The sequence below is a fragment of the Saimiri boliviensis genome, chromosome 5, assembly GCF_048565385.1.
Source record: "Saimiri boliviensis isolate mSaiBol1 chromosome 5, mSaiBol1.pri, whole genome shotgun sequence".
NCBI classification, from domain to species: domain Eukaryota; kingdom Metazoa; phylum Chordata; class Mammalia; order Primates; family Cebidae; genus Saimiri; species Saimiri boliviensis.
Window position 1 is genome coordinate 32,503,387 of NC_133453.1, and position 61,942 is coordinate 32,565,328.

The 61,942-nt window shown below is 42.9% G+C and overlaps 1 protein-coding gene, 1 non-coding gene and 1 pseudogene across 2 annotated transcripts; 2 read left to right on the forward strand and 1 right to left on the reverse strand.

Annotated features, from left to right (window-relative positions):
- The first annotated feature begins 1,541 nt into the window (after nt 1-1,541).
- LOC120364330 (gamma-crystallin F-like) lies at nt 1,542-4,769 on the forward strand. The gene is made up of 3 exons (XM_039470032.2): nt 1,542-1,550; nt 1,661-1,903; nt 4,497-4,769. The coding sequence occupies exons 1-3, from the start codon at nt 1,542-1,544 to the stop codon at nt 4,767-4,769; spliced, it is 525 nt and encodes a 174-aa protein (XP_039325966.2).
- A 31,579-nt stretch (nt 4,770-36,348) lies between these two features.
- LOC120364498 (small nucleolar RNA U13) lies at nt 36,349-36,456 on the forward strand. The gene has a single exon (XR_005579746.1). It is a non-coding gene; the product is annotated as a small nucleolar RNA U13 (small nucleolar RNA).
- Nucleotides 36,457-38,494: 2,038 nt separating this feature from the next.
- LOC120364371 (U4 spliceosomal RNA) lies at nt 38,495-38,607 on the reverse strand (annotated as a pseudogene).
- Nucleotides 38,608-61,942: the final 23,335 nt, after the last annotated feature.

Here is a 61,942-nt window from a genome sequence, read left to right on the forward strand (position 1 = left end):
ATTTGCTTCCCAGGAAACCTGTGGCAATGTCTGCAGACAGTTCTGCTTGTCACAACAGGAGAGTAATGCTACTAGTACCCAGCTGGTAGAGGCCAGGATGCTGCTAATTGTCCTGCAAAGCACAGAACAGACTCCCCACCCAGCAGATAATTTTTTGGCCCCAAATGTCAAAATAGTGCTGTGGTTGAGAAACCCTGCTGTGAAGAGAATGGAGGCCAGGTGAGGTGGCTCATGCCTGTGATCCCAGCACTTTGAGAGGCTGAGGCATGCAGATCACCTGAGGTCAGGAGTTCAAGACCAGCCTATCGAAGATGGTGAAAGCCCATCTCTACTAAAAATACAAAAAATTAGCTGGGTGTGGTGGCATGCACCTGTAATCCCAGTTACTTGGGAGGCTGAGGCAGGAGAATTGCCTAAACCCGGGAAGGGGAGGTTGCAGTGAGCTGAGATCATGCCATTGCACTCCAGCCTGGGCATCAAGAGCAAAACCCCATCTCAAAAAAAAAGAGAGAGAGAGAGAGAGAGAGAGAGAGAGAGAGAGAGAGAGAGAAACACCAGGTGGTGCTGTAGCTCTCAGCAAAAGAAAGGAAGACTCCAGCCCCTGGAGTTAGTCTTAACTGGAGAGACACCAGGGGTTTGTCCCAGGGTGAAGAAGGCAGAATCTTTGCAAGATTGTAGAATTTTCAATGTGTTATATTTGCATGTTAATTTGCATTTGTCAGCAGCTAGAACCAACTAAGCTTGGCCTTCAGTTAGCAAATGTGTTAGTAAAATAGAAAGTTAGCAGTGTAATAACCGCCAGTGTGGGTCACTTCACGAATCCCAAAGTTGCGGGTTTCATTGCCTGTGCTGAGGCAGGCTCGGTGCTGAAGTTGAAGACCTCCCTGGTTCCACCCAGGCTCCAGCTTTCAGAGCTGAGGCCAGGTGCCTAAACAGGGCTTCCTCAAGCCCAACCCCGGGCATCCAACCTCCGGTATTAGTTATCTGATACCCTGCTTATCAGCAGGTAGGATCACAGAGAGGTTCTCTTAGAGGAGAATCACATCCTACTGTAAACACCCCGAGCAGAAGGGAAGTTTATCCTCGAGTTTCACATTTTCCCACCAAGAAGACTCTGTAATCTAAACACCTCACGCTATAGTCCATTTCGACCTTTCACTTCGTCACTATTCTGCGGTTGGGATGCTCAAACTGAACTTGTAAAAGGTAAATAAAACATTTAATTACAACTATTAACTCTTAAGCACTTGTTCAATTCCAATTTCCCAAATAGGCTTTACGTAAAAGCCCGAATGGCACTGACAGTTTTAACCAGATCATCCATTTGAAAGCTTTAGAGAGTCTAAAAGAAAACATACAATAAATTACCCATCGCCGCCCCCCACAGTCATTATATAGAACAGAGAGAGAGGGTAAAAATGCCCTTGCTGCCCTCCCCGGGCCCCTTTTGTGCGGTTCTTGCCAACGCAGCAGCCCTCCCGCAATATAGCCCGGCCGCGCACCGCCCCACCCGCTCAGACCCGCCGCGCGCCCAGCCAGCCATGGGGAAGGTGAGCCCAGCCCGCGCCCTGGGACCCCGGAGCTCCGCGCATCGCGGGGACCGGAGACAGGAGCGGGGGCAGGCCTGAGAGCCCTCGCCTTGCCTGGCCTTGCCTTGCAGATCACGCTCTACGAGGACCGGGGCTTCCAGGGCCGCCACTACGAATGCAGCAGCGATCACGCAAACCTGCAGCCCTACTTGAGCCGCTGCAACTCGGTGCGCGTGGACAGCGGCTGCTGGATGCTCTATGAGCAGCCCAACTACTCGGGCCTCCAGTACTTCCTGCGCCCCGGCGACTATGCCAACCACCAGCAGTGGATGGGCCTCAGCAACTCCGTCCGCTCCTGCCGCCTCATCCCCCACGTGAGTGCAGTCCCGTGGAGTCCCTTCGGTGCCCTCAAGCCGCATCAGTGATCCACGTGGATGATTCACAGGACAGGCGATGGGATGGGATGGCAGCTTGCTTTCTTCTGGCTCTAACCATATTCTCTTTTCCTTTATTAACATCAGTAAGTCTTCCTCCCACTGTAAACGTGTGTGATGCAGTGCTTTCAATCGGACATTTTATTTGTTTTGCTAAAGTCAAATTCATCTTCACTGGGAATAAGTTGTGCATGGCATTAGCTCTGAGTGTCTATGCCACAGGTGACAGATGAGCAACAGATTGATTTCTTGCTCTCAGGTGGCCATAAGCTAAGTGGCTATTTCTTACTTCATCTATAAAACAGGGCTGATAAGAGTAGTTCTTTTCTAAGGCTGCAGTGAGGGTGAAAGAGGGGCGCCTGGCACAGGCCAAACCCCCACCACCAAGTATTAAGTATTATTACGAACATCAAGGGCCTCTCAAGTCCTGCCTTCTGATTAAAACCAGTAACCAACATTGAGATTCCAGTAGCTCCTGCAGGGCCCACTGTTACCCAAATGAAGCCCCAGCTGCCTGGAATTTCACAGTTAGTGATTCTCTAAGTTGACTGTGACAGAGTCCTGGGAAAATGCACTACTTTCGTGAAGTTTGACATCACCTCACAGGGTTTAACAGCTTGATAGGGACCCAGTCTTCCATTAGGAGACATATATATATAAGCCATTGTGCCCGGCCCCTAAAGAATATTTTAATGTAGAGGAAGAAAAGCATTGAGACAATGGAAAGGAATAAAAAAATGAAGGAAGAACAAGTGACCAAAACAAAAGATGTGACCAGGTGCAGTGGCTCATGCCTGTAACCCCAGCACTTTGGGAAGCTGAGGCAGGCAGATCACCTGAGGTCAGGAGTTTAAGACCAGCCTGACCAACATGGTGAAACTTCATCTCTACTTAAAAGAAGAAAAAAAATATTAGCTGGGTGTGATGGCACGCACCTATAGTCCCAGCTACTCTAGAGACTGAGGTAGGAGAATCGCTTGAACCTGGGAGGCAGAGGTTGCAGTGAGCTGAGATCTTGCCACTGCACTCCAGCCAGGGTAACAGAATGAGACTCTATCTCAAAAAAAAAATAAACAAAAAACAAGAGACAGGAATAGCTCAGGAGAAACAGCCTAAGTTTCCATTTTTCTGAAGGTTTCACACTCTTGAACCTGTATCAGCCTCCTTCACGATCTTTCTTTTAGACAAGGTTCTCTCTGTCACCAAGGCTGGCTTGAGTGGTGTGATCATAGTTCACTTCAGCCTCAAACTCCTGGGCTCCAGTGATCCTCCTGAGTAACTGGGGCCACAGGTGCACACCACCATGCCCAACTACATATATATATATATATATATATATATATATATATATATATACACATGTATATATATATGTATGTATATATGTAGTTGGGCATGGTGGTGTGCACTATATATATATATTTATTTATTTATTTATTTATTTCCTTGTAGAGGCAGGGTCTCTGTTCACTGTGTCGTCCATGCTGGTCTTGAACTCGTGGGTTCAAGCAATGCTTCCACCTTGGCCTTCCAAAGTGATGAGATTACAGGCATGAACCACCATACCCAGCTGCTCCTTCATGATCTTGAATTTCCATTTTTGATTATTACCTAAAACTGATTTGTGGCCAGGCACGGTCGCTCACGCCTGTAATCCCAGCATTTTGGGAGGCCAAGGTAGGTGGATCACCTGAGGTTGGGAGCTCAAGACAAGCCTGGCCAATGTGGAGAAACCCCATCTCTACTAAAAATACAAAATTAGCCGAGAGTGGTGGCATGTGCCTGTAATCCCAGCTACTCAGGAGGCTGAGGCAGGAGAATGACTTGTACCTGGGACGTGGAGGTTGCAGTAAGCTGAGATCACGCCATTGCTCTCCAGCCTGGGCAACAAGAGCAAAACTCCAACTCTAAATAAATAAATAAAACTGATTTGTAGGAGCACATGTTGGAGCTGAGAACCGTCTTTGTGACGGCTCTTGCTTTTCAGCTCGTTAGAGCAGCAGGACTTAAAGCAGAAAGGCACGGATGCAGGATTGCTTGGGCTGGACTTCCTTCCTGAGTTGTCACCAATCTAAGCCTCATTTGAGTAAAAGCAATTCAACCTCCTCTCCCTCTAGCTTCTTCTAATGGTATTGCGATTCAAAATAATACCTTTTGCCAGGAATACATTTGCCTTTTTGTTTTAAAATCTCATTATTTTGTGTGTCATCCAAGAAGAGCCCCAAACCACCATAAATTTATGAAGCCGAGAGAACAAAAAAAAAAATACAAACAATATTTAAAAGGGGTCCTGAGCATGACCAGTGTGTCTATTCATGTAGATTATACCAGAAAACCCCAGGGAGCATCATTCATACCAAATACATAAATGGGGAATGGCGCCCTCTCGAGTTTCACAGTGCACCACCTTCAGTGTTGGCAGTCTCTTTCTTTTAGTCTGGTCACTTTTGATACAAAAAAAAAATTTCAAGTCCATCCGCCAGGAAGTCAGGTTTTCTGATGTTCCCTCATCTGCTGTTTGCTGAACCCCCAGACCAGCTCCCACAGGATCAGGATCTATGAGCGAGAGGACTGCAGGGGCCAGATGGTGGAGATCACCGAGGACTGCTCCTCTCTTCACGACCGCTTCCACCTCAGTGAGATCCACTCCTACAACATGCTGGAGGGCTCCTGGGTCCTGTACGAGCTGCCCAACTACCAGGGGCGGCAGCACCTGCTGAGGCCGGGGGACTACAGGCGGTGCCTCGACTGGGGGGCTGCGGATGCCAGAGTGGGCTCCCTGAGGAGAGCCGTGGAGCTCTACTGAAATATTTTTACTCTATCCTGTGCTCCATCTGGAAACTAATAAAATATTTCTTGTGTGTCCCATGCAGTGATGTATCCTCTGTTCCTTTCAGCCTCCTTGTAAGGGCTCAGCAAAACTCATGCTGGGAATCATGGGGATTTTCTTGCATGTATCACTGGAAAGGGGTTAAGAGCACAGCCTCTGGGGCCAGAACGCCTGGACCCAGCTCCACTTGCTAGTTACAGGTGTGGGGCAAGTTACTTAGCATCTCTGTCCATCAGTTTCCTAATATGTAAAAATGGGGGTTAATAGTACTTTTCACCTCAAGAGGATTAAATAAGTGAATATTTATAGTTCGCTAACAACAGTACCAGGAATGAAGTAAATGCGTGTAAGTATTTGTAACATAACTGTTGGTTAGTATTCAGTGTTCGGACCTTATAAATTAGTGTTTCTCAAAGTATCAATAATGGGTTAAACATCATCTCCTTAAAATGTGGATTACTTGAGCCCACCCCCTTCCCCACTGTAATTTTTATGTAAATAAAATTTGAGAACCATAATTATTCTTCTTTTTTCGATCTGTCACCCAGGATGGAATGCAGTGGTGTGATCCTGGCTCACTACAACCTCGGCCTCCTGGGTTCAAGCAATTCTCCTGCCTCGGCCTTCCAATTAGCTAGTACTATAGGCACATGCCACTACACCCGTCTAATTTTTTGTACTTTTAGTAGAGACGGGGTTTTACCATGTTAGCCAGGATGGTCTTGTGATCGACCCGCCTCAGCCTCCCAACGCGTTGGGATTACAGGCATGAGCCACAGTGTCTGGGTTTTTTGTGTTTTTTTTTTTTAGACAAGGGTTACTCTGTCACCCAGGCTGGAGTGCTGTGGTGTGATCATGGCTCATTGAAGCCTCAGCCACCACAGATTCAAGTGATCCTCCCACCTAGTCTCCCAAGTAGCTGGGACTATGGGCACATGCCACCACACCCAGCTAATTTTTGTATTTTTTGTAGAGACGGTTTTTTTTTTTTTTTTTTTTTTGCCATGTTGCTCAGGCTGTTCTCAAATTCCTGGACTCAACCTATCAGTCTACCCCAGCCTCCCAAAGTGCCAGGATTACAGGCATGAGCCACCGTGCCCAGCCTTGAGAACCACAGTTCTAAATCCACTTTCTTATAGTACAGAATTACATCCAAAAAGATTAACACCTCCATTCAGACACTGTGCTCTGCATTGGGAAACAACTATGAATAGGCCACCAGGAGTCCACAGTCTAGGGGAGGGAGCAGAAGATCCAAAAGAGTTTTTGAAATCATGATCCCAGTAGCATAAGAGATGGATGCATGTCCACGGGGCTGTGGTGCGTGGAGGAAGACGCTCAAGACATTTGTCAGAGTACAGTGAGATGCTCCAAATACAACTGCACCCATAGCTAGAAAGGACTTTCAATACTCCCAGTATCAAACTCAGAACCGTGAGCAAATATCAAAGATATTGCTCCAAAATTTCTTGGGTAAAATTTCTAACATTTTATAAGAAATAGAAATTGAAACAACGTCATCATACTGGCATGAGAGGCGTCATAACAGAGGGATTTGAACTCTGAACTGGGGTAGGATTTAGACTGCCTGGGTTTGAATAGCAACTGTACCTTGCATGAGCCAGGCTAGAGTCTTAGGTTGAGTTCCTCCAGACCCAGGTCATGATTCACTGGGGAATGAGCTCCCAAGAGGAAAAGTGAAGGAGTAGGGAAGCAAGACACAGAAGGGGAAGGAAGCCAGCTGAGGTTGGTCCTCCGGGAGTCCTGGAGCATGAATCACACTTCAGACTCTCCCTCCTTGAGACCACGGGTCTGGGTGCTTGTGTTCTCACACCAGTTCCTTTTGTCACTGGCCACGGGGGAGGGGGCACAAACTCCCAGAGCCTTTCCACTGTCCCTCCATGGTGAGGGGTAATGTGCAGAAGGTTGTAGGGCAAGCATTTGCAGCCTAGGTCACAGAAGCAGGAGTCTGAGTGCACAGAGCTGGAAAAGAGGCCCCCGGGGCATCTGGGTGGGGCATACCTGGAAGTATAATAGGGATCATAAGCCGGGCGCAGTGGCTCAAGCCTGTAATCCCAGCACTTTGGGAGGCCAAGGTGGGCAGATCACCTGAAGTCAGGAGTTCAAGACCAGCCCGACCAACATAGTGAAATCCTGTTTCTACTAAAAATACAAAAATTAGCAGGGCATGGCGGCAGGCACCTGTAATCCAAGCTACTCAGGAGCCTGAGGCAGGAGGATCACTTGAACCCAGGAGGCGAAGTCGCAGTGAGCCGAGATGGCACCATTGCACTCCAGCTTGGGCCACAGAACCAGACTCTGTCTCAAAAAAGAAGGGCGGGGAGGGAGGAATCATAAAATGGTCTACCTTATATGATGTGGGTTAAAATGATAAAATAGTCATAAACACTTAACACACTGCCTGGCGCAGAGTAAGTACTTACCAAGTGTCGATTATTACTATTAGTTTCTATGGATTTAGAGGAAATGGGTATAAAGGTGGTGGAAATGTCATGAACTAATCTCGTCCCACAGGGAAGAAAGCATAGCGCATAGAAGAAAACACTGAATAATTCGCCTTAGCTGAAGTATTTGGGGCTGAGAGGGAAAAAGCAAGGGAGAGGGTAGTCAGATGGTCAAAGCCAGATTTGAGAGAAAATGACATTGTTGATCAGATCTTAACTGAGACAGAAGAGATGTCATTAGAGGGCTCAGAGGAGGATCTAGAACCTGAGTTCCAAAGCAAAAAAGATTTTTTAAAACACACACACACACATACACACACACACAAAGGAGAACAATGGAACAAACAAAACCATTTCATATCCATATCAGCAAAAACCAATACAGGAGAAGCATTGATACATACCAAACACGAACACAGCTGCTTTCTCCACAAGCAGAGCAACCACATTCCCAGACCTGTGAATTTGAAGAGGTTGCTACATAAGAACGAACACGTGCTATTTCAAACCCTTGCCTTCTCACTGTCATCTCTTTCCATCTGAACTATTCCAGTAACTTTTTAGCTCAGTTGGCCAGGCGCAGTGGCTCATGCCTGTAATCCTAGCACTTTGGGAGGCAGAGGCGGGTGAATCATGATGTTAGGAGTTTGATACCAGCCAGACGAACATGGAGAAAGCCCGTCTCTACTAAAAATACAAAAATCAGCTGGGCGTGGTGGTGCATATCTGCAGTGCCAGCTACTCAGGAGCCCGAGGCAGAACTGCTTGAACCCAGGAGGCGGAGGTTGTGGTAAACCTCTGCCTGGGCGACAAAGCGAGACTCTATCTCAAAAAAAGAAAAAAAAAAAAAAAACTTTTTAGTTCAGTTAACCAAACCTTGTTCCTTCCAACTTTCTCTTAACAACAAATTTTTTCCCTCTAAAAGCAAAAATGAGAATATTGAATACAAGGTTTTGCAATACGGGTTGTTTCTGTTACTCTCAACCACTAAGGTTATTTGAAGAAACTTTACAACAGAAAGAAAGAGGAAGGGGAGAAGAAGAAAAAAGACAATAGCTAGCAAGTTACAGCAGACACTTAGGCAAGGAAGAGCGGTGGCTTAGGGCAAGTCATGGCATTGACAGAGGTGAGAGGTAGTCGGATCTTTAATCTGTTAGGAAGGGAGAGCCAACAAAAACTCTGGATGAATTAAATGTGGGTGTGAGAGAGGTTTGATCTGAGCAGTAGACGAATGGAGTTCCTCCAACCAGTACAGGGAGAAGCGCAGTCGGAGCAGGTTTGGGAAAAAAATCAGACATCTCATTTTGGATGACAAGGGTTTGAAAATGTCCATGAACATGCAAGTGGAGTTACTAACCAGGCAACTGGTTACACTAGCCTGCTCAAGAAAGAGGTGTGGTGGGGAAATCTGTGTTTCCAAATCATTAGACGGTAGGTGGTTTTTAAAGTCGTAAGTTTGGATAGGGTCCCCAAAGGGCTGTGCATAGACGGAAAAGTCCCTGGGGCACCTCAGCTTTAAAGGCACATAGCAAAGAAGAATGTATGCATCAGAGAGAGCTCATTACTGTAACAAATGATGCCCAAAGTTCAGCGGCTTAGAGGTTGCAGTGAGCCCAGATTGCGCCATTGCATTCCAGCCTGGGTGAAAAGATGGAAACTCCATCTCAAAAAAAAAAAAAAAAATCAGTGGCTTAATATGATGAAAATAAACCTTTATTTAAAAAAATAAAATTAATTTTAAAAAACTAAAGTGTTTTTTCTTAATGGTGATAACTTTTAGCCAGTTTTTTAGATCCAAGAACATTTAGATCAGCAAGAACAATACCAACACAATTAGATAAATGGAATCAAAGCTTTTTTTTCAATCATTTGCCCATTGTATTAAAAATTACTGCCTACCGAGTAATCAAGAAAAGTTTGAAAACTGTAATGAATACTAAAAAATATCATGTTGCCTATACACTCATATTTAGAATTATTAAGAAAGAGAATAAGAATTTGAAGCTTTAGTAAGCAAAACAGCAAAAGCCAGGCAAACAATCAACACCCTAAAAGAAGTCAGGGCAGCCTTTCTCTGGCAGGCACGTAAGCCGTGAGAATCAGCTGGGCAGCCTTTAACACGCAGACTCCCAGACCTCCTGAATCAGCAACCTCCACAGAATGCCCTGAGCATCTGTGAGGCTTAACCAGCTTCTCTGGGAAGGGTTATGACATGAAACATTTGGGACCCACTGAGTAAAAGCCTTTCCTCTCAAAATGTGGTCCGAAAATCAGTAGCACAGGGCATGCTTTGGGAGCTTGTCAGAAAGGCAGAATCTCAGGCCTCACTCCAGACGTGCTGCCTTGGAATCTGCATTTTATTTTATTTTATTTTAGAAACAGGCTTTTACTCTGTCACCCAGGCTGGAGCGCAGTGGTGCAGTCACGGCTCACTGCAGCCTCGAACTCCTAGGCTAGAGTGATCCTCCTGCTTTAGCCTCCTGAATAGCTGGGCCTACAGTTGTGCATCCCCACACCCAACTTAAAAATTTTTTTTGTAGAGATAGGGGTCTCCCTATGTTGCTCAGGCTGTTATTGAACCTTTGGCCTCAAGGGGTCCCCCTGCCTTGGCTTCCCAAAGTGCTGGGATTAACAGGCATGAGCCACCACACTCAGCCACCCATGGAGCTTTCTAAAAATGCTGATGCCTAGGTCCCACTGAGATATTAATTCTGAAATAATTACACAATTTTCAAATAAATTCTCTCCCCTGATTTATATTTTATTGACTTATGTATACTATTTTACTTATTTATTTTGGATATTCAAATATTCCTAATATTTAATCATGATAAAGCTTTATTAGGAAACGAGATTTGGATCCAGGGCCAAGATGGGACTCCCTACGTCTTTCCAAATCAAACTAACCACCAACCACAGCAGAGCAACTATGGATTGCAAATATTCTTTCCTGGGCCAGGACCTGGCCTGGCTACAGAATCAGGCAGCAAACATGACCTGGACAGACGGATGCAGCAGAGAGAGCCTCAGAGAGACCCAGTGATGGTGACGAGGGGGCTAGGACCCATTCCAAGCTGAACGTTCTGTTTATTAGGCCACAGAATCACCTGAGCACCAGGGAGACGTTTACCTTGCTTAGGAACAAGATTGTGAGAATATGAAGCCTACGCAACTCAGCTGGGCTTAAATTCACATCAGTGGAATTTATTATTAACAGGTGTTTCCATTCATGTATCATGAAACTCCTTTTTCTTTGCACTCTGCTTCTTACATCTTTATTTTTTATTTATGACTCTACTATTTCTTTCTCTTTTTTTTAATCGAAGAGTTGGAAGCTTTTTGTGCCACAAGGAGACTAAATGGATAAAAATTCCATAAGTGCCAGAAATTCCGTTAAGTGTTTAAAGTAGCTTCCATCCCTTCCATTTAGAAAATGCTTTTATTTGGTCTGGATAAGAGCTCCACCCTGTGCTGGCCAGAAGAAAGGCAGGTATGATTTAAAAGCCTTTTCCAGAATCACAAATAGTAAGTGATTATTTGCACCTTTAAAATATACTCTGCTATGGAGTATATGCAGGTTAAGCTTATAATTTAGCCAGTGGTTATTAAGCAAATGTAAACTTTTAAAAGAAGCATTTGAGATCTCTGTGACACATCCTAAGCATTTCCTAAGAGATAGTGAAGAGAGGCATGCCCATTGCTCTTGTGCTCACCCCAATGGGTATGGCCTTTTTGAATGGACAATCCAGCATCTACACTGTGCTTTTTAAAAGAGCTCTATGTCAGGCACCGTGGCTCACACCTGCAATCCCAGCCCTTTGGGAGGCTGAGACAGGAGGGTCACCTGAGGTCAGAAGTTTGAGACCCGTCTGACCAACATGGCGAAACCTCATCTCTATTAAAAACACAAAAAATTAGCCGGGCATGGTGGCTTGTGCCTATAATCTCAGCTACTTGGGAGGCCAAGGCAGGAGAATTGCTTCACCCCAGGAAGTGAAGCAGCAGTGAGCTGAGATTGTGCCATTGCACTCCAGCCTGGGTGACAGAGTGAGACTCCGTCTCGAAAGAAAGAAAGAAAGAAAGAAAGAAATAATAAAAGAGTTCTATGTCTTCTTCCTCCATTTCTCAACGTCTGACAGACCCACACGTAATTTATGAAACACTGAGTTCATGAATAAAAGAGACCCCACATTCGTGAAATACTTCCTTCACTTCATCTTCAAGCTCAATCTCCATTTGTTGTTTCTCTCAACCAACTGTTTAATATCCCATATATTTTTTTCTTACCATTGTACATGAATAGTTTTTCTTTTACAGAAATCTTTTATTAAAAAAAAAAAATGGCCTGGCACGGTGGCTCAAGCCTGTAATCCCAGCACTTTGGGAGGCCGAGGTGGGTGGATCACGAGGTCAAGAGATTGAGACCATCCTGGTCAACATGGTGAAACCCCGTCTCTACTAAAAATACTAAAAATTAGCTGGGCATGGTGGTGTGTGCCTGTAATCCCAGCTACTCAGGAGGCTGAGGCAGGAGAATTGCCTGAACCCAGGAGGCGGAGGTTTCAGTGAGCCGAGATCGCGCCATTGCACTCCAGCCTGGGTAACAAGAGCGAAACTCTGTCTCAAAAAAAAAAAAAAAAAAAAGGAAACTATTCCAAACATTGTTGGCTGACTTCCACGCTTCTTCCTTCCCTCTCTTGGTGTCTACAGACATAAAGCTATCCCATCCCCCTCATCTTAAGCTATCTCAAATCAATCTAATCGTATTCAAAGATAAAGAACAGTGTGCAGTATTGTTCCTCTACTGCCCATTTCTACATTTGAAAGCCACAACTTTGACTCCAAAATAACACTGGCCAGGCACCAGAGAGAAACTTCTCTTTTTTTTTTTTTTTTTTTTTTTGAGATGGAGTTTCCCCCTTGTTACCCAGGCTGGGGTGCAGTGGGTAAGATCTCGGCTCACTGCAACCTCCACCTCCCAGGTTCAAGCGATTCTCCTGCCTCAGCCTCCCAAGTAGCTGGGATTACAGGCATGTGCCACCATGCTTGGCCATTTTTTGTATTTTTAGTAGAGGCAGGGTTTCTCCATGTTGGTCAGACTGGCCTCAAAATTTCAACCTCGGGTGATTTGCCCGCCTTCACCTCCCAAAGTGTTGGGATTACAGGTGTGAGATGCTGTGCCTGGCCAGTGTTAACATGGCGAAAACCTGTCTCTACTAAAAATACAAAAATTAGCTGGGCGCTGTGGTGAGTGCTTGTAATCCCAGCTACCGGGAGGCTAAGGCAGGGGAGAATTGCTTGAGCTGGGGAATCAGAGGTTGCAGTGAGCTGAGATTATGCCACTGTACTCCACCCTGGGCAATAGAGTAAGACTCCATCTCAAAAAAGAAAAGAAAAGAAAATGCTTTAGAAAAAACGTGGGAAGGGCCGGGCGCGGTGGCTCAAGCCTGTAATCCCAGCACTTCGGGAGGCCGAGGCGGGTGGATTACGAAGTCAAGAGATCGAGACCATCCTGGTCAACATGGTGAAACCCCGTCTCTACTTAAAAATATATATATACAAAAAAAAAAAAAAAAAATCAGCTGGGTGTGGTGGTGCATGCCTGTAATCCCAGCTACTCAGGAGGCTGAGGCAGGAGAATTGCCTGAACCCAGGGGGCGGAGGTTGCGGTGAGCCGAGATCACGCCATTGCACTCCAGCCTGGGTAACAAGAGCGAAACTCCGTCTCAAAAAAAAAAGAAAAAAGAAAAAAAGTGGGAGGTAGGTAGAGCAGACACAGGCAGCAACCCAGTGGTGTTCCTAATGACAGAAGCTCAAATGATTTAAACTGCCATATCTCAGGCTGTCCAGAGCTGATGAGAATTCACTGCAATTGCTACCCTCCAGGAAGCTTTTAAAAAATGGTAACACGGTAGGAAGGGATTGCTTTTCTACCCCCTTCCTCATTGGAGCTATCAATTTTAATACCTCTATTAGCACAAACAAAACATTCTCCATGAGGTATAATATACATCACTATAATTTTAGAGATAAAATCTAATTAGAATGTTCAGATGACTCTCCACTGAGGTTTTATTCCACAGGAAAATACTGAAATTCTTTTTTTTTCTTTTGAGACAAGGTCTTGCTCTGTTGTCCAGGCTGGAAGAGTACAAGGCAAGATCATGGCTCACTGCAGTCTCAACCTCCTGGGCTCAAGCAATCCTTCCATGTCAGCCTCCTGAGTAGATGGGGCCACAGGCGCATGCCACTGATGGTAGCAGCAGCCCATCTAGAGTGGTCGCTGCCAAGATTCTGGCTGCAACAGGGAGGTGGGCCTGGGCCTCCCTCTCCACAGAGCAGGCAGGAGCCCCGCCCTCCCCACGTGCTGCTGCAGTTGCCTGCTGTGGCTCCAGACCCCAGTGTCTCTGTGCTTTTGGGGGCCCAGAAACACTCGCTACCCTCTACAGGCTCAGAAGTGCCTGTTCCCACTGTCTGGCCTCTCCCAGCCCCCACATCTGCTCTGATCATGGAGCAGAACTGAAGCTGAGCCTGGGAGTTGTCGCAGCCCGGCAGGATGGGCACACACTCAGGGCAACACTGACATGACAGCCCCCTGCCACCTTGGCCCCCTTCGGGCTATGGGCACTAATGAGTATAGGAGGGAAGCCAAGGAGGGGCTGAGGGCAGCTCAGCACTGGCCTGCAGGCACTTGGCATGAACAGCCTACACTCCATGAACGGAGGCAGGAGGCAGACAGGCCCCTGGGCAGAAGGGAATGGGTCCGAGTGAAGCCCCACTTTCAGTTCAAAGAAGGGCTGAAGCCTGGGGGCCTGAACCCTCTCCAGGACCACCTCTCTGCTGAGAGCTGCATACTCATCAGGATGATCTGCTGGCGGAGAGGAGCCACCCACTCCAGGCCTCTTCTCTGCTGATTGCTGAACACTTGACAGGTTGACCTGCCTACAGAGAGGAGCCACCAATTCCAGGGCCTCCTCTGTGCTGAGAGCTGAAGACTCAACAGGATGATCTGCCTACAGAGATGAGCTACCCACTTCGGTCTCCTCTGAGCTGTTCTAACACCCAGTAAAGCTCCTCTTTATTTTTTCACCCTCCACTTGTCTGCATACCTCATTCTTTCTGGATGCAGAACAAGAACTCAAAGGCACCAATGGCCACAGAGGTTTCCAGCCAGAAAAGTGACACCCCAAAGATCTTGTAACACCACCACTCCTAGCTAATTTTTATACTTTTTGTAGAGATGGGGTTTTGCCACGTTGGGCAGGCTGATCTCAAACTCCTGGGCTCAAGTGATCAGACTTTCTCGGTTTCCCAAAGTGCTAAGATTATAGGTGTGAGCTACCGTGCCTGGTCAAAAAAGGCTTATATTCTTTAAGCATCTGGAATCTATTTCCAGATATGTAAAGCAGGCTTCTTGGTACTGTATAATATAACCTGTGCAGCAGTGAGCAAGGACTGAGCAACTGCTGAAAGGACCACAGCTTGGGACGGCTACTCTGCTGTTTTTACAGTGTTTTCTCCTGCCCTGCAGCCAACAATAATAATCGACAGCATTCCTAGACTGCTTCCAGGGTGTTGGGCATGGCGCCATTTACTTCACATCTGTTTGATTGTTCAATATTTTTATAACAAACAATGTGAGTCAGATACCAGTAGTATCTGCATTTAACAAGGATACATGTTCAGAAATTAAAGGATTAATCCAGTGCCATGTACAAATAAAAGTTGCAGAACCAGATTGGAAGCCAGAGTTTTCTGACTCCAGAGTTCCTACATTTCAACATTAAGCGATACTGCCTCTCTGTGGGTAAGGAGACACTTGAACATAGACAAAGGGAGTGGGGGGTGGTTGCAGGAAGCTGTGTCTACTTTATCCTGGATGTGACATTTCTAGCAGTAATTTACTCAATAAAAGGGATAGTGGGAGCAGTAAATATGGACATCAGGAGCTTGGCCAGGTGCCAGGGACCCACAACTATTGGGCTACTGCTCAAGTCTGGGCATCCATCCCAGTAGGGACCTCAGGCAAGTAGCTGAAGCCAGTGAAGCAAAATGCCATTCCCATTGCAGGGACTGGCTCGTGGGCAGAAGTAGCCTAATGTCCAGGCAGGAATCTGTGATTTTGCTCCCCTCTATTACTTCAAAGAACACTGACTATACTGTATGTCGGCAGAAAAAGACCCCACACCTGAGTAGTCAAGGTTTCTAATATGTTGACCAGCAGATTTTCTCATCAGTTTTGTAATTAGAAGGACCAAGTCTGCAGGTAACAGGCGTTGTTGGTAGCTGGGTGGACTTGAGCAGGTAGAAACTAAGAAGGGTTCTAGAACAGTCAAGCTCAATGTGGAGTGACACAGGTTAAGAGCTGCTGTGACAGCCACAATGTGAATTTAGCTCATCCTTCAATAATGATTGAGTGCCTTTTATGTCCCAGGTCTTAATGCTGCTGAATTAAGCAGAAACATTTCAGGGATGATAAGACAAAGTTGCTGCCACTAAGGAAAAAGGAGAAGGAATGGCATTGACTGAGCTCTGACTCTGTGTCAATCACTGTGTCAGATTCTGGGAGTGCAAAAAGGAATAAGTCAAGAGATTTTCCCCTTAAAGAGCTTAGAGCATAGCCAGAGGAACCAGACCCACAATGAACTCCATAAAGTAAAATGTGGTTAGCTTTGTAGGAGCCCAGCATGTGAAGGGCTGCAGAGGCATGGAGAAGGAAATACATGAATTCACCCTGTGTAAGTAAAAGAGGATTTTCTATCTCCCAAGCAGATGATATTTGAAATGGATTTTAAATTCTGAGTAGATATTTAACAATTGAGAAAGCAGGAGGATATTGTTGGCACCAGAAATGAAAAAGACATGAACACAGAGAGGCATGACGGGGCATGGTGCATAGCAGACAATGTGGAGCCCAACATGGCTAGAGTACAGGAAATAAGGGGTAGATAGAGGTGAAGGGCATAGAAGACACTAGAAAGTGGATAGATCAGGGTTTTAAGTACTTGCAGGTAATAGGGGACCATTGAGGGCTTTCAGCAGGCCTGATGCAATCGAGTCTGTTTCCTTAAAGACAAAGAACTGACAAATGAGAGGAAGGATGGAAACAAGACATTCTGGAAACCACAAGAGTGCTTGCAGAGAGCTGGGCCAACTCCAAGTGTACCTGCCCCTTGGTAGGGGTCAGCTGGACATAGCCTGTGCCTCCCATTTTGGAGAAATAAGCTTAGGGTAGCCAGATATTCTCACTTTTCATGCAAATCTAAAATTATACATTCAATGGTAACTACCTACCCCAACACTGATTTTTAATGTTTGTTAAACATCTTTAAATCACCATACAGGACAAGCAAAACATCCTCAGTTTTGTACAAGTAGGAATATAGGAGGGATTTAAAACCCAGACAGGGACAGACGCAGTGGCTCACGCTTGTAATCCAAGCACTGTGGGAGGCCAAGGCAGGCAGATCACAGGTCAGGAGTTCAAAACCAGCCTGGCCAACATGATGAAACTCCATCTCTACTAAAATTACAAAAAAATTAGCCAAGCGTGGTAACAAGTGCACATAATCCCAGCTACTTGGGAGGCTGAGGCAAGAGAATTGCTTGAACCCAGGAAGGAGACATTGCAGTGAGCTGAGATTACATCACTGCCCTCCAGCTTGAGTGACAGAGTGAGACTTCGTCTCAAAAAATAAAAAATAAATAAATAAAATAAAAATAAGTCCAGACAGCATGGTTTGGTAATTGATTCTTGGAGTCAGACCAACCTATGTTTGAATTCTGGGTTTCTCACTAACCAACAAGGAGGCCAGGGGCTCCCGGAGGCTCCCAGGAGGCCAGGGGCTAGTTAGACAGCCTCATTTGTTATATAAGATAGTTGACATCATTGCTGTGAAAGAAAAATTAAGAAATGCACATTAAGCATTTAGCACAGGACCTAGCATATGATAGGTACTCAATAGTCTGGGCACTGGCTCATGCCTATAATCTCAGCGCTTTGGGAAGCAAGGTAGGAGTATCGTTTGAGACCAGGAGTACAAGACCAACGTGGCAACATAGCAAGAACTCATCTCTACATAAATAAATAAATACATAATGAATAAAAATTGTAAGTGCTCAATATATGTAAGTTTCCGTGGTTGTTTTTCTACATTGTATATTGTATTATTGTTTAGTTAGTATATTATTCTCCTTTTCATAAGTTAGAATTGAGTTTTTATTTAGATTCAAAGCACCACAAATAACCACTGTAATCTTAAAAACGACAACTCATATGCCCGACTTTGATACCCATAGTTGTCAGAAAATCAAGAGAAAATTGGCTGGGTAGAGTGGCTCACACCTGTAATGCCAGAACTTTGGGATGCCGAAGCAGGAGGACTGCTTGAGGGCAGGAGCTCAAGGCCAGCCTGGGCAACATATTAAGACTGTATCTCTACAAACAATCTTTAAAAAGTTAGCTGGACGTGGTGTTGTGTGCTATAATCCCACCTACTCAGGGGGCTGAAGCAGGAGGATCACTTGAGCACAGGAGGTGAATGTTGCAGTGAGCTGTGATTGAATCACTGCACTCCATCCTGGGTGACAGAGTGAGACCCTGTGGAAGGAGGGAAGGAAGGAAAGAAGGAAGGAAGGAAGGAAGGAAGGAAAGAAAGAAGGAGGGAAGGAAGGAAAGAAAGAAGGAAGGAAGGAAGGAAAGAAGGAAGGAAGGAAGGAAAGAAAGAAGGAAGGAAGGAAGGAAAGAAGGAAGGAAGGATGGAGGGAGGGAGGGAGGGAGGAAGGGAGGGGTTTAACTGTCATTATTTTTATCCTCCCTATGGAAAAGAAGCCAGAAAATACGGACTGGAAAGTCAGTGAGTCTTTCTCCTAAGAATATTTGCTAATATTTGCCTTTTCTAATGAACCTCATTCTTTCTCTGACTTCTTTACAAGTCTTGCAAATAAGTTTTTAACTTAGAAATTTTTCTAGGCCGGGTGCTGTGGCTCAAGCCTGTAATCCCAGCACTTTGGGAGGCCGAGGCGGGTGGATCACGAGGTCAAGAGATCGAGACCATCCTGGTCAACATGGTGAAACCCCGTCTCTACTAAAAATACAAAAAAAAAAATTAGCTGGGCATGGTGGCGCGTGCCTGTAATCCCAGCTACTCAGGAGGCTGAGGCAGGAGAATTGCCTGAACCCAGGAGGCGGAGGTTGTGGTGAGCCGAGATCGCGCCATTGCACTCCAGCTTGGGTAACAAGAGCGAAACTCCATTTCAAAAAAAAAAAAAAGAAAAAAAAAAAGAAATTTTTCTGGCTTAGAAACTTACCTGGCTCACGCCTGTAATCCCAGCACACTGGGAGGCTAAGGTGGGGTGGTGGGAGGATTGACTGAGCCCAGGTATTTGAGACCAACTTTGTCAACAAAGTGAGACCTCACTTCTAAAAAATTAAAAATGAAAATTAATTAATTTAAATAAATCAATTAAATTTAATTAAATAAATTTTTCCACCTTATATTTTCAACAATAATGAAATTTGGTTAAGATTTTTAATAGCCCAAACTAAATTTGTAATTAAAGATAAAGTGGACTGCTTCAAAAAGTGAACAGAAATCTTCCTTGCTAAAGATAAGGGTTCAGTGCTTTACATTTAATCCCCAAGATAAAATAGATCCAATCTTGCTTTGAGATCACCCAGTAGATGAGCAACAGCTGCTATGTTTAACCTGCACATGACCTTCATTTCTGTCTTCTAGCAAAATAGGAAAGTAAAATTAGCCTACATGAGATCAGAATACAGATAACTGAACTGAAATCACTGGTATAATGAGCTGGACAGGACTCTTTCAATTTCAAGTGACTAAAACTAACTCACACAAGCTTAAACAAAAAGAGAATGTATTGCTCCACGTAATCAAAAGCCTTCAGGCATGGCTGGATGCAGAGGCTCAGGTGAGATCGTCAGGAGCTGGTCTCTGTAACCCTCCTTCCTCTGCTCTGCTTTCCTCTAGGTTGGTTTGACTCTCAGGCAGGCTCTTTCCATATAGAGGTTGTGATAGTTAATTGTAGGTGTTAACTTGTCTGGGTTAAGAAACCCAGATAGCTGTGAAAACGTTATTTCTGATATGTCTATGAAGGTGTTTCCAGAAGAAATTGGCTTTTGAATCAGAGGGGTAAGGAAGAGCCATCGTCACCCACTGTGGGTGGGCACCATCCAATTAGTTAAGCGTCTAAACAGAACAAAAAGGCAGAGGAAAGTCTGTTTGCTCTCTCTTTTGCAATTGGGACACCATCTTCTCCTGCCCTTGGACATCAGAACTCCAGGTTCTCTGGCTTTTGTACTCCAGGATTTACACCAACAGTCAGTCCCTCAGTTTCTCAAGCCTTTGGTCTCAGCCTCAGAGTTACAGAGTTACGCTAATGTCTCTCTTGGTTCTCAGACCTTTAGACTTGAGCTGAGCCATGCGACCAACATTCCTGGTTCTCCACCTTGCAGGTAGCCTGTCAGGGACTCCTAAGCCTCCGTAATCACGTGAATCAATTCCCATAATAAATTCTCTTTCCTCTGTCTATCTCTCTAGCCATCCATCCCATTGACTCTGTTTCTCTGAAGACCTCTAATTCAGTGGTCCTCAACTGTTTTAGCCTTCAAATGCTCTACATAGGGAAGCAAACCCTGGAGTTGGGAGATAGAGTCAATGAGACTTAAGACGCATGGAATGAGAATGAGGAAGAGGTGAAGTGTAGGTCAAACATAACAGCTGTTGCTCATCTTCTACTGGGGTCTTTCTAAGGAAAGTTGGATCGAAAGTATTTTGGGGATTAAATATAGAACATTGAACACTTATCTTTAGCAAGGGTGATGTCTGCTCATTTAGACTTCTTGAAGCAGTCCACTTTATCTTTATAAATTTAGGTTGAGCTATTGGAAATGTTCACAAAACTTCATTATTGCTGAAAACATAAGCTGGAAAAATTTCTTTATTCACAAATTTCATTAATTGATTAAAATTAATTAATTTGTATTTCTGTATTTTTATTGAGATTAGGTCTCTTTAATAAGGAAAACAGGAGCACTTGTAGGAGGCATGGACCCCAAGAAGGAAAATCAGAACAAAACAAGTGCTCATCACCTGAGCATGCCCACCACAAAGTCCAGAGAAAACTGGTAACTTGCTTCAGGCTACAGCGTGTAGCAGACACTCCAGCTAACAAACAGGCAAACTAGTCACTGGCTCCCTCATTCACTAGGAACACAGACACTGACAGTGGAGTCTACAGAGAGCATTTCTGATTTCCCAGTCAGCACCCTATCAACTGCAACTTTATGAAGCAGAACATGGTTCTTCTTCCTTGAAATTTAGACTGTTTTAAAAAAATGTACTGGAAAGACTTCAGGTTAGATAAGCACTTCCTGTTGGTAAAGGTGAGTATTGGAATGGAATTACTGTGTAAAGTTTTAAGATTTTTCTATTATGAACTGTGGAGAAAATAGGGCCAATGAACTTACTGATCTCTTAAAGGCAAACCTTAGAGTAATCTGCAATTAATCCCACACCTTTGAATGGCCAAATCTCTTCAGGGTTCTCCAGAGAAATAGAACGAGCAGCATATGTGTATATAAGAGAAGATGTATTGTGAGGATTGGCTAATGTGATTATGAAGGCTGAGAAGTCCCCCAATTTTCTGTTTGTAAGCTGGAGAATCAGAAAACTGGTGATGCAATTCCATCAGAAGTCTGAAGTCCAAGTCTGGAGGCTCAAGAAAGAGGAGAGCTAATGGTGTGCTCCAGTTCAGATCCAAAGGCCTGAAAACCAAGAGCACTGATGTCTGATGGCAGAGAAAGACGGATGTCTCAGCTCAAACAGAGTGGATTCACCCTCCTCTACTTTTTTGTCCTATTTGGGCCCTTACTGGATAAAGTTATCCATTTAAATGATAAAATTACTATATTGGCGAAGTTAATTTTCTTTACTGAGTCTACTGATTCAAATGTTAATCTCTTCCTAAAACGCTTTCACAGACATACCCAGAAACATGTTACCAGATATTTGAGCATCCTTTAGCCCAGTCAAATTGACACATGAAATTAAGCAACCCACTATTATATACCTAATGTAGTCTTTCAGTCTATTATCTCATTTTGAAAACCAGATTTTGAACTTCTGTAAAGCTCTGTACTATTCTGAAATCAAAACTTTGTAAAGCTGCCACTTTTAATGAGCAGTAGGATGACGCAACAAGAAGTTAGATTTGGAATCACGAGCTTGGAAGCCACGTCTCAAATGTGCTTCCTGTTATTTGCCTTATTTTATGCAGTGCTGAACCTCAGTGTCCTTATCTCTCAAACACCAACAGAAGTTCCTACCCTACTACCTTGCCAGAATTTTTTAAGAAGCAAATGTGATAATTGCTCAGGAAGCCAATATTTAAACTAGAAAGTGTTCTACTTTTTTTGTAGGTAGACACATGGAATTACTCTATAATTAAACGACTACTTGCAGAGTCATTCAACATCAAGCCAGGTCCCTTCACTCTCCTCTAAGTGGGCAGTTATTAATATTTAAATATGTTTTAAAATGCTGATGGAAGCTGATTTAAGACTTAGCCTGCCTTTCTTTTAGAGAAATAAAATTATCTTTTCTTCTTTCATAAAGGTAGTTATGAATTCGTGGATTTGTATTTCTTTTTTGTAATAAATCCGTTTGCCTTTAGATTATGGAAGAGTGTTATGAGAGTTTAAAGAAATCTTTTTTTTTTTTTGAAACAGAGTCTCACTTTATTGCCCAGGCTGGAGTGCAGTAGCACAATCTCAGCTCACTGCAACCTCTGCCTTCCAGGTTCAAGCAATTCTCATGCCTCAAACTTCCCAGTAAGGAATTGCAGGCGTGTGCCACCATGATTGCAATTTTTTTTTTTTTTTTTTTTTGAGACAGAGTCTTGTTCCGTCTCCCAGGCTGGAGTGCAGTGACACGATCTCAGCTCACTGCAACCTCCACCTCCCAGGTTCAAGTGTTTCTCCTGCCTCAACCTCCCAAGTAGCTGAGACTATAGGCACATGCCACCACGCCAGGCTAAGTTTTTGTATTTTTAGTAGAGACAGGGTTTCACCGTGTTAGCCAGGCTAGCCTCGAACTCCTGACTTTGTGATTTGCCCACCTCAGCCTCCCAAAGTGTTGGGATTACAGGAGTGAGCCACCATGCCTGGCGGAAATCTGTATGTTATTCCTGGCTGCCATTTTTTTTAATTTTGAGTTTCCAAATCCTTTAATTGATATACATCAGTCTTTGGTGTCTAGTAAATTCTCTACAATTTGATTAGGAGACTTCTTCCTCTTCCCCGACTCACTCTGTTTGCTCTCTCCACGGGGACATCAATGTTGCATTCTCTCATTCAGCAACCCATCCCTCTGGGACACTCTACCAAAGCAGTGGTTCTCAGTCTGGCTAACATTTGAATCATATGGGAAGCTTTTCAAAAAAAAAAATCGCACAGGTGTGGTAGCTCACGCCTGTAATCCCAGCACTTTGGGAGGCTGAGGTCAGTGGATCATCTGAGGTCAGGAGTTCAAGACCAGCCTCACCAACATGATGAAACCCCATCTCTACTAAAAATACAAAAATTAGCCAAGAATGGTGGCACCTGTAATCCCAGCTACTTAGGAGGCTGAGATAGAGGAATCACTCGAACCCAGGAGGTTGAGGTTGTAGTGAACCAAGATCTAGCCACTGTACTCCAGCCTGGGTGACAAAGCAAGATTCCATATCAAAAAAAGAAAAAGAAAGATAGAAAATCCCAAAGTCTGATCTCATTCAAAAGTAGGACTTAGTCTGAGGTAGGGCACAGGATTCCCGTGTTTGTAGAGTCTCTCAGCTGATTCAAATGTACAGTCAGAGCTAGAAACCATAGGGGCAATTTGCCTTCTAAAGTTTTTAAATACAGTGGCCACCATTGTGAACAAGGCAAATATTCTTTGCTAATTCTATTTCTAGTTTTAATCTTTTCCTTTATGTCTTGTCTACTGCATTCTATTTGTAATGTTCTTGTGTTCTCAAAGTTATATAGATATTAGTACAGAAAAGAACAATGTTTCTTCATAGCAACAAAATGCATGTTCCCATCTGTACGTATTGCTCATTTAAAAAAAAAAAATACATGGAGTTCTTTGAATATCTGAACTTATCTCTACTTTTTAAAGTTATCTAGAACCTCTAACAGTGTTAAATATTAATTTTATTGTTATTACAGATTCATGGTTGCATTCTGTGGTACAACAGTCATAATTTTTTTTTCTTTTTAGATGCAGTCTTACTGTGTCACCCAGACTGATATGCAGTGGCACCATCTCAGCTTACTGCAACCTCCACCTCCAGGGTTCAAGCGATTCTCCTGCCTCAGCCTCCCAAGTAGCTGGGACTACAGGCACGCACCACCATACCTGGTTAATTTTTGTATTTTTAGGAGACATGGGATTTCATCATGTTGGCCAGGCTGATCTCAAACTCCTGACTTCAGGCAATCCACCCGCCTCAGCCCCCTAAAGTGCTAGAATTACAGGTGTGAGCCACCATAATAATTTTTATTGATATGATCCTCATTCTTTCATTCATTGAGCATATACCGTGTCAGAGACTTTGCTTTGCTCTGAGAAGATCAGGATGAAGAAGACATGTGTCAAAGTGGTGGCAGAGGCCTGGGAAAAACAGGCATGTAAATAAGTCAATTTAGAGCAATGTAACAAGTGTTCCAAAAGAAATAAGTGGAAGTTCAATGACATCCCAGAGTCCCCTAGGTTTCAGGCCTGTCTGTAACATTCCTGTCCAGGCTTTTCATAGAACTTTAAACCCACTGGAGGAGGGCCAAGAGCAACAGCAAAACCCTGGACAAGATACAGTGATGCTCAGAGCAGGATTCAGAGCCTGTTATTATGCACAGGGACAACCGCCACAGCCTCCTCCTTGGTTTTCCTATCTCAATCTTCTCCCCTTAAATCCATCCTCCACATGCAGCCAGACTAAACTTTTTAAAAGCAAACATGATCATGTTAATGCCACCCCAACCCCTGCTTACAACAATTTGTGGCTTCCTGTGATTCTCAGGGAACCATCCAAGCTCCCTTTTTTGAAGGTCCCTACCTTCTTTCACTTGTTACCTCTACCATACCCTCTTTGTCCTTCTCAGCATACCTGCCAATTTCCTTCTATTCAGGGCCTTTGCACATGCTCTCTCTACTCTTAGCTAACTCCTAACTCTTTCTTTGGCTCTCCACTTTTTCTAACTGGGCCATTTCCCCTCATTTCACTCTGTCATGGTACCATATACTTTGCCTTCATAAAACTTACCATAAATGAAAATTGGTGCCTTTCCTGAAACTCTTCGATCACTATCTGTTTCCAATAGAGTGGAGACTGTGTATGCTTTTGGCCTGCAACATAGATCTCTGCACTGAGCTCAGAACTGGGCCCACAGCAGGTGTTCAAGAACTATGTTCTGGCTGGGCGCGGTGGCTCAAGCCTGTAATCCCAGCACTTTGGGAGGCCGAGGCGGGTGGATCACGAGGTCAAGAGATCGAGACCATCCTGGTCAACATGGTGAAACCCCGTCTCTACTAAAAATACAAAAAATCAGCTGGGCATGGTGGCACGTGCCTGTAATCCCAGCTACTCAGGAGGTTGAGGAAGGAGAATTGCCTGAACCCAGGAGGCGGAGGTTGCGGTGAGCCGAGATCGTGCCACTGCACTCCAGCCTGGGTAACAAGAGTGAAACTCCATCTCAAAAAAAAAAAAAAAGAACTATGTTCTGATGAATGAATGAGGAGATGAGGAGGCCTTGGAGGTCCTCACAGAGGAACATGTACACGTCATCTGCATGTGATCATCTGCATGTGATCAGGGATCATCAAGAAGCATGGCTTCAATGGAACACAGAGGATAAGGCAGGGATCAGAAGAACATGAGGCTAAACAGAAAAGCTGGGATGGGCTCATGAAAAGCCTCACAAATGTCTCTATTCTGCATACAATATGGAACTACCACATAATAGTAAATGAGTAATACTATCACAAAGGTAAGTTGTAGAAATATAATTCTGGCAGCTTTGTGAAAGATAGGTTGGTGCAAAGAAGCCCTGAAGGCAGGGAGTTCAGTTAGATGATGATTACATTTCAGGATAGTTTCCTATTTCCAGCTGTTCTAGCCACTCAATCTAGTGAATTCTTCAGTTTGACCCTTAGCAATCCTCCTCCGACACAATTCTGTTCTCTGTTGGCTGCCCGTTTTCTTCCTGCCCTGTTGTGTAAATACCATGGACAATTTGGCCCCAACGCCTTTCCACCAAATTGGCCAGATTCACCAGTTATTCTTCACCAGGATAATTCAAACAGGATCAGGATGTTAAACTTGGTCAGTCAAACTATTTCTAGACTTCCTCAATTCTTTTTCTTTCCTTTTAGTCAGGTTTGTATTAGTGGCAACTGGAGCCCCAATGTTGGATGAGATAACTCAAAGAGAACCTACAGTGTGCAGAGAGAAAAGGGCTTAGGAAAGAAACCTCAGGAACACCAACGTTTTGGAGCAGAAAGATCCAGTAGCTGAGACCGAGACAAAAAAGTAAAAAGGAAAAAGCAAAGGAATGACATCTGGGACACTTCTAGAATATAACTAAAAGCGAAAGGAGAAAGAGTTTCATAAAGGAGAGAGTAGTCAATGGTGTCCAAAGTCACAGATACGAGAAGTAATATTTGGGATCTAAAAGATCTCAAATGAATTGTGTTGATAGGAGGTCTTTATTAACCTTAGTTAAAACAGTTTCTTTGCAAAAGTGCAGGCAGGAAATGATTTCAAGTGTGTTGGTGAGATATGAAGACAGCAAGTGGAGAATACTCTTCTGAAATTTTCTCAGAGAGAGGGGAGTGGTTGAGGTTGAGTGGAACCACAGGAGGGGACATTGAAGGCCATGATGGTAGTGTAAAGTTTGAGAGAATAGATTTTGGTACAAACTCAGCCTGCCTTACTATGGCACTTACTATGTGACCTTGAGCAAGTTGTTTAAATTGTGCCTCAGTTGCCTCTTCTCTTGAATAAGGGTATTAATACCTCATAGGATTGTCATAAAGATTGATGCAGTTAATATTTGCAAATGCTTGGAACACTGAATCCTGACAAGCACTAGGTGAAAGCAGCAGCTATTTTTTTCCATTTATATAAAATTTATTTTTTTGAAAGGTTTTTTTTTTAAGAATTGGGGTTTTTGTTTTATTTTGATAGGTTTTTGGGGAACAGGTGGTGTTTGGTTACATGGTTAAGTTCTTTCGTGGTGATTTCTAAGATTTTTATGCACCCATCACCCAAGTAGTGTACACTGTACCCAGTGTGTAGTCTTTTATCCCTCACCCCCTTTCCATACTTCCCCTGAGTCCACAAAGTCCATTGTATCACTCTTATGCCTTTGCTCCCACTTACAAATGAGAACATACAATGTTTGGTTTTCCATTCCTGAGTTATTTCACTTAGAATAATGATCTCCAACTCCATCCAGGTTGCTCTGAATGCCATTATTTCTTTCCTTTTTATGGCTGAGTAGTATTCCATAGTATAGATATACCACATTTTCTTTATCCACTCATTGATTGATGGGCATTTGGACTGGTTCCCTATTTTTGCAATTACCAACTGTAGTGCTATGTACATGTGCGTGCAAGTGTGTCTTTTTCGTATAATGACTTCTTTTCCTTTGGATAGATACCCAGCAGTGGGATTGCTGTATCAAATGTCTTTAAGGAATCTCCACACTGTTTTCCATAGTGGTTGTACTAGTTTACATTCCCACCAGCAGTGTAAAAGTGTCCCCGTTTCACCATATCCATGCCAACATCTGTTATATTTTTATTTTTTAACTATGACCATCTTGCAGGAGTACAGTGGTGTCGCATTGTGGTTTTGCTTTGTATTTCCCTGATCATTAGTGATGTTGAGCATTTTTTCATATGCTTGTTGGCCATTTGTATATCTTCTTTTGAGAGCTATCTATTCATGTCCATAGCCCACTTTTTGATGGGATTGTCTTTTTTCTTTCAGATTTGTTTGAGTTCCTTGTAGATTCTGGTTATTAGTCTTTTGTCAGATGCATAGCTTGCAAAGACTTTCTCCCACTCTGTCAGTTACCTGTTTACTCTGTTGGTTATTTCTTTTGCTATTTAGAAGGTTTTTAGTTTAAGTCCCATCTATTTGTTTTCATTGCATTTGCTTTTGGGTTCTTGATCATGAAGTCTTTGCCTAAGCCAATGTCTAGAAGGGCTTTTCTGATGTTATCTTCTACAATTTTTATGATTTCAGTTCTTAGATTTAAGTCTTTGATCCATCTGGAGTTGATTTTTGTATATGTTGAGAGATGGGGATCCAGTTTCATTCTTCTACATGTGGCTTGCTGGCACCATTTGTTGGATAAGGTGTCCTTTCCCCACTTTATGTTTTTGTTTGCTTTGTCAAAGATCAGCTGGCTGTACTTGGCTTTATTTCTGGTTCTCTGTTCTGTTCCAGTGGTCTATGTGCCTATTTTTATGCCAGTACTATGCTGTTTTGGTGACTATAACCTTTGGTATAAGTTGGGTAATGTGATGCCTCCAGATTTGTTCTTTTTGCTCAGTCTTACTTTGGCTATGTGGGCACTTTCTTAGTTCCATATGAATTTAGGTTTTTTCTAGTTTTGTGAAGAATGATGATGGTATTTTGGTGAGAAGTGCATTGAATTTGTAGATTGCTTTTGGCAGTATGATCATTTTCACAACATTGATTCTACCCATATGTGAGCATGGGATGTTTCCATTTTTTGTGTCATCTATAATTTCTTTCTGCAGTGTTTCGTGGTTTTCCTTATAGAGGTCTTTCGCCTCCTTGGCTAGGTATATTCCTAGGTCTTTTACTTGTTAATTTATTTTGCAGCTATTGTGAAAGGGGTTGAGTTCTTGATTTGACTCTTGGCTTGGTCACTGTTGATGTATAGCAGGGCTACTAATTTGTGTAAATTGATTTTGTAGCCTGAAACTTTACTGAATTTATTTACCAGTTCTAGGAGCCTTTTGGTTGAGTTTTTAGGGTTTTCCAGGTATGTAATCATATCATCTGCAAAGAGCAACAGTTTGATTTCCTCTTTGCCGATTTGAATGTCCCTTATTTTTTTCTCTTCTCTGATTGTTCTGGCTAAAACTTCTAGTACTGTGTTGAATAGAAGTAAGGAATACTTTCATTTCCCCATTCAATATAATGTTGGCTGTGGGTTTGTCATAGATGGTTTTTATTACCTTAAGATATGTCCTTTCTATGCTGATTTTGCTGAGGGTTTTAATCATAAATGGATCCTGAATTTTGTCAATTTGTGTGTGGGTGTCTATTGACATGATCATGTGATTTTTGTTTTTAATTCCGTTTATGTGGTATTTCACATTTATTGACTTGCATATATAAAATCATCTGTGTATACTTGGTATGAAATCCACCTGGACAGAGTGGATTATCTTTTTGATATGCTGTTGCTTTCAGTTAGCCAGTATTTTGTTGAGGATTTTTGCATCTATGTTCATCAGGGATATTGGTCTGTAGTTTTCTTTTTTCATTATGTCATTTCCTGGTTTTGATATTAGGGTAGTACTGTTTTCATAAAAAGATTTAGGGAGGATTCCCTCTTTCTCTATCTTTTGGAATGGTGTCAACAGAATTGGTACCAATTCTTCTTTGAATGTCTGATAGAAGCCAGCTGTGAATCCATCTGGTCCTGAACTTTTTTTTTTCTTGGCAATTTTAAAATTACCATTTCAATCTCACTGCCAGTTATTGATCTGCTCTGGGTTTCTATTTCTTCCTGGTTTAATCTAGGAGGGTTTGCTGGAAACAGGTTTATAATGTCGGGAAAAATCCACACCGAGACAATGGATCACTCAGCAAGGCTAGTTTACTTCTTGCAGGAAGGGTACAACTTGCCGGCAGTCTTGCCATGAGGGCACACCTGAACAAAGGAGACAGGGACATTTAGAACTTTCATAACCTGACACAATTGCCCTAATGCTGTGTCCAGTTTCCATTGGCTGGAATGGGACCTCACATTCTATGCTTGACCTGATTGGCTAAAAACTTGGAAATTTTCTAAAGAGGTAAAGGCAGAGGAGAACAAAGGAAAGGTAAAGTAACTTGAAGAATTCTTAGAGAAGCTATAAGATTTCCAAATAAAGAAGGGGAATAAGCTAAGACCTAAGACTTGCCTGGGCTTGTCCAGGCAGGTCAGGGCAAATATCTAGGTTAAAGTGTAAGAACTAAGAACATGGAATGCCTTTGTTTCTTTATTATGACTAACAGCTACTTTAAGATTATTAACAAAAACTTTAAAGTAAATTAACCTTTGAAGAACCCGTTATTTATTTATAATGAACTAGGAGGAAAGCTTTGAAGAGGAACCTTTTATTTATTCTTATTTCTTACAGGGTTGTGTATTTCCAGGAATTTATCCATCTTTTCTAGGTTTTCTAGTTTGTGCCTGTAAAGGTTTTCATAGTGGTCCTGAATGATCTTTTGCATTTTTGTGGTATCAATTGTAGTATCTCTCATTTCATTTCTAATTGAGCTTATTTGGATCTTCTCTCTTTTCTTGGTTAATCTTGCTAATGGTCTATCAATTTCATCTTTTCAAAGAATTGATTTTTTGTTTCATTTATCTTTTTTATTTGTGTTTCAATTTCATTTAGTTCTGCTCTGATCTTTGTTATTTCTTCGTTTTTGGTGGGGACGAGTTTGAGATGGGGTCTCACTCTCTCAGGCTAGAGTAAAATGGGGTGACCTCAGCTCACTGCAACCTTCACCTTCCAGGTTCAAACGACTGTCATGCCTCAGACTCCCTAGTAGCTGGGATTATAAGCATGAACCACCACACCCAGCTACTTTTTTTTTTTTTTTTTTTTTTTTTTTTTTTAGTAGAGACGGGGTTACACCATTTTGGCCAGGCTGGTCTTGAACTACTGACCTCAAGTGATCCACCCAACTTGGCCTCCCAAAGTGCTGGGATTACAGGTGTGAGCCACCATGCCTGGCCTGATCTTTGTTATTTATTTTCTTCTGCTGGGTTTGGGTTTGATTTATTCTTGTTTCTCTAGTTTCTTGAGGTGTGAACCTAGAAAATCTGAGACAAGTCTCACTTAATTTTGAAAGTTTATTTTGCCAAGGTTGAGGACGCACCTGTGACACAGTCTCAGGATGTTCTGAGGACATGTGCCCAGGGTGGTCAGGGCAGAGCTTGGTTTCACAAATTTTAGGGAAACATGAGACATCAACATATGTAAGAAGTACATTGGTTCGACCTGGAACATTCAAAGTAGGGGGGGATCTTCCAGGTCACAGATAGGTGAAACACAAATAGTTGCATTCTTTTGAGTTTCTGTTTGGACTTTCCCAAGAAGGCAATCAGATATCAGCAGAGGGATAACTTTGAATAGAATGAGAGGCGGGTTTGCCCTAAGCAATTTCCAGCTAGTTTTCCTTAGTGATTTGGGGCCCCAAAATACTTTTCTTTCACAGGATCCATTGACAGTGAGCTAGTGTGATCTTTTGGGAGTGTAACGTACCTTGTTTTATCCTATTGCCAGAATTATTCTTCCTTCTCTTTTGGGTAGACTATGTTAAAGGGAAGATCTGGGGTTCAAAGACTGCTGTTCAGATTCTTTTGTCCCATAGGGTGCTCGCTTGATGTGGGGCTCTCCCGCTCCCCTTGGGATGGGGCTTCCTGAGAACCAGATTGCAGTGATTGTTATGCCTCTTCTGAGTCTAGCCACGCAGTGGAGCTACTGGGCTTTGGGCTAGTACTGAGGAGGGTCTGCAAGGAGTGCTGTGATGTGCTCCGTCTTCAGGTCTCTCAGCTGTGGGTACCAGTACCTGCTCCGGCCAAGGTAGCAGGGGAGTGGAGCGGACTCTGTGAGAGTCCTTGGTTGTAGTTTGGTTTGGCATACTGTTTTTCTCAAATGCTAGTTGTACTGGCGGTAAAGCTATCATGTGGACAGACTTAGGACCCCTGGTTAGCCAGGACGTTACAGGCAGTGGAATGAGCTGTTGTTTTCTCCTTTCTTGGGGCAGGGTTATTCTTTGATGAGTTGCTGTAATGGTTTGTGTTGGTTGGCCTCCAGCCAGGAGGTGGCGCTTTGAAGACAGCGTCAGCTGCCATAGCAGCGGGGAGGCACAGCTAGCCCTAGGGTCTCCAGGATGAGCATCCGAGTTTCTCAGGTAATGGGCAGGGCCATAGAACTTCCCTGAGTTGTATGTCTTTTGTTTTTGGCTACCAGGGCAGGTAGAGAAAGACCATCTGGTGAGGGCAGAGTTGGGCTTGTCTGAGCTCGTACTCTCCTTGGCCGGAGCTTACTGTGGCCACTGTGGGGGATGGGGGTGTGGTTTTCAGGCCTTCCGAGTTAGGTTCTCAGTGGGATTATGGCTGCCTCTGCTGTCATACAGACAAGTCTCCAGGGAAGTTGGGGAAAACTGGCAGTGACAGGCTTCGCCCAGCTCCCACTCAGCTTGAAAGGCCAGTCTCACTATCCTCGTTCTTCCTCAACAGCACCAAGTTTATATCTAGGCAGCCAGTGAGCAGGGCTGGGAACTACTCCCCCACCCCACGCAAGCCTGGGAGCTAATAAAGCAAGCAGGGCTTTCAGGCCCAGCCACTCCTCACAGCTTCTGTGCTCCTATCTGCACTTCTTCTGCTCTGCAAAATTCATGCTCAAAATCACTATAAAGTTCAGCTGGAAGTTTCCTTCTCCCTGTGGGCTTTCCCTAATTCCACTGCCAGCCCCCTCCCCTCAAGGTCCCCCACGAGATAAAGTCACAAATGAGTTCCCTGGGGACCAGGAGTGCCTACAGGGCTCTTCCTGCTACTGCTTCTACTTTTATATTTTGCTCAACTCTCTAAATTCGCCTCAGCTCTAGATCAGGTTAAATCTTTCTCCCATGATGTGGGTTTTCAGGCTCTCCAGTGAGGATGTGTGTTTGGAAGTGGACATTCCCCCTCTCACACTTCGGGCACTCACAGTTTTTCAGCTGTCTCTTGGAGTTTGCAGCAGCAAGCCGCTTCTTTCAAAGGTCAGTGAATTCTTTCAGTTTTCTGGTATGTTCCTGCAGTAGTTCTTGGATCAAAAGTTCACAGCGTGAGTCTCCACATGCTATTCTGTCTGTCCAAGTCAGTCCTGCCCCCCATCTGGCAGCTATTTTTATTATGCCTTCTCTTGCCATGCTTGAGAATGTCCAGTGAATGTCTTCCAAGGAAAAACTTTGTACGCTCTATTTTCTACCATGTTCTTTCATAATCAAATCCTAAATTATCTTTCTGGGTGTGATGAATGAGACAAACATATGTCTGGGATACTTTCCCATATCACTTTGAAGCAGTCAGCATCCAAAAAGAAACAGATGGCACACTCAATATGGATAAATTGAGGATATTTTAATGGAGGGTCTATTTATAATGGTGTAGGCCAGATTAGGGAAACCAGAAAGAGAAAGTGTAGTACCCCGGAGCTAGCAGTGGGGGGAGCTATTACTTCCTCCCAACCCCCTAACCTAAAGCTCAAGGAAAAAGAGCAATTGTTGCAACCCAGAGAGCTTAGCCATCTGGAGAGGGCTTCTGACAAGAGCCGTGGCCTTCAGAAGAAGGATGCAGCCAACCTGTGGAGACACAGCAATAGGGAAACAGGTGAATAAATATCCTGGCCTCAGTCTTCTCCCACTCTCAGATTCCTTAATGATATTCACCGTTGGCCAAACTCAAACCACAGGCAAACAAAGCAGCTGAGCCCCCCCACCCCCAAAATAATGCTGTTCTTTGTTAGATCTTGGAAAGAGTGACATCCCTACTCCATTCTAGCTTGCCACTTTTTCTTTTTAAGTTTGTTTTTTGTTTTTTTTGAGACAAGGTTTCACCATGTTGGCCAGGCTGGTCTTGAACTCCTGACCTCAGGTGATTCGCCTGCCTCAGCTTCCCAAAGTGCTGGGATTACAAGTGTGAGCCACCGCGCCTGGCTAGCTTGCCACTTTTTAGGTCTTTTTTCTCAGCCGCACAAGGATGACTCAAACACCCCTAAAATGCAGTGTGGGCAAGTATTTTTAGTGGGCAAGTATTTTTGATGGAAGTCTGCAAGTACTGAGTTCACAAGTACCTAAGTGCTTACTTCACTCAAACAACTTCTGGACCTAAATATCTCTTTCCTAGTTTAGAAACTAGTGATTAGCAAGTTATTAGTGATTGAGCTCTGGATTAAAAGTAAAAATTGGCTGGGCAAGGTGGTTCACACCTGTAATCTCAACACTTTGGGAGACCAAAGCAGGCAGATCACTTGAAGTTAGGCGTTCAATACCAGCCTAGCCGACGTGGTGAAACCCCATCTCTACTAAAAACACAAAAATTAGCTGGGTGTGGTGGCAGGGGCCTGTAATCCTAGCTACTTGGGAGGCTGAGGCATGAGAATCGCTTGAATCCGGGAGGTGGAAGTTGCAGTAAGCCAAGATCACGCCACTGCACTCCAGCCTGGGTGACAAAGTGAGACTCCGTCTCAAAAAAAGAAAAAAAAGACTTAATTGATTTCATCATTGAAACTTGTGCTAAATTCTTTGGACTCGTTTAAATATTGGATTCATAATGCAACAAACATTTATTCAAAATCTACTATGGCTCAGGTCCTCCATGCATGCTATGGTTTAAGGACACAGGCACATAAGTCATCAAATAGCATATTTATTCACTCAACAAACGTTCCTTGAGAGCTTTCTATGTGCCAAGTATTATGTGAGATTTGTAGTCTAGAGGGAGAGAGGCAGAACAATAACAACAGTAAATGAGTTAATTGTAATACAAGGTGATAGTATTGTAATAGTTGTTTGAGTCTATAGAGTTACAAAAGCAAAAGAGAATAACTTTCATGACTTGCTATACTATGAAGCTAATGTCTGAACAAATACCACATAGAACGTGGTATTCCTGAAGACCAAATTCTTTATATACATAATTTTAGAAAATATTTTTAACTGAGTCATTTTAGAACAACTGTGTAATATTAATGCTTTGCATTTATACCACTGAAACATTTTTGCTGGGCACAGCAGCGTGGACCTCTAGCCTCAGCCTCTCAGGGAGCAGACATGGGAGACCTCTTGAGCCCAGGAGTTCAAGGCTGTAGCACACTATGATTGTGCCTGTGAATAGCCACTGCACTCCAACCTAGGCAACACAGCAAGACCCTGTCCTTTAAAAGTAAATTTTAAAATAATGTTTTAAATCTTCACAAGGCATTGTAATGGTTAAATATCATTTATTAATTAACAATTATTCAGCACTTATAAGCTAGCAATTTATCCTAATTCATATGGTTCTGAAATAACAGAACCCAAGTGTGAGCACAGCCTGATTCCAAATCCACGCTAGTTTTCCTCCCTAGTAGAAAGAAGAGGAAAATATGTGAAGGAGAAAAATATCCCCATAAACGTGAGGAATTGCCGTGCATGGCAGCTCATACCTGTAATCTCAGCACTTTGGGAGGCTGAGACGGGCAGACCACCTGAAGCTGGGAGTTCAAGACCAGTCTGACCAACATGGAGAAACCCCGTCTCTACTAAAAATACAAAATTAGCCGAGCATGGTGGCATGCCTGTAAGCCCAGCTACTCAGGAGGCTGAGGCAGGAGAATCACTTGAACCCAGGAGCTGGAGGGTGTGGTGAGCCGAGATCATTGCACTCCAGCCTGGGCGACAAGAACAAAACTTTGTCTCAAAACAAAAACAACAAAAGTGAGGAATTGAGCATTTCTGTGGAAGAGGAATGAAACCAGGATGTATCAAGTCAGGACAATAGAAGACACTCTTTCAATCCAAGGGAATTTAATTCGGGAAATAGATTACAAAAGTGGGAGAAGAGCTGAGATGCCAAACGGGGTGGTGATGTAACCCAGAGATTAGCAACAGCAAGAATCGGCTAATACCCATGGGCTGGAGGGACAGTAGGAAGAGATGCTATTCTCAGAGCCGAAAAGCTAAGATTGTCTGGCTGGAAATAGCACTATTATAGAGGCTCCCTTGCGGGGTCCGAACCATGGAGGGAGGGCCTTTCAGAGGGAGTTAGAGCTTTGAAGGAGACTCTGCTGCTGTGGAAAACATCACAGGAAGCACAGAGAGGCCCAGGAGAAATACCCATCCACTCATGCCTGTCCCCAGCAGAATATACAAAACTCACCGAGCAAGGAAGCCTGCAAACGAAAGTTTCCCACAATGCAGAATGGGGCAGGGTGAGGAATCACACCAGGCAGTTGACGGGCCCAGAGCTTCTAGGAAATATTTATGTAATTTATGTAATGTAGTTTATGTATCCACTTACCCTATCAGTGATATCCTTTTTTTCAACGCTCTAGGTCTTACTTATTGGTGTTAAAAAAAAAAAAAAAAAAAAAAAACAGAGGGCCAGGCACAGTGGCTCATGCCTGTAATCCCAGCACTTTGGGAGGCTGAGGCAGAAGGATGGCTTGAGCCCAGGAGCTTGAGACCAGCCTGGACAACATAGCAAGACCCTCTCTCTATTTAAAACAAAAAAAAATTTTTTAAGAGGTGGGGTTTCACTATGTTAGTCAGGCTGGTCTTGAACTCCTGACCTCAAATGATCTACCCACCTTGGCCTCCCAAAGTGCTGGGATTATAGGCATGAGCCACCATACCCGACCCTAAATTTTTTTTTAAAGTGAACAAACAAGCCTTGCTGAGTTCCCCCCAGTTTCTTACCATTAGAGCACACCCTTTTTGCCCTATCACATTTCTCCACAATGGTCCACTCTTCATGAAACCTACTATAAACAGCACACATGTTTAACTGCTTCTTTGGGTCTGCACTTTCTTATGAAGCTTCCCATGTCATGTAAAACTTAAATAGTTTGTCAATCTCTCTTTTGTGCTAAGAATCAGAAAGAGTAGAGGAAAAAGTATTTTGTTCCTTCCCTACACAATTCTATGGGACAGATATTGGCATGTCCATTTTAAAGGATGAAACTTAGAGACTGAATGACATACCTGAAGCTCAGAAATGGTGATTGACCAAGTAAAACTCAATCCTTTTGTAGTTCATGAGCATGATGATTTGGTGTTCATGCCTAAGTATCATATGTGCTTCCCTCTGAACCTTGCTACATTAGCACATCTAATGTTGTTGTCTAACCTAAACAACAACAACAAAACTCAGTACTAGTTTTTCTGATCATAAGTGTAGTGCCCTTATCACCTCAACACAACCACCTCCCTCATAAGAAGCTTCTGTATTCCCTTCCATGCTGGGAAGCCACTGATAAAGTTGAGTAAACTTTATCTTGTATTATTCCAGCCATCTGCCTTATGATTTTGGTATAAACCTTAAGGCTTTACCAAGGAAAAAAATCACTATTAACTTTTTCTGCTCTTTTTTTATTTTTTATTTGTTTGAGACAGAGTCTTGCTCTGTTGCTCAGGCTGGAGTACAGTGGAATGATCTCCGCTCACTGCAACCTCCGCTTCCTAGGTTCAAGTGATTTTCTTGCCTCAACCTCCTGAGTAGCTGAGATTACAGGCACACGCCATCACACCTGGCTAATCTTTATATTCTTAGTAGAGACGGGATTTCGCCATGTTGGCCAGGCTGGTCTCAAACTCTTGACCTCATGATCTACCCGCCTCAGCCTCCCAAAGTGCTGGGATTACAGGTGTGAGCCACTGTGCGTGGTCCTTTTCTGCTCATCTTTACCAAAACATTGAAATGTGATTACAAGATGAGGTGTGGTGGCTCCCACCTGTAATCCCAGCACCTTGGGAGGCCAAGGCAAGCAGATTGCTTGAGCTCATGAGTTCAAGACCAGCCTGGGCAATAGGGCGAAATCCCCTCTCTACAGAAAAATATAAAAAGTAGCCAGGCATGGTGTTGCACACCTGTGGTCCCAGCTCCTCAGAAGGCTGAGGCATGAGAATCACTTGAACCCAGGAGGTGGAGGTTGCAGTGAGCAAGATCATGCCACTGCACTCCAGTGACAAGAATGAGACTCTGTCTCAAAAAAAAAAAAGAAAAGAAGCCAGATGCAAAACAGTATGTATTGTATTACTTCATTTTTGTAAATATAAAAACAGGCAGAAGAACTCTATACTGTTAAAATCACAAGGGCACAGGTGGGTTTCTGGTGACATTCTATTTTTTAACTATATACTGGTTACAGAGGTATGACCAGTTTTTGAAAATTCATTGAACTAGACACTTGGAATTTGTGCACTTTTCTGTATATATGTAATGCTTTAATAAACAGGGTTTTTGTGGGTTATTTTGAGACAGAGTCTTGCTGTCACCCAGGCTGGAGTGCAGTGGTGCGATCTTGGCTCACTGCAGCCTCCACCTCCTGCATTCAAGCAATTCTCCTGCCTCAGCCTCCTGAGTAGCTGGGACTATAGGCATGTACCACCACGCCCAGCTAATTTTTATATTTTCAATACAGACAGGATTTCATCATGTTGGCCAGGTTGGTCTCCATCTCCTGACTTCATGATCCATCTGCCTCAGCCTCCCAAAGTGCTGGGATTACAGGTGTGAGCCACCGCGCCTGGCCAACAGGATTTTTAAGAGTAGCATAAGTTGCTTAGAAAAACTTTCCAAGACAGATGCTTTGAATTTGTATTTTCTCCTATGTGCTGCAGTCAGCTGGAGTGAAGTGTGAAAGGCTCACTCTTGACATTTCGGCCCTTCATTCCCCCTTTATTCATCCATCGAACACATATTTATTGAAGAATGGTGTCTGCCATTCAGAGGCAGAGTCCCTGTCCTCATGCATAGTACAGCCTGTGTAGACAGGGAGGAGACAGGTGTCGATCAAATAGTCATCCCAACACATTATCAGAGATGGTGAGAGAAAGCGGGGATGAGAGGCCTCTCTCAGACCTAAAGGGTAAGTAGTCTCTGCCAGCAGAGGATACTACAAAGGGGACCGTCGTCTGGTGGCTTTTAAATGTTAGGCCTAACTAATCCAGTAGAGGGCGACCACAGACAGGCATTTGTGGCAATTCCTAACGCCATCAGGAAAGCTGAAGGCTGGTTTTGCTTACCATCATCTCTCATTGATGGTGTTGAAGCAGCGCAAATTACTCAACAGAAACTAAGAAGCCAAGTGTAAATTTACAAATGTCAATGTTGCTGTCTAGCACTGCCCAGCAGTATGATTCAGATTCCTACCAAATACCTAGTGACCTTAGCAAAGAAAATTTAAAAAAAAGTTAATAAGGCATGATTAAAGAAATCTTAGCAATTATCGTGCCTTGGATAAACCTCATTGGCTACAATACTGTCACTGCACAAAGCTACGATTAAAGAAATCTAAATAAAAGCCCTTTTCTTGATTTTCACACATCCTCAAAGAGCTGCCTCAAGCACAGATATACACACGTGACTTTTTATTTATTAGTACCCCCCACATACAAGTGCCTCATATCTGCTGTAATCCACATCCCCAATGGAAAGCATTCTATTTTTCATTTGCTTCATGGTATTACTGGTATTAGGTAGCTGATGAGCAAATATAATTTTATATGTTGCCTATAGACATAAGGCAAAAACAATCAATAATTTCCCACATCCCATTAAATGACCAGGGATGTAATCAGGATTAAAAAACAAGATATTTCCAGTGTACTTAAGGGTAGATTTCTTTAACATCTGCTATATATCAGCACTAGCAACAATCTAACGCATGTCACTGCCTTCCTTTAAAATTAATTCCCACTGCAGGCAGGGTACAGTGCCTAATACCTGTAATCCCAGCACTTTGGGAGGCCAAGGTGGGTAGATCACCTGAGGTCTGAAGTCTGAAACCAGCCTGGCCATTATGACGAAATGGTGTTCATGCCCATCTATACTAAAAATACAAAAATTAGCCAGGTACGGTGGCACACGCCTGTAATCCCAACTACTTGGAGGCTGAGGCACGGGAATCACCTGAACCCAGGAGGTAGAAGTTGCAGTGAACTGAGATCATGCCACTGCACTCCAGCTTGGGTGACAGGGCGAGACTCTGTCAAAAAATAAATAAATAAATTCCCAGTGCAATTAAAATTTTTCAGTTTTTTTCTCTATTATTTATTTATTTATTTATTTATTTTAAACTTTGCCTCAAAACATAAGAGTTAAAAAAACAAAAAACATTGCATTGAAAGAAAGTATAATTTTTCATGTTTTCATTAATTTGGAAACATGGAGGCTAATATGTTTTTTGTTTTGTTTTGTTTTTGTTTTTGTTTTTGTTTTATCTAAGAAAGAACAATTTCGGAGGGAACAGCGAAGTCCAAAGGCCCTATGGCAGAAGTTTTTTTTTTTTTAATGAAAGCAATTCTCTGACAAGTATGGTCTCAGCCTGTATGGTCTAGCCCAGGCATCCCCAAACTTTTTACACAGGGGGCCAGTTCACTGTCCCTCAGACCATTGGAGGGCCGCCACATACTATGCTCCTCTCACTGACCACCAATGAAAGAGGTGCCCCTTCCTGAAGTGCGGTAGGGGGCCGGATAAATGGCCTCAGGGGGCCGCAGTTTGGGGACGCCTGATAGCCACTGCCCATCTTCCAGATTCATCTCCTTTCCTCCTCTTATCAGACTTTCTTGTTTCCACAAAATCACCATTTTCCATTGGCTGTTTCCCTTGCCTGAAACATTCTGCTCCCATCATCTAACCAGAGGCTTCTTGTCATTCAAGTTCCAGATTGTTACTTCCTAAGAAAAGACCTTTTAGACCACCCCTTCCTGTCTCCCTTCCCAACATGCAAAACAGAACCCTGATTTTTGGCTGGAAATTTTTTTTTTTTTTGGAGACAGAGTCTCACTCTCTTGCCCAGGCTGGAGTGCAGTGATGTGATCTCAGCTGACTACAACCTCCGCCTCCTGGTTTCAAGCAATTTTCCTGCCTCAGCCTCGGAGTAGGCACCACAACACCCAACTAATTTTTGTATTTTTAGTAGAGACCAGGTTTTACCATGTTGGCCAGGCTGATCTCGAACTCCTGGCCTGAGGTGATCCACCTGCCTTGGCCTCCCAAAGTGCTGGGATTACAGGCTTGAGCCACCATACCCGGCCTAGCTGGAAACTTTTCTGCCCCGTATACACAGTATATTAGTCTGTATTTCTCAGCTCACTAGCAGCAGGATCTGGCCATGTTTCTGTAAGTGGATATGTTCAGTGGGTCTTCCTAGAACCTTCCTTAAAGGGAAGCAGACAGGCCAAAGGAGGTAGCTCATGCCTATAACTCCAGCACTTTGGGAGGCTGAGGCAGAAGGATCACTTGAGGCCAGGAGTTTGAGGCCAGCCTGGGCAACGTAGTAAGACCCCATCTTTACAAAATACAATTTTTTTAAACATTACTCAAGTGTGGTAGTTCGCACCTGTAGTCCCAGCTACTCGGGAGGTCGAGGTGGGAGGATGGCTTGAGCCCAGGAGTTCAATGATACAGTGAGTGAGCTATGATTGCCTCACTGCTCTCCAGCCTGGGCAACAGAGTGAGAACTCATCTCAAAAAAAAAGTGGAAAAAAAAAAAAGGGAAGCAAACAGCTCTTCTTCCAATTTTACCCTCGAATGCAGATGTGATCACTGGAGCTCCTGAAAACACCCTGGATGCTGAGAAGGCAGTGAGGACGGGAGGGAGAGCAGGTAGGGGCCTGGCTAGTAGCACTGTGGGATGGAGGTGGAGTGTGTAATACCAGCCTCTAGATAACTTTGATGTCAGAAAAACAAACAAGTTCCTATCTAATTAAAGCACTGTTATTTGCAGCTTGGCTATTACATACTGCCAGACTTCAATACTAACTAAAAAATACCACGACTATCCCCAGACACATCACCTTATTTCTTCAGTGTCATTTCACTACTGGAAACACCTGGATCATTGTGTTTATCTGAGGGTAGGGATTGGTCTGTCTTATTCATCTCTGTGACCCCAGCACCTGCTGCAGTGTGATGTTTCCACACCTTCCCAGAATTTCTCAGGAAATTGATACTTGTCTCAATCCCAAGAAAAATCAGTTTAAAATGCAGGGGCAAGTATTCTAATTCTTCCTACAAGAAATAAATTGTGGCCGGGTGTGTTGGCTCACGCTTGTAATCCCAGCACTTTGGGATGTTGAGGCGGGTGGATCATGAGGTCAGGAGTTCGAGACCAGCCTGGTTAACATAGTGAAACCTGGTCTCTACTAAAAATACAAAAATTAGCTGGGCATGGTGGCGCATGCCTGTAGTCCCAGCTACTCGGCAGACTGAGGCAGGAGAATCCCTTGAACCCAGGAGGAGGAGGTTGCATTGAGCCGAGATCGTGCCACTGCACTCCAGCGTGGGTAACAGAGTGACACTTCGTCAAAAAAAAAAAAAGAGAAAAGAAAGAAAGAAAAAACACAAATTGGGTTTATGTGCCTCCTCAGAAAAAAAAGAAAGAAAGAAAGAAATTGTAATGCTCTTCGTGGAAATGTTACTGGTCAGAATTCCATCAATATCAACAGCTAGTGATCGTGCAGCAGTAATGAAAAATTTGGAAAGTTTTCAGCAAGTGTGGTTCTTCTCCTTGCTGTAACAAAAGTGTCTTACTCAAGAACTTGAAGATACAGCATCAGAAACAACTGGCAGAGGAGGTCAACACAGTGTAGTCTGGCCGTGACAAAGATGAAAGCAATTACTCTGATTCAGATGATGTGGCTGGAGCCAGTCAGTATAATCTACAAGGTGGTGTCTTTCTGACAATTTTTAGAAAAAGAAAAATTGTAAAACTGTTTACATTTCGTCCAATAAGAAATTCTCTTTTGCATAAAGAATGAGAAAAATACAGTAACTCACACCTGTAATCTCAGCACATTGGGAGGCCAGGATGGGAGAATAACTTGAGCTCAGGAGTTTGAGATCAGCCTGGGCAGCTTAGCAAGGCCATCTCTACTAAAAATAAAAAAATAGCTGGGCATAGTGGCACGTGCCTGTAGACCCAGCTACTCAAGAGGCTGAGGCAGAAGGATCACCTGAGCCCGGGTGTTCAAGCTTGCAGTGACCTATGATCATGCCACTGCACTCCAGCTTGGATAACACAGTAAGACCCTGTCTTAAAAAAAGAAGAAAGGGGGCCAGGTGCGGTGGCTCATGCCTATAATCCCAGCACTTTGGAAGGCTTGAGACGGGCAGATTACCTGAGGTCAGGAGTTAGAGACCAGCCTAGCCAACATGATGAAACCTAGTCTCCACTAAAAATGGAAAAATTAGCCAGGCATGGTGGCGGGCACCTGTAATCCCAGCTACTCAGGAGGCTGAAGCAGGAGAATAGCTTGAACCTGAGAGGCAGAGATTGCAGTGAGCTGAGATCACACCACTGCATGCCAGCCTGGGTGACAAGAGTGAGACTCTTTCAAAAAGAAAAAAAAAAAAAAAAAAGGAAAGAAGAAAGGGAAGGAGAGAGGGAAGGAGGAAGAAAGGGAGGGAGGAGAGAGAAAATGGAATATTATAAAATTGTTAGAGAGACAATAATTTGCTTAAAACTTGTTTGATTGGTAGTTGAAGCATTAAGTAATCATGATGCAAATCTAATCGAAAACAGAATTGTGCTTTGAGTAGTATGCTTTTGAAAGAAATTAGAATCAAATTGCTTAATGCAGAAAAAAGATCTCATATCTCTCATTAAATATTTAAGCAGTTAGCAGTTTATTGTTAGCAGGTTGACAACTCTTTTTGCTTCAGCAAACAAAAATGAAAATGGCTGAATTAGCAAAATCATTAAGGAAAGATTTTTGTGGAGGAAAATATGCTTCTTCAGAAGCAATGCAAAAAAGAGTAAATATTTTGGGGAACTACCCTGTCGTGAAGTTAGAAAATTCTAAACTCTGAATTAGCAAAGAGAAAATAGACTTCAAGGAAAAAATCAAAACTAGTGAAAGAAGACAACATTTTCATTATTAAGAAAAGTGAATGAGTTTATAATAACCATCATGTACCCTAATGCTCAATTTGAAGATGCTTATAGACACATTCTTAGTAATAATAAACTAATATTAACATAGAATGAAAGAAACATTCTACATCTATAATATTTGTTGAGAAACAAAGACCAAGTCATTCAGGCAATTCATGGTTTACGTGTTTTTAAATTTCATTTTAACAATAACTTTTAGCCGTTGTGGTGGCTCACACCTGTAATCCCAGCACTTTGGGAGGCCAAGGCTAGTGGATCACCTGAGGTCAGGAATTCAAGACCAGCCTGACCAACATGGTGAAACCCCGCTTCTACAAAAATACAAAAATTAGCTGGGTATAGTGGTGGGTGCCTGTAATCCCAGCTATTCAGGAGGCTGAGGTGAGAGAATCACTTGAACCCAGGAGGCAGAGGTTGTAGTGAGCCAAGATCGTGCCACTGCACTCCAGCCTGGCGACAGAGCAAGACTCCATCTCAAATAAATAAATAAATAAATGAAAGAAATTATTTTTACATGTCACTGAAATGTAGTATAATCTTGTCTCAGTATATATGTCCATAATAATAATAAACCATATAACCCAGGCATTTATTATCACTGTCTGGGGGGATTTCTTGTTTGTTTTGGGGGAGGTTTTATTGCAGAAAGCCTTAGAAACTTTTGGTATAATCCCATCACAGAAAAATGGTTCACTATTGACTACTGTGGTCAGTCATTGTTTTTAAAAACATATCAGGAAGGTATTATGGAAAAATGTAGAAAATACAGAATAAATGTGGAATAACTTGGGGATTTTGAGTATCCCCAAGAATTCTCAAGAATTCTAATTTTTTTTGTTTGAGTATCCTGAAGATTAATAACTCTTAGAAATTCTCCAACACTAGTACAGTGCCTGGCATAGAGTAGACATCAGCATATATTTAGGATGGGAATTATTTTGTTTAATAGTCACAGCAATCTTGTGAAGAAGATGCAAATATGCCCATTTTACACATTAGAAATACCTGGATCTCTGGCCGGGCACAGTGGCTCACGCCTGTAATCCCAGCACTTTGGGAGGCCAAGGTAGGTGGATCACCTGAGGTCAGGAGTTTGAAACCAGCCTGGACAACATGGTGAAACCCCATCTCCACTAAAAATACAAAAAATTAGCTGGGCGTGGTAATGGGTGCCTGTAATCCCAGCTACTCATGAGGCTGAGGCAGGAGAATTGCTTGAACCTGGAAGGCAGAGGTTGCAGTGAGCTTAGACTGCACCACTGCACTCCAGCCTGGGCAACAGAGCAAGACTCCGTCTCAAAACAAACAAAATCAAAACAAACAAACAAACAAGAAATACCTGGGTCTCCTTTGAGGTTTGTGTGAGACAACACCTTTAGGATTCTTAAAAGTTCTATTGTTGCCGGGCGCGGTGGCTCACGCCCGTAATCCCAGCACTTTGGGAGGCCGAGGCAGGTGGATCACGAGGTCAAGAGATCAAGACCATCCTGGTCAACATGGTGAAACCCCCGTCTCTACTAAAACTACAAAAAATTAGCTGGGCATGGTGGCGCGTGCCTGTAATCCCAGCTACTCAGGAGGCTGAGGCAGGAGAATTGCCTGAACCCAGGAGGCGGAGGTTGCGGTGAGCCGAGATCGCGCCTGGGTAACAAGAGCGAAACTCCATCTCAAAAAAAAAAAAAAAAGTTCTGTTGTTTACTGGATGGTCTGTAAGGCACAGGCTTAAGTTTCTTAGACACACTATACTACTCGGCCTGCCCTTAAATTTTTCTGACAAAGCATTTTATTCTGGATTTGATCTTTGGCCCTTGAGACATTCATTATTTGAGAATCTTTTAATGGGAGAGATCAGGGTTAAGCAACAGTTTCACTTTATAATCCAGTATTTGTACTTTCTTTCAGTTTTGCTAAGAACTTGAACAATTTTTCTTTAGATCATCTCTCTGGTCTCATATTTTGTCAAAGGCAACTAGAAAAAGCCTGTTGGCACCTTCTACATTCTGCTGGGACATCTTTCTAGCCAAACCCACAAGCTGGTAAGCACCCTTTCTATTTTCCATGTTCCCATAGGCGACAGTGTCCCCACACTTTCTGTCACTACATAAGAAGGGTCCTCTGTTTTTCTTTTCTTTTTTTTTTTTTTTTTTTTTTTGAGACGGAGTTTCGCTCTTGTTACCCAGGCTGGAGTGCAATGGCGCGATCTCGGCTCACCGCAACCTCCGCCTCCTGGGTTCAAGCAATTCTCCTGCCTCAGCCTCCCAAGCTGGGATTACAGGCAGGTGCCACCACGCCCAGCTAATTTTTGTATTTTTAGTAGAGACAGGGTTTCACCATGTTGACCAGGATGGTCTCGATCTGTCGACCTCGTAATCCACCCGCCTCGGCCTCCCAAAGTGCTGGGATTACAGGCTTGAGCCACCGCGCCCGGCGGGTCCTCTGTTTTTCAGCCTTATAAATACTTTCCTCAGTCTTCCTCCTGGCTTTTTCTGCTTCTCTCTGACACTCTGTCCCAAAGCCAGTGTCATATGGTTTGGGTATTCGTTGTGATAGCACCCCATTTCCAAGTACCAAATTCTGCCCAAGTATCTGTTATTACTGCACAATACTGTAGTGGCTTGAAACAATTTATCATGACTATCTTCAAACAGGGCACAGCAAGGGACAGCTCATTTCTGCTCCAGAATACCTAGGGCCTCAGCTGCAAGCCTGGAATAGCTGGGGAACTAGAACAACCAGGGGCTAGCTGGGCATCTGTTTCTCTTTCTCCCTCTGCCTCTCTGTCCCTCCCCACCCACCTTTCCATACAATTTCTTTGTGCAGCCACCCTAGGCTTCCTTATTCAATGGCAGCCTCTGGGTAGTCAGACTATCACAGGGAAGCTCAGGGCTCCAGTCAATGTCCCAAGAGACAAGAAATGGAAGTGGCCAGTCTCTTTTTTTTTCTTTCTTTTTCTTTCTTTCTTTTTTTTTTTTTTTTGTGATGGAGTTTTGCTCTGTCTCCAGGCTGGAGTGCAGTGGCACAATCTCAGCTCACTGCAACCTCTGCCTCCTAGGTTCAAGCGATTTTCCTGCCTCAGCCTCCCAAGTAGCTGGGATTACAGGCGCGTGCTACCACACCCAGCTAATTTTTCTATTTTTAGTATAGACAGGGTTTCACCATGTTGGTCAGGATGATCTTGATCTCCTGACCTCATGATCCACCCACCTTAGCCTCCCAAAGTGCTGTGATTACAGGCGTGCAGCACCGCACCCAGCCAAGTCTCTTAAAGCCAAGCTTGGAAACCAGCACAGCACCATTCCCCAGTATTCTACTGATCAAAGCAAAAACCAGTCAGACTTGAGGGGAGGAGACATAGGTCCCATTTCTCAACAGAAGCAGTGTCAAAGAATGTATAGTTGTCTTTCATCTATTATTATTCACCTATTTTACTATGGTTATAATAATATAGTATAGCTTTGTGATAACAAAGATTATGAAACATTATTATTATTATCATTATTATTATTATTATTATTGAGACAGGGTCTTGCCGTGTTAGCCAGGCTGGTCTTGAATTCCTGGCCTCAAGTGATCCTCCTGCCTTGGGTTCCCAAAGTGCTGAGATTACAGGCATGAACCACTGTGTCTGGCCAATTCAGATATTATTTAACTCCTGCCCAAACCCACTGTTAAAAGGGGGCATCCTCAAGTTCCTATCTTCCACACAGTAGTGTCTTGAGATCATTTAGAGCCTCTCACTTCTGCATATGCAGCACACTGTTTGAAATAGTTGGTGTGCAGAATAGTTTTCATTCATCTCCCTAGGTAATGCTTTGTCCCTTCCTCACCTACTCTGTGTCCCAGGAGGCAGGTCTTTCCTTGTTGGCTTTGGGTTAATTTCAGCCACTAGATGACAACAGCAGAAGTTCCATGGAGGAGGTAAAGGAGAGTGAGGGTGATGCATTGATTCCCCAGCCTCATCCCAGCTGAGTCATTGTGGTTTGGTTTTATGGCTCTCCAGGCCAACAGTCTCCAATTAGCTGCACCATATTCTCTCTAAATTAGTTCAGGCCTAGACCAATAATGCCTTCCTGGTTCTTGCTAACTTCAGGATACTGCACCATTCTTTGTGAGTTTCCCTGATTCTTTATTAAATTCCCCTAAAATATCCTATTTGGGTCTTCTGTTCACTGATAGAGACTGATACAGATGGTCTACTTCTAATTTAACAAATACATTAGAATTCTCCCTGCCATTTTTTTTTTTTCTGAGTCAGGGTCTGGCTGTGTTGCCCAGGCTAGAGTGCAGTGATGCAATCTCAGCTCACTGCAACCTTCATCTCTCTGGTTCATGTGATTCTCCCACCTCAGCCTCTGGAGTAGCTGGGACCACAGGCATGTACCACCACATCTGGCTAATTTTTGTAATTTTTGTAGAGATGGGGTTATCACCGTATTGCCCAGGCTGGTCTCAGACTCCTGAGCTCAAGTGATCCACCCACCTTGGCTTCCCAAAGTGCTGAGATTACAGGCATAATCGACCTTTTTCTTTTTCTTTTTATTTATTTTTTATTTTTGTGAGAAAGTGCTTGCAAATAATCAGCCTTTTTCTTATCAGAATTGTTTATTAATATAGTTTTCCCATTTTAAAATCAGATTTTTGATCCTTTGTCCTTCCATTTATTTAGAGTTCTTCACATATTAAGAATATTATCATTTTATCTGTAATATATCTCATTGCTTATTGTGTTTTCATTTTCTTTTCTGGGGGAACAGGGTCTCACTCTGTTGTCCAGGCTGGAGTGCAGTGGCACAATCACAGTTCACTGCAGGCTTAACCTCCTGTGCTCAAGCAGTCCTCCCACCTTAGTCACCCCAGTAGCTGGAACTAAAGGTACATACTACCACACCCAGCTGATTTTTTTTTTTTTTTTTTTTTTTTTTTTGTGATGGAGTCTCACTCTGTCACCCAGGCTGGAGTGCAGTGGCAAGATCTTGGCTCACTGCAACCTTCATCTCCTGGGTTCAAGCAATTCTCCTGCCTCAGCCTGGGATTACAGTAGCTAGGATTACAGGTACCTGCCACAATGTCCAGCTAATTTTTTGTATTTTTGGTAGAGACAAGGTTTCACTATGTTGGCCAGGCTGGTCTCGAACTCCTGACCTCAAGTTATCCACCCACCTCAGCCTCCCAAAGTGCTGGGATTACAGGCATGAGCCACCATGCCTGGTTTATGCTCATTGTTCTTGACTTTGTTTATAGTGGAGTATTTAGCCATGTCAAAAAAAATTATTTTTATTTTTAATGTAGTCAAATGTATTAATCTTTTCTTGTATTGCCTCTAGATTTTGAGGCTTTCCCCATACAAAGGTTAAAGAAGAATTCACCCATGTTTTCTTCTAGCACTTGTGTGATTTTGTATTTTACATTTAGATGCCTATTTTGAATTTATTCTTGAATATGGTGTGATGTATGAATTTAATTTTATCTTTTTCCAAATGTACCATCTGTCCCATAACCATTTATTTAAAAGCTTATCTTTGTAGAACTTAAGGATAACTGATTCAAAAAAATTATAATAAAAGTTTATCTTTGACCCAATGGTTTGAGATGCCAATTCTTCATATAGTCAATTACCATCTGTGTTTCTATTTCTGGGCTTTTTATTCTATGGCATTAGTCTACTTGTCTAGTCATGGGACAGTACCACTGTGTTTTAATTATAAAAGGCTTTATAGTATGTTTTAATATCTGATAAAGCTAGTCTACTTCAAAGTTTAGTGTGCTTTTACATGTTTTCTTGGCTGTTTTTAAATGTTTCTTCATGTAAACTTTAACATTGGCTGGTATGGCTTCATTTAAAAAGTTTGTTGCTATTTTTATTGGGATTATGATCATTAATAAATTGACTTGGACAACTGACATCTTTGTGCTGCTGAGTCATCCTATCCAAGAATAGGAATTTTTTTTTTTTTTTTTTTTTTGAGACAGAGTTTCGCTCTTGTTACCCAGGCTGGAGTGCAATGGTGCGATCTCGGCTCACCACAACCTCCGGCTCCTGGGTTCAGGCAATTCTCCTGCCTCAGCCTCCTGAGTAGCTGGGATTACAGGCATGCGCCATCATGCCCAGCTAATTTTTTGTATTTTTAGTAGAGATGGGGTTTCACCATGTTGACCAGAATGGTCTCGATCTCCTGACCTTGTGATCCACCCACCTCGGCCTCCCAAAGTGCTGGGATTACAGGCGTGAGCCACCGTGCCCGGCGGGAAATGTTTTTATTATTAGGGGCTTTATAGAATATTTTAATATGTGGCAGTCTACCCCCTGCTAAAAGTTTTTCTTTTTTATTGATTTATCAACTATTCTTGCTTATTTTTAAAATATAAACTTAGGCGTCAATTTATTTGGCTCCATAAAAATGTTTGGTGGTATTTTCACTGGAATTGTGATAAATCAACTTAGAAAGGAGTAACAAGGCCCCCAGGTCTGATCACTTCAAAATAGATGTTTTGAATGTAAACACACATACATGCACATACACACACACACATCAGAACCTAAAAATTCATTCCAGATGTGGAAAGGATCAATGTCATTCAAATCAGCAAATATTTATGTATTACCTGCTACTTAACAAATCACTATAATAAAACGTAACACGAGTCACTGTCTCTGTTCTCAAAAAGACAAGCACCTGAAGGGGGCGATAAGGACTTAATGATTATAGTGAGCCTCCATAGTGTTTAATGCAGTGTCTTTTGGGGTGAGCATCTCTCTGAGCCACAGAAATCTACAGCCCAAATATCCATGTGCAGTACTTGCATATATCCACAGCAATCCATGGCAAACATGCAATTTGCTTTTTCTGGCATATGCTGCATGTTATTATAACTTCTTATTCTCTAGGGATCTTGATCACAGCTAACATTGATCCTTACCCCCAAAATGTTCTCTCTCATAGGAGAAGAAAAGAGTAAGATAAGACCATTCATTTATTCTACAAATATTCCTTGAGTACCTTCCATATGTGAAGAATTGCTCTTGGAGCTAAACTCATAGTGGGTTACAAGAAGACCACATCCCTCCTAAAATGGAGATTCCATTTTAGAGACAGAAACAGTTCAAGCAGAAACAAGTCAAACAATGCAACATAATTGCAGGGTGAGAAGGGCTATCTGGAAGAAGAAGGCAGGGAAAGAAGATGAAGGGCAAGGTGCCATTTTGGATAGGATGTGAGGGAAAGCCTTCCTGGGGAGAAAGAATCTGGGCAGATTGAACCACATGAAGGTCCTTGGAGAAGACCCTGCCATGTACAAGAGGCCACCTGCAGAGCATGGGGGCCACATAGCCAGAAGAGAAAGCAAGGGAGAGACAGGGAGAAAAAAGGCTTGAGGGGCACAGTGCCTAGATCGAGTAGGCACTCCAAGTTCCCCAAAGGAGTCTGGATTTTGTTCTGTGAGAAAGGGTGCTTTTTAGCAGGGGTGTGACACGTGTGAGTGATCTTTATGTTTTACATTTGGCTGCCATGGAGAAAATGTATTATCGTGAGGGGGAAAGTGGGAGACTAGTCAGAAGTCACTGTGCTGACCATGGGAGAGATGACAGGAGCTTGGACCAGGGGACCACAGTGGAGGAAAAAAGAAGAAAAATGGAAGAATGTGGGAATATTTTTTGGAAGATAAACTAACAGGACTCATGGTGGACTGAATTTGGGAGTGGAGGGAGAGGAAGAGCACAAGGTAGCACTCTGGTTTTTGGTTTGAGCAACTGGGCGAATACCAGTACTATATATGAAAAAGAGGTAACTACTGGAGAAGGAGCAGTTTTGGGGCAAAGCCGTAGAGATCTATTTTAGACACATTATTCAAGATACTTGTTTACTTCCCACTAACTTTTAATATCCTGGCATAAGTCATATTGTCCTTTTCTATTCTTCTCTCATCTCCAATTAGAGTTGTCTCCAGGACAATGTTTAACCTAGATGTAAAAGAAGATATGGGAAATCAGTATTTGATCATTTCTCAAGGTCTTAAGCATTATCCTTCTGCAAAAATGAGTAAATAGTCCAGGCGCAGTAACTCACTCCTATAATCCCAGCACTTTGGGAGGCTGAGGTGGGCAGATTGCTTTGAGCTCAGGAGTTTGAGACCAGCCTGGCCAACATGGTGAAACCCTATTTACGCACACACACACACACACACACACACACACACACCAGCCAAACATGGTGGCTCACACCTGTAGTCCCAGCAACTTGGGAGGCTGAGGCTGGAGAATCACTTGAGTCTGGGAAGCAGAGGTTAAAGTGAGCCGTGATCACGCCACTGCACTCCAGCCTGGATGACAGAGTGAGACCCTGTCTTAAAAAAAAAAAAAGGATTAAATAACATGGTCGTTGACAGCAAAAGCTGTTTGGAGCTAGTCAATTACAAAATCTGGATATAAGTCCTTGCCCAAACCTCATGTTGCAATGTAATCCCCAGTGTTGGAGATGGATCCTGGTGGGAGGTGTTTGGGTCATGGGGGCAGATTCCTCATGGCTTGGAGCTGCCCTCGAGATAGTGAGTGAGTTCTCATGAGATCTGGTCATTTAACAGTGTGTGGCGCCCCTGCCCTCAGTTGCTCTCTCTTGCTCTTGCTTTCGCAATGTGAAGGGCCAGCTCCCACTTCACCTTCCACCATGAATAGAAGCTCCCTGAGGATTCCCAGAAGCCAAGCAGATGCCAGCACCATGCTTCCTGTACAGCATGCAGGACTGTGAGCCAGTTAAACCTCTTTCCTTTATAAATTACCCAGTCTCAGATATTTCTTTATGGCAATGCAAGAATGGCACAAGAATGGCCTTATACAGTTGATTTCAACCACAGTCAAGGAGGGAAAAAAGTGAGTGGAGGTTAAACAAAGTCGTTTGCCATGTTTCACAGGATCAGGAACAGAGATAAACTTGCAACTGGCTCTGTTCAAGTTGACGGTGCATGATCACAGTGCTGTGGTGGGCCTCATGGGTTGAGGCCTCAAAGATATAACCAGGCCCTGTTGTGATCTCTGCATTGGAAACATGGTGCCTTTTTTCAGCATCTGCCATCCACAAGACACTGTACCAGAGACTTTCACCATGTCTTGTATGGTGGCCCTACTACTGTTCTTAGACAGCTCTTTATTCCCAGAGGGTTTCTCTTGACTTCTTAGATACAACTGATCATTTGAGTTTTGCTTGTGAAACTGTGAAGTCTTTAAGTGCAAACACATACCTCAATGAGACTATAAAGGGGCTTAAGGCATGTGCAGTGCTCTGAGGAGTTCAGGCGAAAAGCTCTCAGTAGTATCAATTATTATTCTTTTACTTAAAAGTAGCTCCTAAACAAAACAATATGTAAAACATGAGTTCACAAAAGGCTGTGAGAGGGATATACTTTATAAAGACCTTGGGTTCTGCAGTCAATTCTCCCTGCCTAGGTGAAAATCCCTGATATTTTGTGAATGATGAGGAAACAGAGTGATTCCAGTCCCCAGCACTAAGTCATAGTAGATAGAGCAAGGCAGAATATCTATAGCTACTGTGAATGAAATTATTTTGAATTTTGTGGGAAAAGAACAGTGGGATTGGGCCAGGAAGGAATGGCTTAACATTTTAAGCATCAAATGTGCAAATATATTTTTTCCAAAAATGGAAAGCCTTCTTTTATTGTAAGAAAAATAAAACAAGTTTTATGTAGAAAATTTTAAAATACAGAATTTGCAAAAACTTTTATTTTTTGAGACAGTCTCATTCTGTCACCCAGGCTGGAGTGCAGTGGCATGATCTCGGTTCACTGCAACCACTTCCTCCTGGGTTCAAGAAATTCTCCTGCTTTAGCCTCCCAGGTAGCTGGGATTACAAGTGCCCACTACCACACCTGGATTTTTGTTTTTTAGTAGAGATGGGGTTTCACCATGTTGGCCAGACTGGTCTAGAACTCGTGGCCTCAAGTGATCTGCCTGCCTCAGCCTCCCAAACTGCTGAGATTACAGGTGTAAGCCACCATGCCCAGCCAGAATATTATTATTATTATTTTTTTTTTTTTTTTGAGACGGAGTTTCACTCTTGTTACCCAGGCTGGAGTGCAATGGCGCGATCTCGGCTCACCGCAACCTCCGCCTCCTGGGTTCAGGCAATTCTCCTGCCTCAGCCTCCTGAGTAGCTGGGATTACAGGCATGCGCCACCATGCCCAGCTAATTTTTTGTATTTTAGTAGAGACGGGGTTTCACCATGTTGACCTGGATGGTCTCGATCTCTTGACCTTGTGATCCACCGGCCTCGGCCTCCCAAAGTGCTGGGATTACAAGCTTGAGCCACCGCGCCCGGCTCAGAATATTATTTTTTAAATGACATTTAAGTTAACTTAAACCACTACTGAGGTAATCACTGTTAATGTTTTATTTATATACTACAAATATATATGTGTAGGTGTGTGCATATTTATATATAGTCATCTTTTAGAAATACTGACTTCTACGAGCTTATTCTTTAAGAGAACATGATTTGAAAACTAAAAGATCAACTTTTGAAAACCTTTGTTATTGGGAAAGCTACCTAGCACAGATATAATAACAATTACTTGCATTTTATAGCATCTTATGTGAATTATCTCTTTTATTACTAACAATAGCTATTGTTATTAACATAATAATAATTATTATTATTGATATATTAGTGAGAGAAGAAAGAATAGCTTGCTGGGAGGCATAGGTGCCAGTTCCGAGTTATGATTAGATACAAGGCCGTGAAATTCTTTGAGCTTGAGTTCCCTGAAGTATATAATAAGCATCTTGGACTAGATGAAGCCTGTTTTAAAATCCTACCCAAGTCTTATTTTAGAATAGGGGCACTTACTGTGATGCATTTGCTGAGATGCAAATTTACTTTCAAATATTTTCTCTAAAATGCACCTGTTTTCAAGCTAAGAAAAATGGATCACATTTTGAAGAAAATTCGAAGGCTTTGAAGATGGGGCCTATTTACAGAGACCAATTTGTTTCTCTGCATTATTTTAACATGCAACTCTTCTCCAGTCCTGAAGCTTCCTAAGTATCTGAGGCTTCGAAAAGTGGGGGTAGAGAGAGCTTATTACCATGGAGATAGATGGGAGCAAACGGTCACATCATCAAAAGCAAACTAGAAATGTACAAAGCTTTTGTGATGCTGATCCTTTTTTTCTTTTTTAAGTAAGAAGAAGAAGAAGGGAAAAAGGCACAAATAAAAGGACAGATCTCTCTCATTAAATCCAACACTAATTTAGTAATCAGTGAAATAAAGGTACCCTTGAAAGCCTGCTGCCAGAAAATACAGTACAACAAAGAAGTACAAAAGGTTGCTGGCTGCCAGGTATAATTTCCAGGTACTCCAAGTGCATTTGGACTCCCTGGTCCCTTAGCTTTGCTTTGCAGATTGGCCATCTTCGTGGTGGACTCGGACTATCCATTTAGTCACCCTAGTGTGTTATCCAAATATTTAGGAGGAGAAAAATTGCAGGAAAATAACCTTTAATTTTACAATTCCCCAAAGGTAACTCTTCAAAATTAAGAGATCTGAGAAGCTAAGAATGAGTGTTAATCTATTTTTCTATTTATTACCTACCACTTTCGATAATCTGGAAATAATTTTGACAGCGGGATAAGAGTTGAAGTTGGGGTAAGAGCCCAAATTTTCACAAAGTAGCTTACATCAGAATAAAGTCGCCGTCGATTAGATTGCTTGCACATAGATATGCGAGCTATTACATCTATCCATTACATAATCTTACTCCAGCGAGGCTGCCAAAAACCTGTAGGCAGGATAAATTTACACTCAGTTCTTCGTAAGTATCCAAAAGAAAAGAAATCACTTTAGAATAATTACATAAGTTAAAGAACATGGCCAAGTTTGTGCCTTGAACTTTTAGTCTATCAATTAATTGCATACTGCTGGAATGTTTTAGAGACTGAGGTGGTGTTTTAAAAGTGTTTTGTGCTATTCAGAGGGAAATGCAATTTACATTATATTTTTAAATGTGAGTTATGAAGGAAATTGTCTCTTTTTCTTCCTTATTCCCCCTTCCCCCTCCTCTATCTCCTCCTCCTCCTTTTCCTTTTGCTCTTCAGATTTTCCCTCTTTGCCTACAGCATTAAGAGAGACTATTCACATTATAAAGACATTGATTTCTTTAATTAATCTATAAATTCAATGCAGAGCCAAATAAAACACCAAGATGATTGTTTTCAACCTGACAAAAATAATAGTAAAGTCATTTAAGACATAAAAATGGGCAATTAGAAAAATTCTGAAAAACAAGAGTAGTGAGAGGGTAATTAATACAACTATATATTAAAAAGCATCATAGAGTTATAAAAATCAAAATATTTCATTCTAGAGAAAACATAGAATAGCTAAATAGAATAGAATGGAATATAAGAGAATGAACAGAAATAAACCCAAACATGTATACAGATTTAATATGTGAAAAAGGTAGATGAGTCAAATTTATAGGGGAGGGATGGGAGAAGGGAAGACGTATTAGTCAATAGATAGTAATGAGAAAACTGGCTAGGAATGGAAAATATAATAAAATGGATCCTGTACCATTGATGGTGTTCATTAAACGTTGGTTTTATCCCATTACTCTCTCGCACAAAAGCCATCAAACTCCCAATATTAATTTGTTCTCACACTGCGATAAAGAAATAGCTAAGACTGGGTAATTTATAAAGGAAAGAGGTTTAATTAACTCACAGTTCCACATTGCAGGGGAGGCCTCAGGAGATGTACAATCATGGCAGAAGGCAAAGGATGAGCAGGCACCTTCTTCACAGGGTAGCAGGACGGAGCAAGTGCAAGCAGAGGAAATGCCAGACCCTTATGAAACCGTCAGATCTCCTGAGACTTACTCATTATTATAAGAATAGTGTGGAGGAAACCGCCCCATGATCCAATTACCTCCACCTGGACCTGCCCTTGACACGGGGATTATTACGACTCAAGGTAGATTTGGGTGGGGACATGGAGCCAAACCATCAATCCCCTCAGGTAAAGATTTCATCTTCAGCTTGGGCTTCACGCCTTTCTTGATCTGTTCAAATCTTTCTTTCCAGGCAGGGCATGGTTGCTCACACCTGTAATCTCAGCACTTTGGGAGGCCAAGGTGGGAAGATCATTTGAGCCCAGGAGTTCGAGATCAGCCTGGGCAAGATGGGAAGACTCCATCTCTATTTAAAAAAAAAAAAAAAAAAGTATTCTCTTTCCAGTATTATTTCCCACAGCTTCACCCTCCACACCAGCATTTGCTGTATGAGATTTTGCTTTATCCCTAAATTAGCCTGTCCTTTTCTTTCTGCCCATATCCATTATAACCTGACTTCAAAGTCCAACTTCAATAAGATGTTTTACCTAGAGCCTTCCCTGACTGTCCCAACTCTAATAAGAGTTATCACAGTTATGGCAATTTCTTTGTAAGCTCATTCAGGCATTATTTATGGTTTACCTTGCAATGAAAGAAATGCCAATGCGTCCATTGTATCCTCTCACCTGAACCGGATCCTCACTCTGCAGATTACTCTCTCTCACCCCTGTATCCTCAGTCTCTCTCTCTCTTTACTGGCTCCTTCCCATCTCCATATTAAACTTTTCAAGAGTCTCCAATTATAAACGAAGCAGAAAGTATGTGGCAGTGAAAGTTCCGGTCCCCCTAAGTAAAGTGGTGAGAATACTGAATTGCAAGCCCCGGAATACTGTAGCAGTGAATTCTGGGGCTTGCAATTTTCCATGCACTGCATTAAGCTCCAAGTATTAGAAAATCAAGCAGCAGGCAGGTGGGGAGAGGAAGGTAAGCTGTAACAAGTATTTTGGAAAAACAGTTTGACATTAAAGAGTTGAAGATTAGAGTGTTCCCCCGGGCCTTATCTGCAGGGAACATCTTCCAAGGCCCCTAGTGGATGCTTGAAACCACGGATAGTACTGAACCCTCTGTATACTATGTTTTTTCTTATACTATGTTTTTCCTTATACATACATACCTAAGAATAACATGTTAAGCACAGTAAGAGATTGACAGCAATAATTAATAAAATAGAACAATTATACCAATATACTATAATAAAAATTATATGAATGTGGTCTCCCTGTTTCAAAATAACTGACTGAACTGTACTCACCTATTTTCAGACGTTGACTATGGGTAACTGATATCTCAGAAAGCAAAACCACGTATAGGGGGGACTTTTGTAATGTCTTTGTGACCAAGCAATCCCATTCCTAAATATAAATCTATAGAATTCCTTGAGTAGGTGCACCATGAGACATGTACAAGAATATTTACAGCAGCATACTTATTGTAGTCCAAAACTGCAAACAATTTGAATGTCCGTCAAGAGTACAGCAAATAAATAAAAATGGTTGTATTGTAATACACATAAGTGTATTATACTGCATATGAAATGCTTAATAGTATTCTATCCAAGAGAATACTGCTGAGTGGTAAAAATGAATAAACCGTAGCTACATGTAACAACATGGATGAATCCCATGAACATCTGAGGAAAAAAAAAAAAAAAAAGGAAAAGCAAACCCTCACATCCAGGAGCTGTGCTCATGCTATCAGATGGCCACTCACAACTAAACATGGGCACTCACCTGTTGAAAGTCAGTAATTTCATGTAACATAACACCAGATAGGGCCACGCTGTGACCATGATAAAGACAAAAACAAGATTACTCTGTAATCACATCTGACCACAGACAAAACATGGGTATTGCCCAGACCACTGAAATGACTAAGTATCCTCTTATTCTAGCTAATATAAGAGACTGCTGCTTCTTTCCCAATTAGCCTTGGTCTAGTCTTCCCTCCTCCTACGTAAGATTTAGTGCGATACTCAGTGCTCCTGACGGTATCTAATCCAGAATTTAGTCCTTGTTGCTTAAACTCTCCCCAGAATTACCTAACAGAAGCCCAGATCCTACAATGAGTCCTGACACTCTCTTACTAAGATGTCCTGACACCCTCTTACTGATATGTCCTGACACCCTCTTACTAAGATGTCCTGACACCCTCTTACTGAGATGTCCTGACACCCTCTTACTGAGATGTCCTGACACCCTCTTACTGAGATGCCCAGACACCCTCTTACTGAGATGTCCCCTTCTTCCCCATGCTATGCTTCCCTCTCACTATAATGAGTAATAAATTCAGCTTCTTAAACTGTATGAGTTTTCCTGTTGAACTGGAGTGCAGTGCCACATTAAACTGAAAGAAGCTAGTCCCCCCAAAATATAAACTTCCTTGAATAGGAATGAGAAAAATACATAAAAATAATAAGAAAAAAGCAAAATGTAAACTTGCATTCAAATTTCTTGAAATACCAATTACATTATTTAGGGATGCTTATCACATAAGCGATACAACTATAGAAATAAAAGCAAAGAGGCCAGGCCCTGTGGCTCATGCCTGTAATCCCAGCACTTTGAGAGGCCAAGGTGGGTGGATCACCTCAGGTCAGGAGCTCAAGACCAGCCAGGCGAACATGATGAAACCCCGTCTCTACTAAAAATACAAAATTAGCTGGGCGTGGTGGTGCACATCTGTAGTCATAGCTACTGGGGAGGATGAGGCAAGAGAGTCGCCTGAACCAGGGAGGTGGAGGTTGCAGTGAGCCAAGATGTGCCACTGAACTTCAGCCTGGGCAACAAGAACAAAACGAACAAAAGAAAAGAGGAAAGGAAGGGAAAGGAAAAGGGAGGAATAAGGAAGGAAGGGGGAAAAAAAAAAGGCATAAAAGCAGAGAGAGGATTATGACAAACGTTGGAATATTGTTAGCCCTAGGGGGAAGGAAGGGAGGGGCATAATTGAGGTGTGAGCACCAGTGAAAGCTGCCTCCAGAGAGCGCGTAGGTGAAAGCTGGCTGAAACCTGGAAACTGACCTGACAGCTACGGAGGTGACCTCTTCTCCGGATGTGTCTGAGAAGAGGGCTCCAGCATTATTCCACTTGACAGAGAATGGATTCAAGAGCTTGTTTGATGATAAACCTTCAGTCTAGACATAGCTTACCTTATTCATGGATGAGTAAAGAGGGCAAAACACTGCAGCCTCAAAAACACTTTTGCAGAATAGGAAAAAGGAAACAACCTCCAGAAGGTTCCAGGGTAGAGCTTGCCCCAGGAATTGATCTACTGAAGAATACAGAAGGAAACTTCAGGGAACTGGTAGCCTCCAAAGAAACAAGATGGAGGGGTTTTGTTTGTTTGTTTCTGGGGAGAAGGGGTATGAGTTATTAAAAGAAGGGCATAAAATGAAGACATTAGGATGAAATGAAAATGCAATGTATTCATCTGTTGAGGCTACTATAACAAAGTACCATGGACTGGGTGGCTTTTGAAGAACAAAAATTTCTTTCTATCTTTTTTTTTTAGATGGAGTTTTGCTCTTGTTACCCAGGCTGGAGTGCAATGGCATGATCTTGGCTCACCACAATCTCTGCCTCCCGAGTTCAAGCAGTTCTCCTGCCTCAGCCTGCCAAGTAGCTGGAATTACAGGCATGCGCCACCATGCCCGGCTATTATTGTATTTTTTTAGTAAAGATGGGGTTTCTTCATGTTGATCAACATGGTCTTGAACTCACGACCTCAGGTGATCGACCCACCTCGGCCTCCCAAAGTGCTACGATTACTGGTGTAAGCCACTGCACCCAGACCAGAAATTTATTTCTGATTGTTCTCTGGGCTTGGAAATTCAAGATCAAGGCACTGGGAGATTCAGTGTCTGGTGAAGACCTGCTTCCCCTTGCCAGCTGTCTTCTCACTGTAATCTCACAAGGGATGGGGCTCCCTCAGGCCTCTTTTATTAAGACATGAATCCAATACATGAAGGCTCCTCCCTTATGACCTAATCACTTCCCAAAGGCCTTTTACCTCCTAATACTACTATCACCTTGAGGGTTAGGATTTCAACATATAAACTTTGGAGGAATGCAAGTATTCAGGCCATATCATGTAACAATTTTTTTTTTTTTTTTTTTAGACAGGGTGCAGTGTCATAATCATGGCTCACTGCAGCCTCAAACTCCTGGGCTCAAGTGTTCCTCCCTCCTCAGCCTCCCAACTAGCCGGGGACTATAGTCATGAGCCACCACACCCAGCTAATTTTTAATTTTACTTAGAAATGGGGTCTCGGCCGGGCGCGGTGGTTCAAGCCTGTAATCCCAGCACTTTGGGAGGCCAAGGTGGGTGGATCACGAGGTCAAGAGATCGAGACCATCCTGGTCAACATGGTGAAACCCCATCTCTACTAAAAATACAAAAAAATTAGCTGGGCATGGTGGCGTGTGCCTGTAATCCCAGCTACTCAGGAGGCTGAGGCAGGAGAATTGCCTGAACTCAGGAGGCGGAGGTTGCGGTGAGCCGAGATCGCGCCATTGCACTCCAGCCTGGGTAACAAGAGTGAAACTCTGTCTCAAAAAAAAAAAAAAAAAAAGAAAGAAAGAAATGGGGTCTCACCCTGTTGCCCAGACTGGTCTGAAACACCTGAGCTCAAACAATCTTCCCACTTCAGCCTCCCAAAGTGCTGAGATGACAGGCATGAGCCACCATGCCTGGCCACAACAAGATTTTTATTAAAGGAAGAATGATATAATGAAGGAAGATTGCAAGGAAATTCTTGTGTGCCAGAATTTAAGACAAAACTAAACAAAACACTACAATGTTGGAAGTGTAGCAAAACTGATGCTGTAGTGACAAGGACAAGTTAAATAACTTTCGCAAAATACAGCGGAATAAAAGGCCAGTGAATGGTAAAGAGAAGATGATAGAAATGAAGGATAAAGAGCAAAAAACAGAGTCAAATGACATTTCTTAAGAACTCAGAATCAGTGGAAAGACACACTCACCAGAGATATGAGAGGAGAGTGATTCTCTACTGGAGGGTGGAGACGAGACTGTGTGATAACAGCCTCTGTGGGCACATGATGAGAACACCCCGGAAAGGCTGGTGTGCTTTTAAATTGCAGTAATTGCTGTTTGCTAATTGGCCTGTTTTGAATGCTTCAGTTGAGTTAGAAAACAATAAGTCAGGCCAGGCGCAGTGGCATGTGCCACTACTACTCAGGAGTCCCAGCTACTCAGGAGGCTGAGGCTGGAGGATCACTTGAGTCCAGGAGTTCTGCTGTAGTGCACTATGCCGATCAGGTGTCCTCACTAAGTTCGGCATCAATATGGTGACCTCACAGGAGCGGGAGACCACCAGGTTGCCTAAGGAGGGGTGAACCGGCACAGGTTGGAAACAGAGCAGGTCAAAACTCCGGTGCTGATCAGTAGTGGGACTGAGCCTGTGAATAGCCACTGCACTCCAGCCTGGGCAACTTAGCGAGACCCCCTTCTCTAAAAAAAAAAAAAAAAAATTAAATTAAATTAATAATAAAAGAGAAAAAAAAGTCAGAACCACTGTACAACAGAAGTCTGATAGATGAAAATGAATATGAATGAATGAGTGAAGTTGTTTAATTAGATCAAAAGTAGTAATCTATGTACCAGATGAAGTAGATCTCAGGACTTTGAACCCAGCCTGGGCAACATAGCGAGACCTCATGTCTACAAAAAATACACAAAATTAACCATGTGTAGTGGCATAAGCTTATAGTTCCAGCTACTCCAGAGGCTGAGGTGGGAGGATTGCTTAAGCCCTGGAGGTTGAGGCTGCAGTGAGCTATGAACGCGCCACGGCACTCG

Bases quoted from the DNA above. Each gene is read 5' to 3' on its own strand.
- LOC120364330 (XM_039470032.2), top strand. The intron at 1,904-4,496 runs GTGAGTGCAGTC...CTGAACCCCCAG, and splicing joins CCTGCCGCCTCATCCCCCAC to ACCAGCTCCCACAGGATCAG.